This window comes from Thamnophis elegans, chromosome 9 (genome assembly GCF_009769535.1).
Source record: "Thamnophis elegans isolate rThaEle1 chromosome 9, rThaEle1.pri, whole genome shotgun sequence".
Classification (NCBI taxonomy): domain Eukaryota; kingdom Metazoa; phylum Chordata; class Lepidosauria; order Squamata; family Colubridae; genus Thamnophis; species Thamnophis elegans.
Window position 1 is genome coordinate 749,768 of NC_045549.1, and position 71,767 is coordinate 821,534.

Below are 71,767 nucleotides of genomic sequence, written 5' to 3' on the forward strand. Positions count from 1 at the left end.
GGACAGTCCTTCCATCCAGATCGCTGGACTATATTTGCTTCATGATAATGGCTTAATCATTGGATAATAATAGTAATAATTAATGAATAATAATGAGAAGAGCTATTCCAGCAGATGGGCTACGAAAGGGTAAGGATCACATTCGCTATTAATAACTCTAGACAAGCGAGAGAGATCTTCCAAACATTCTCAGATGTAAATACACCTTGACTTGATTCATCATTTGAAACATATTCGCTGGGGTTCAGCTCACTTGCGTCAGAAGAGAAGCCATCTTGGAGAAACCCATCATGTAAATGAGGCTCTAGAGAAGACTTTGCAGAGAAAGGAACTTGGAGAAACTTCAACCAAAGCCTGCCAGTTCCTGTCTGGAAGTGACTGGAGCAACTGAGCAAAACCATCTGGAGAAGGTCGAAGTTCAGACCAATGGGCAGGTCTCCTTCAAGAAACTTGGGAACTGGTACAATGTCATTCCAAAGGCTGGTTCTTAGCCATCTGCAGATGAGCTTCCTTTTCGTTTGTGGGTCTCCTCTGCTCTCTGGAGCAGAAGCGGGTCAACTGAGGTCTCCATGAGCACCACAGGATCTGGAAGGGGTGGGGTCTTTGCGCTGGCTGGGAAATGTTGAGAGTTGAAGTCCACAAGTCTTAAAGATGCCAAGTTTGGAGACCCCTGATGGACAGTACATCATCCATGTCATTTGTTACATCATGGCAGGTGTGATGTCATTTGTTCCCCTCCCGCTCCTGAAGGTGCCCATGTGCCAGAACCTTCTGAGTCTACAAGGCTGTTCTTTGCAAAGGGTCTGCTGAATATTTCTCTCTGAGCCTGGCATCCCCTCGTGTCATGTCTTACGTACGCACACTGGTCAAGGGTGCACACTTTGGGGTTTCATTGGTTAGAAGTTGAGTCCTTGAACTTTTTGACAGTTGCCTTTGCACCCCCAGGATCACAGGGCATGTTTCTCTTACACCACGAGGGGCCAACGTCAATGAGCAGACAATAATATAGTTTGATTCTGCACAAGAGTGGATTTTATCCTGGCGAGTTCCACAGAACTGAAGATGCTTCTTGGATGAGAAGCGAAGTGCTTTCAAGGAGAACAGTGGAGAAAGTCCAGTGGCCTTTTGGCACCTGGATGGCTGAGAATCCCCATAGATCTCCTCTCCTCGTTGCTTCTGATTACGTGGAGCTGATGCCATAACAAATGTCTAAATTTGTTAGACCCAAAGCTTTGTAACTCTTGCTTTGTGGTGCAGACTTCCTGCTTTTTCCAAATGAAATCTGGTTTTTATGAACCCATTTGGCGAGCAACCCAACCGGATTGGCTCAGGGTTACTTAATATCTTTGTAAATTATTTGGATGACTTGCAGAAGGCATCCGACTGGGCGGGGCGGCTCAGGCCCCACAAGGCAGAGGAGGATCGTGGGGGGGGGGGGGGGGGGAAGGAAGGCCAGGCCAAAAGGAAGACGGGAATCTGGGCAGAGACACAGCGATGGCAGGGCCAAACGAGGGTAGATACAAGATGGGTGAGACCTGACAACAATGCAAGCCACATTTAGCAAAAAGAAGGACTAGGGGGGACATGATAGCAGTCTTCCAATATCTCAGGGGCTGCCCCAAAGAAGAGGGAGTCAAGCTATTCTGCAAAAGACCTGAAGGCAGGACAAGAAGCGATGGGTGGAAACTAGTCAAGGAGAGAAGCAACCTAGATTTAAGGAGAAACCTCCCAAGAGTGAGGACAATTAACCAGTGGAACATCCAGATGTTGTTCTGGATGTTGTGGGCCCTCCATCACTGGAGGTTCTCAAGAAGAGATTGGAAGGCCACTTCTCTGGAATGGTAGAGGGTCTCCTGCTTGAGCAGGGGGCTGGACTAGAAGACCTCCAAGGTCCCTTCCAACTCTGTTATTCTGTGTATGATTTGGGGTTTTTGTGGGCCACAAAGGCACACAATTATCCTCAGAAAGATGCAGCAGAACCAAGCAAAACACCCAAAGCCCTTTTGAGTGGCATCAAGAGATGGTACCCAGGCTTTGGGTCAGATTTCGCCTGAGCTCTCCTGCCCGCCAGAGGTAACCCTCATTCAAAGTCATGGTGACCTCTCCCCCCTCCCAAAAACCCCTACTTATGACCTGGTTCTTGAGTTCTGCACACACCTCCAGGGCCACCTGGAAGCATTTGAGCTGTTTGGCAACTGATTGCAGCATTCTGTGGTCACATGACTGTGGCTTATGATTATTTTTGCTTGTTTCTGGCCCTTTCATCTAACTTCTGGCCAAAAAATGGAATACATTGATTCACTTAATGACCATGGCATTTACTTAACGGTTGCCACCAAAAAAAAGTCATACAATCCGATTCGATTTTGCGAGATCCTTGACTTTTGACTGTCATGGCTTACAATGGGAATTTCACGCTCCGTTATGGACATAAAGTGAGGACTACGTGTAGTGAGAAGGCGGTTTTAAGGAAGTTGATGAACAAGCCAAAAGGACCCCAGTTACATTCCAGGCAGATGGTTGTCTAATCTCTTCTTAAAAGCCTCCAGTGATGGAGCAGATCTGCCACCTGAGGAGGAGGAGGAGGAGGAGAAGGAGGAGGAGGAGGAGGAGGAGGAGAAGGAGGAGGAGAAAGAGGAGGAGGAGGAGGAGGAGGAGAAGGAGGAGGAGGAGGAGGGGGAGGGGGAGGAGGAGGAAGACTGAGCAGTTCTTGGTGCTCTCTGAGTTTGGTGGTTTTCTTGAAGACATTTCATGACCAAACTAGGTAACATCAACAGTGATAGGAGGGAGTGGGCTCTATATACCAGCAGCTTATCCTGTCAGTGTTGGTGGGCCAGGCTTCCAGGAATTCACCAGCATGTCTGGATTTGACTTGGTCTACGATGCTCACAGTTTCCCAGCTGAAAGTGTGGTTAAGTCGTGTTGGGCGATGAAGGAGACTTCATCATGTCTTCCGAATGCGAATTGGGCTTCGTGGATGGGCTTTGCTGGTGTTGGCGTCTTCTCAAGCACGAGTTAAAAGAGATGTTGTAGAAGGGGTCTTCACGCCGGGCATCCTCAAGGGCCCTTCCAACTCTGTGTGCTTCCAATTCTGGAAGGAAGGCTTCTGGTGCTTCTCCCAGCCCATGGCCAAGAGGATGTCCTCTTAGCTCAGAAGAGCTTCAGGACCAGGGAGATCTTCGTGAGGTTCTTCTCATCCGGACTTCTGCCACTTAAAGATGGGAGAAGAGGTCCTTTCATGGCATCTCCCCTTCTTCCAAAGGGCAGGGCTTCTTCCATCGCCAGCCTCTAGCATCACGGGTTCCACTTCTGTTTGGGTCAGAAGTTTTCAAAGCTACTTTGTTTCCTATTTGGTTTTCTCAAAAGGTCAGTTCTATTCTTGAAAGAGATCGCCCCAAGGCAAAACTCTAGAGTGAGTCAACAGGATGAAGGGCTCTGTTTTCAGGGCACCTTCAGGAGAGGGGATCCAGGCCCACGGCGGCTGAGCTGAAATGCTAAATCAACACGGAACACTAAATATCCCCTTTATTCCTAACCAGAGCAGGAGGGTGGGAAATCACCGGGGGAGGGAAAGCCCATTCAGGAGCAGGGCTGAAGACACCAGCCAAGCCAGAATCCCAAATCTGGTTGGTTTTTACTTTTGTATATGTATATATTTTAATCTTTTCAATATAGTAAGCTGCCAGAGTTACTTAAAAACGGTATGAAATAAATCAGTATACTTCGTTAGACTTTCATCTTTTAAAATCAAAGTTGGTGCCCACAAACTCATCACCTTCCCCTCTTGTTTGCATGTCCAAATTCAGTGTTATCTATTAGAGGATCCCCAAGGTCGCCTCCAACTCCTTAACTCTCTTATCCTGTTGAGATTCTGGAAGTTATGGGGCTCCATCACTGGAGGCTCTGAAGGGGAGACGGGACGGCCTTGCCTGGAGAGGTGAAGGGCAGTGATGGGTAATCTTTTGGGTGCTGAGTGCCCAGAACACATGTGCAAAACCCCAAAATGCAATGCGAGCGCCCCGTGCATGTGCCCCCACGCATGTGTCCTACTACCCTCGCCCATTTTTTGCTTCCATGTTGGTGCAGGAGGCCTTCCATGTCCAAAACGGGGTGTGGGAGGCACATGAATGCAATGCAAGCACCCCACACACATGCACGCATGCGCCCCCTGCATGTGCCCTGTGCATGCCCGGCAGAGACCCAAAGCCCAGCTGACCAGTGGGAGCCCCGTGGAGCTGGGCTGGGGCGACAGCTGGTGTGCCTGCAGAGAGGGCTGTGAATGCCACCTGTGGCAAGCGTGCCATAGATTCGCCATCACGGGTATAGGGTCTCCTGCTTGGGCAAGGGGGTGGGCTAGAAGACCTCCAAGGCCCCTCCCACCTCTGCTATTCTGAGCCTGGCCCCCTTCCTCCCAGCCATTCCTGCACCCTTTCCCCAGGGGTAACTCCCACTGGCTGGCTATGGCGGAGAAGGGGAGAAGAAATCCTTCTTCTGCAGCTCAGGCAGGGAATGGGGGGACTCAGCCCCCCTGAAACATCTCTCTGGCCACAAGGGGAAGTGGCAGATGAGATGAGCCCGTCCAGTTGCAGAGCCCAGAAACCCTGAGAGTGAAGAGGCTGGGAAGAGCCTGGCAGGCCTGGGAGAGTTGCCCTTCCCGTAAGAGACCCCTCAGCCTCCTTCTGGGAACACCTTTGGGGTGGGATTGGGGGAGGGACACGCTTCATTGGGGACAGGAAGGAACCCCTTCTGCCTGCCAAGGCTCATGACCCAGAACATGCCTTCTTCCAGGGGCCTCGCAACCTGAACTGGCTGGGCGGAGGGTTGGAAGGGAGGGAGTTTGCCTTGGCTCCGGGAGATTCCTAGCGGTGCCTGCAGCGGCTGGCCACCGTCTCCTCCACCGGCATCCAAGGGGGAGAAGAAGCTGCTCTCTGTTCCTTCAAAGGCTCACAGGGATATTGGGGGGAGCGGGGGAGAGCAGCACGAAGGCAGGAGACCAGCCCCAGATCCAAGAGGATTGCAGGAGAAATCTCCAGACAGGATAAGATAGGATGGGGTGGAATAGAATAGAATAGAATAGAGAAGAGAAGAGAAAATAGAAAATAGAAGAGAAGAGAATGGAATAGAATAGAGAATAGAATAGAATGTAGAGTAGAGTGGAAGAAAAGAGAAGAGAAAATATAAAATATAAAATAGAAGAGAATAGAATAGAATGGAATATAGAGTAGAGTAGAGTAGAGTAGAGTAGAGCAGAGCAGAGCAGAGCAGAAGAGAAGAGAAGAGAAGAGAAGGGGTCCTTGGTGTTCTCAGAGCTTGCCCGTTTCCTCCTTGCACCAAAGACCCCTCATGTCAACTCTGAGCTCCAAATGTTCTCCTTTATTAGAATAGAATAGGATCATAGGGATGGAAGGGACCTTGGAGGTCTTCTAGTCCAACTAGTCCTGCTCAGGCAGGAGACCCTCTACGATTCCAGACAAATGGTTGTCCAATCTCTTCTTTAAAACCTCCAGTGATGGAGGACCCACAACTTCTGGAGGGAAGCTGTTCCACTGATTATTTGTCCCCACCTTCAGGAAATTCCTCCTTAGTCCTAGTTTGGTTCTCTCTTTGATAGGCCTCCATCCGCTGTTCCTTCTCTTGCCTTCCGGTGCTTTGGAGAAGCCCCCCTTCCTTGTGGCCGCTCCTCAAGTACCAAGGACCCCACTCTTCAACCCTTCTCTTCCATTAATCGCATAACCCTCCTGCCCATTGTCTTTCGGCCGTCACTTATGGACTCGGCCGTGGCTTTCTATATACCCTGCCCACCTTGGAGACCCAAAGAGATCAGCCTGGAGAGAATTCAGCCTTTTTAAAAATAGAAAACAAGCCATTGTCCACCCCTTTTACAGGTGGGCTTGGTCCATTGGCGGCTGCAAACCTTGGAAGACCACTCTAGTTTCCTCGCCAGGAGGACAAAGAGGCTGTCCCAAGGGAACCTTTCTCCCCTGGACGAGCTCTCTGGACTAGATCTCCTCAGGATCATGGGATCCTTCATCTGCCCCCGCTGTTTCCCTGGCTTCTGGGGAGGTTTCCGCTCTGTGGCTTCCGAGGTCCTTTTGATCTGTTTTCCTGAAGGATCTGCTTTCTGGAGATCGTCTCCTTGCCTCTGTTCAGTAGCCTCCGGTCTCCCTTGTGCCGCCCTTGGCCCTTGCCTGCTCCCACTGCTTGTGAGGTCCTCGGAGGGAGGGCTGTTTACGTGGCTTGAGAAGTTCGCAGCTCTTGTTGTTCCTTCCAGAAACTCCAGAGGAGTCCGTCCTCCCCTGGTCCACCCCTTCCCAGAAGATCTGGTGTTATTTAATCTGCCTTCCCGAGTTTTCTGGAGGGCCAGAAGCAGCGACTGTGTTTGCCGTCTGAACCACAAGCACATTCAAATCGACTTGTTCTCAGATTGTTCTCTCCCTTTCATGCGATGTGGGGCTGATCCGGGGCCAGTTTGCGCGGAAGACAAATATTTTTATCCTGCATGTTGCTTGATTGCTCCGTCTCGAGTCTTCCTGCCAACCCTGAAAACTCCCAGAATTGGCATTGGTGGAAACCAAGGAGATCCCTTAGCTACAAGCTCCCCCGTTTTGAAAGAAGAACAGGACAGAATAACAGAGTTGGAAGGGACCTCGTAGGCCATCTAGTCCAACCCCCTGCCAAGAAGGAGACCCTGCACCATTCCTTTTTTTTTTCTAATTCAAGATTATTATTATTTTTTTAAATACAAATGATAGATATTATAGGAACAAATCATTGTCCGGGTCTTTTCTTTCACACCCTCTCATTTAGACAGCCCCTTTTACAACACAGTTGTGTTTTCACTTTCAGGCAAATTATTCCCTTCTATTATTTTCATCTGTATACTATGTGCAAATTGAATTAGAAGTTCTATGTTGTTTATGGTAAATATATCAATGGAGGAAATAAGAAATGAAAACTTGGTATAACTTTGAAGAGGCAATGAAGATATTGTTTATGTATTAAGACCCTGCCCCATTCCTGACCGGTGGCAGCCCAGTCTCTTCTTGCAAGCTTTCAGGGATGAAGCTCCCACAACTTCTGAAGGGAACTTCTCCTCCCTCGGTTGATGTTTCTCGCTGTCAGGAAATCCCTCCTTATTTCTAGATTGCTTCCCACCTTGGTTAATTTCTATCCTTTGTTTCTTGTCTGGCCTTCGGGTGCCTTGGAAATAGCTTGTCTCCTCCTTCTCTGGGGCAGCCCCTCAAGTATTGGAAGATGCTCTCATGCCTCCTCTGGTCCTTCTTTCCACTAGAACAGTGTTTCCCAAACTTGGCAACTTTAAGACTTGTGGACTTCAATTCCCCAGCCAGCATTCACTGGCTGGGGAATTCTGGGAGTTGAAGTCCAGTCATCTTCAAGTTGCCAAGGTTGAGAAACACTGTTCTAGAGTCTCAGCGACCAAAAGTGGATGCCGTATTCCAAGTGTGGCCTCACCAAGGCCTTAGAAAGTGGTATCAACACTACAGGTGAATCCTTCTATACCTCCTGCTGATGGAGCCTCTTTGCCTGCTGGTTTGCTGCTGTTGAGGGTTAAACAAACCTCTTCCCCAGCCGTGGAGAGGTTGATGTGGGTGAGGAACGGTCTTTGAGGAAGGAGACTACCAGATGTTTGGGGCTTTGGATTCTGCCTCGTCTACCTGGGATTGTCCCAGACCACAAAGTCTGCGTTCGAGCACAGCGTTGGCTGTCTCGCAAGGAAGAACGGAGGGTCTCCTTAGGAGCCGTCAACTTAGACAGCCCCGAGCTTTTCCTCCAACCGACCCTGAGTGATGCCTGCAAAAGAAGAAGGGGGGGGGGAATTTTGGAAATTGGTTGAAAGAGCTCCGAAGAAGCCAGGAAAGGTGGCCAGGGAATGCAGGAGAGGCGGGTGGCCAGCATGGTTCAACTCTGATTGAGTGCATTTTAGCAATAACAAGGAATTATGAATCGTGGATGCTTTTCGGTCTAAGTTGTCTGGATCTGATTTTCTTTTCTTCTTGAAACTCATCAGAGGGAGAACAAACATGATAAATGGACCATCAACAGAAATAATTCATCCAGATAGGAAGATTAGCTAGAGGGTGGCCGGCAAGAGCCGGGGAGGGGAAATAGGACCCAGCTTTTGTATCCAAAGAGGAATCTGGAAAAGTAATCTAAATAATAAGATAATGTATTGCAGGGGTGAGGAATCGTGGCTCTTTTATGCTTGTGGACTCCAACTCCCAGAATTCCTGAGCCAGGCATGTCATCAGGGGGAGGTACAATTCAACTGACATTGCAAGGGCCTATGAACAGGGACCTTCTCAACTAATAGTGGACACATTAGAGCAGTGTTTCTCAACCTTGGCGACTTTAAGTCCTGGGGACTTCAACTCCCAGAATCCCCTAGCCAGCTGTGCTGGCTGGGGGATTCTGGGAGTTGAAGTCCCCAGGACTTAAAGTCGCCAAGGTTGAGAAACTCTGCATTAGAGTTAGGCAAGGGTTCAACAAAATTCAAGGAAGTTTGCTTGTGGCTACGTAGCGATTCTAGGCCTATTCCCCTTTTCACTCCACCTCCCCCAGGTCCTGCCACTCCTCCTCCTACTGTAGAATGCATTACTCTAACGTTTAATTATGTCCAAGTCTGTTTTATTCTCATAGTGAATGCCTCAGAGTTTGAAAAAATGACTCATCGGTCCTTCTTTTCACTAAAGTAGACATACTCCAATTCTTCATGTTTCCTGTTCTTCATATATTTCCTCTTTTACTACTCCGGATTACCTTTAGGGAGAGCAATAGGAGCTATCCTGCCTGTTTAGAGGGAAGATTGCGAAGCTTTTATATATCTGAAGTTATTGAATCCCTCTTAATTTCATTTTCTCCAGATTAACCCTCCGGACAGCACCTGTTTGTGTAATTTTGCACCTGAATTTCAAGGTTACTCACACATATTTAACACTTCCCTCACCCAATCTCAGGTCACACATCCCAAAATAAAATCATTTGGGATCAGCAGAAATAATCTTCATTCCAAATGAGCCCGTGAGAGTCGCTTACAAGGGGTGGACGAAGAAGAACAGGGATTGATGACATGGGCATTATACAGAATAACAGAGTTGGAAGGGACCTTGGGGAGTCTTCTAGTCCAACCCACAAATTCTGGAGTAGAAGACGTCCAAAGTCCCTTCTAGCTCTGATGTTCCATTCTGTTCTGTTGTTCTGTCCTGTCCTGTCCTTCCCAGACATACAATTTTGTGATCATAGACTGGTGAGCATCAGAAGGGAAAGCCCTGGAATTTCGCCTAGTTAATTCTTGCTCTAAAACTACCTTTTTCAGGAAATTGAGTTGATGTTCTAAACCACAAGATTAGGATTACCAGATGTGGGTTGTGTTAATTGGACTAGTGCAAATGTGCAAATTAGCTGTGTTTCCCATCTTCACCCGTCCTTCCTCTTGCTCCGAAGATCTTCCCCACTTTGCCTTCCAGCTGCCAGAGAACGGCACCTCGCTCTGGAACGGTTCTGCCCAGGAGGTGTGGGAAGGGAAGGCTGGAGGCGCGAACACACACACCACGTGAGCATGTAGGAAAAGCCGTGCCTGCTCACACAAGCCCTGCCTTCTCCTCGGAGCCTCCCAACCTTTGGCCACCTTTCCTGAGAGCTGCAGGAGGGTCCTCCCAGCCCTGGCAGGTGGCTCTCCTGCCCTCCGCCTGTGGGAAAGGAAGGTTGGCGTGACAGGACAGTGCTGGTGAGAGACTGCGGGTGCCGGAGTTCAAGATGGGGTGTGTGGGTGCAGGAGGTTGTGCAATGTCTCCACATAAACACGCTGGTGCAATTTGGGAACCTGACTTCTCTCTGAACCGGGGGTGAAGCAACAGACCTCCTGGGCTGCGTTGCACAGCGGTGTCTCTTCGCACCTCCGTGGTATCCGTTGTACTCTGAAAGCGCCCGAAGGCTGGGCCAGAAGCAGGGGGGGGGGAAACGGATGAAGGAGGAAACCAGCCCAGAACTAAGGAGACTGTGGCAGGATCCACCTTGGGTGGGTCATCAGGACCAGAGGCTTCATCTTCTGAGCGGGACTGGAGCCCCCCGCAGGGAACCTCTCAGCCGGAGGAGCTCTCGGGAGAGAGAAGCTTCCTGTGGATGGGCTCCAGCACCAGTCCGAAACCTCAGAGACGAAGCCTCTGGCCCTGGTGACCGACCCAGATTGGATCCTGCCACGTTCCCCTGGGAGAGGCAGATTTGCCTTCATCCCTAAGGACAAATTTCCTGACAGTGAGGGCAAGTAACCAGCGGAACGACTTTCCTCCAGAAGTTGTGAGTGTTCCAACCTTGGAGGTTTAAAGAAAGGACTGGAGAACCTTTTCCCTGGGATGGGATGGGGTTTTCTGCTTGAGCAGGAGATTGGACTAGAAGACCTCCAAGGCCCTTTCCAACTCTCCCTATTCTCTTAGTTTCTGTACCTGCACGAATCTAGCCAGGATCTGCTCAAAATGGCAGCTGGTCTGGAGAGCCCTCCTTGGGGGGGGCACAGTGGCCCATCTGGGAGGCTTTGGGCCTTTTCTCACAACCTGCGAGGCTTCAGGTCTTCCTTCTGGGGTGGTGGGTGGGGTGTGTGTGGCTAGTAGTCCTGGGAAACCAGGTGGCCTCAATGGACACGAGAGTAAGAATGTCTGAAGCTCAGGGAGATGCCTTCAAGAACCCCATCCTACCTGAGGCAGGAGAGGAGATTTCACTGAACATTTTGCTGAAGCGGCATTTTGTGTTGTGGGAAAGAAATGTGCCTGCGAAGCCACCCAGCCCCTCAAGCAGAAGACGCTGATCGAGGAGAGATTGTGGGTTTCGACAAAGTCTCGTTCAAGGGATCCGCTTTTCCAACTGTTTTCCGACAAGATTCCTTGGAAGCCCTGAACTCTGCTCCTTCCCTCCTTCAGGTGGCCAGGTCCCCCACCCACCCTTGGGGAGGGAAAGAGGGAGCGATATTTCAGGGATTCGTCTTCCCTGACATTCATAACTCAGGATCTTGCTGTTGTTTTTAAGAATAGGTTGGCAGCTTTTGTGTATTTCCAAACGGAACAAAACCGAGAGAACAGAAGCAAGGACTCGGTCAAAACAATACATGGAACTGATGTGCAAGGCCGTGATGAGCCCCCTCTCGAGGGGCAGGGAAGCCGCCACTGCAGCTCAGCTCCACTGCGCATACGGGCGCACCTCCCACTGGCCAACTGGGTGTTGGGGCCTCTGCTGTGCATGCACAGGTGGCACATGCAGGGGGTTGCATGTGCATGCGTGGGTGGCTGGGGGAGTTCAGGGGGGGGCACGTGTGCATGTGTGGGGTTCCACGCAGGGTTCTGTGTGTCACACGTGCATTGCATTATGGGTACGTGTGCGCAGACGTGTGTGTGCATGGGGCTCGGCACACCAGTGATGAAGAGGCCGGCCATCCCTGCTCTAGGGAGAGAGGAAAGTTTAAAATAAATGCCATTTTTGATCAAAAGAGATAAGAGTTTGCCGGGGTGTCTGGGAGAAGGAGGGGAAGCGTGGCGTGGAGGCCGATGGGAGCTTCATTTCTGTGCCCCTTGCTGCTCTCTTCCTCCTGCAGACCCTTTCCAGTCTCGGTTCTGGATTTGAACCCTGGTCTGGATCCCTGCCTTGGATCCCCGCCTGCCCGGCTGAGTGATTCACCCTGCGATGGATCCGTGGCTGCCGTAACGCTGACTCCTCCTTGGCAACCTTCTGGAGCCTCACCCGGCTCCGCCTGCCTGGAGCTGGGCGAGCTTTGCCAAAGCCACCCAGGCGGGCCGAGGGTTGCAAAACAGCCCCCCCCGCAGGAGCTGAAGTGCTGGGCACCAGGTTGGGGCTCCCTCGTCCCTCCAGCCTCTGCGACGTTGGAGGGACGTTGGCAGAAGTAGGACCGGAAGGCCTTGGCCTTTCTCCCTTCCTGGTGAGGCATGGCTAGAAATGGAGAAGGGGGCTTGGGGGACTCTCCGGATGGCTTCCCCTGAGCTTCCCTCTCCACCAAATAACTTCCCTGTCCTGTTAGCATCTCTCAGTTAGAAGCTTTTAGAAGCAAAACGTTTCCAAGGTGGGTGGGTGGGGGGAACCACCCAAGAAATTCCATTTGCCTTTTGGAAAACCACCCCCTGGAAAATGGAGACTATCTCCACAGAGATCTGCTGCCCTGCAGATGGTTTGGCTTGCAATGTTTTTCTGCTGAGGAAGAACTATGGAAACGGGTGTGCGGGTGCTGGCTGGGAATGCCAGGCTGGATAATCTGGTCTGGGTGGGTTTCCTGGAGCTTCTGTGCTGCTGGGTCGCCCAGTTGTTACCTCCTTGGGCCAAAGCTCCAGCAACACACCCCCAGCCCAGCTTTCTCTGCTCCTCCTGAACCCCCAAGGCAGCTCTCCACCCCAGTCAGGGTGGGGCTCCGAAGGGCCTGGCACCCCCCACAGCCACTGGAGGGCAGAGATGCTCTCTGGGTGCTCTACGGATGGAAATGCCAAGCATGGAGCCCCAAGGGGGAGGGGGGTTGATGCTACTGGTTTCCTGCTGTTGTTGCTGCATTAATTTATGACTGGGAGTCAATAACCGAATCTGCATCTCTCCAAAGGCTTCCTGGGTGGCCTGTAGGGGCTCAGTCTCCAAGGCTGATCCAGCCCATCACTGCAGGGCCAGGGAAACAATAACAATAACAGTCTTTGGGGTTGGTGTTAAAGCCTCATTCTTTCTCTTTCTTTCTGTCTTTCTGTCTTTCTGTCTTTCTGTCTTTCTGTCTTTCTGTCTTTCTTTCTTTCTTTCTTTCTTTCTCTTTCTTCCTTCCTTCTTTCTCCCTCCTCCTCCTCCTCTTTGCATTGGCCAGGTTTTTTCACTTGAAAACATTTCAGTTCTCATCAAAGAATCTTCTTCAGTTCTGAATGAATTTGGGGGGGGGGAAATGGAAGTATTCATATTCTTTTATAAATACAGTATATATTCTTTGTAGTCATCCGGCCACCATTCAGTCAGAACTGAAGAAGGTTCTTGGATGTGACCTGGAATGTTTTCAAGGAAAAAACCAGTTGCCTTTTGGAAAAGCAGCTCTGGGACATCCATGACCTCCATCAATGTTTGACATTTGGGAGGCTGGAACCTGACCAAGCCAGGGGGAACCCGGATTTGGACAGCTGATTTCAGCAGAAACAGCCGAGGGTCACTTTGAACCACCGCTGTCCATGGTACCTTCCCCAGTGAATATCCCATCTGCGTCTCTTCTGGTCATTTCTATTCCATCTCAACTTCAGTTCTTCACTTTACGTTGAAGCCCTGGGAAAAAAACTTCATCAGACCTGGCTGTCGGCTCGGAAGGTGGAATCCTGACCTGTCCAGATCCGATAGATAAATAAAGTAAAGCCAATTATTTCCCAAATGCAGAATAGAAATGTGGGTACTACAGAATAGCACTTCTGGGCGACACAGAATGGAGATTTATTTCAAAAGGAAAAAAAAAATTCTCAGTGATTTATGAAGCTATTATTTCATTTCTAAAAAACTGTTGAGCAAAATATTTGGTCTGAACACCCTGCAAACGTTGCAATAATAATAAATCATAAAGAGCATTTGAATTTAATACCAGAACACAGAATAGCAGAGTTGGAAGGGACCTTGGAGGTCTTCTAGTCCAACCCACTCCTTAATCAGGAGACCCAATATCAGAGATGTCCAATCTTGGAACTTTAAGACTTGGGACTTCACTCCCAGAATTCCCCAGCCAGCAGGGAGGACCCAAACTGGAATGTGTCCATTCGTGTGCCAGAGCACTGGCTGCTTTGGTCTTAGGGTTTCTGGCCAAGCATGCCATTGGTCGTTGGTTTCCAGCATGTACACGCATGCCGGCCAGCTGGTCTTCATGTGCGCTGCTGTCCCGGTGAACATGCATGCACCAGTCAGCTGGTCTCCAGGTTTCCAGCGCTCCAATGCATGCAAAGACCAGCTGACCAGCCAAAGGCCAAGGGGCATGTGTGCGCCAGCCAGCGGGTCTCTTTCCGGTGCTCTGACACGCATGAAGACCAGCTGGCTTAGTGCACATGCATGTGCTGGAAACCACAGCACCTGGCGGCTGTGGCCGGTCGCCCGCATAGCCCACAGAGAGGGCTCTTGGTTCCACCTCTGGCAGATATGCGATAGATTCGCCTTCTGCCATTCCATAGAAATGATTGTGAAATAACCTCCAGTGATGGAGCCCCCACAACCTCTGGAAGGATGAATCCGTGTTAAACGTTTTAACATCTCTTAATTTAGAGCGTGCAACCCGGGTTGTGAGCAAGACACTTTCCATGGGAGAGGGCTGCATGCAATTCTTTTGGGGCTCTGCCAAACAGATGCTTTGACTCCCAATTGTTGGACGATGTCCCAAAGTGCCCCCCTTCCTGGGGTTCTGGGGCAAGGAAGGGGTGGGGTGGGGTGGGTGGCCTTCAGGCAGGGGAATGAAAGACTGCATTAAAAGTTGAGTTTTTTAAAAATCCTAACAGCTAATGGAAGAGGGCGATGCGAAAGTCATAAATATGTATGTAGCCTCCTGTCCCTGCCAAGCATCCTAGAAGAGTTAGCTGGGAAGCATCCTAGCTGGGGGCTCTCAAGGACAAGGCGATGGCTATGGGGCAGCCAGGCATAGTTTGGGGCAGGGGAAAATTGCCCTCAACCCTCGGGGTCCTCAGGTTACCAACCTCAGAAGGATGGAAGGCTGAGTCAACTTTGAGCTGGTCAGGATCGAACTCTGGCTGTGGGCAGAGTTTGCCTGCAATCCTGCCCTTTAACCATTGCACCACTCAGAAATGGGGTTGTGCAGATGATAAAAACTCTCAAATATATAAGGTTTTATACTGTATTCCTCCCTAGCCGACTGCCTGGAGTGAAGCAAAGGCTGTTGTGCTCTGTGGGCCTCCCAAATTGAGGGAAACCTGACCAGAGCAGGTTGTCTCTTCTTGGTTCAACTCCAGAGATGGCTGAAAACACCAGGCTTCAATTCCTTTGAACGGTTCCTTTCCACGAGAAGATCCGCATGTTTCGAATGGACATTGGCTGTCACAAACCAGGCCTCTCTCTGGATTCATGTCACCAGAAGAAGGGACTCATTTCCCCACCCTTAAAGGCTCAACTTCAAGGTCTGAGGTGGTCTCACTTGTGGCTCTTCTCTTCTCCCTCACTCTCTCTCTCTCAGAATTTCTGGCCCCAGGGCTATGTTGGAAGAGAGAGATGGGCTTCAAAATAGTCCAAAAGGTTGAGGTGAAGCATGGGGGTGGGAGAGAAGGGGGGGGATCTGAGATTCTAGGCAGGAAGCTCTCCAAGGAACAAGCAGAGCTCCAGCCTGCAGGAAGGACCTCCAACTCTTCATCCAGAAAACATTGGCTGCCTTCTCCTGGTGGCTTCTGTCTGAAGAACGGATCTCAAGGGGCTTCCCAGGCTGCCATTTTGTCTCATCCAACCTTGGGCAGCTTAATCATCCTGGGTCAGGGAACCAAGAAAAAAACTTTTGAAAGGAAGTGGAACATTGTTGTCTTCTCCTACTGGTGGTCATATCTGAAACTCACAGCGATGGTTCCCGAGGCTCCAAGTTGGTCCCTGTAACCCCATGAGTGGCCATCTCCATTGGGCTGGAGGTGCTGCTTTGGGAAGCCCTGCAGAGGGTTCAAAAAGACCTCCTTCACAGGATTCTCGGGATGTCAGGGAAGGGGCATCCACGCCAGAGGTGGGTTTCAAATCCTGGCACTACTGGTTCCACTCATGCTCGTGCGCAACACTTCTGCACAGGCGCAGAAGCGTCCAGGCGGGTAGGGGAGCCTCCCACAGCCACAACTACCAGTTTGGCTGATCTGGACCAAACCTGGAGCAACCCACTTCTGATCCATGCCCTCCAAAAGAGGAAGATGTTTCTCCACCTCCCTGATCAGAAAAGAGATGGGAATAAAGACCATCTTGCTTTCCATGCAAGATGGATCCACTCCAAGCAAACCACTCCTGGGTGACCTTCTTTGCCAGCAGATGGCCGACAGATGACCTCCCCTTGGCCATATTTTCTATGGGAAGAAGACCTGCGTCATTTGCTTGGAGGAGAAAATTAACCCACGGCATGCTGGGTCCTGGTGATCTCTGCTTGTTTTCTTGCAGATGTCTCATTAGCCAAAACAGGCAACATCAGCAGTGCTGAGAGAGGACCAAGGACCCCTCATTTCAACCCTGAGCTACCAGCATTCCCCTTGATTGACCTTAGATTGACCTTTTGGGATAGGAAGGAGGGAGGGAAGAAGGTAGGGAAGCAAGGAGGGAAAGAGGGAGGGAAGGAAGGAGAGAAGGAGAGTAGATAGGAAGGAGGGAAGAAAGGAGGGAACTTAAGAGAAGAGAAAGGAAGGAGGGAAGGAGGAGAAGAGGGAGGGAAGGTATGAGAGAAGGAGGGGGGATGAAGAGAGGAAAGGGAAGGGGAAGGAAAGGAGGAAAGGAAAAGAAAGGAGGGAAGGAAGGAGGGAAGGAGAGAAGGAGGGAGGGAAGAAGATACCTAACCTTTGATGTATATAATGATTTTGATATTATGGGAATGTCTTGAAACGCAGTCAAATGTAAAGCAAAACAGTGGATGTTGTATTGTCTTTTACCAGCTATTGGTTGTTGTATTTTTCTTTTACTAATAAAATATATATAATTAAAAAAAAAAAGATTGACCTTTTACTCTTCCAACACGGCCAGGTCTGTCGGATTCATCAGAAGCTGCCTTCTCAGAAACGTTGAGTGATGTGTCAACATCTGGGGCTGAATTGTCTTTGCTAACCCACCCAACATTTCTGAGAAGGCCAGATGTTTCTGATGAATACAACTGGTATTAGGAGTCATCTTTCCCGATAAGAGTAACGCTACAGGAGGAGACTCTGCACTTTCCCCAAAATCACACTGTTGAGGCAAGCTTTCCAGACTATTTCCTGGAACGGTTTGTGAGAAAGGCAGCCTCCAAAGGCAACTCCCTCACCTGACAACCTTCTGCCAAAGCCATATGGGGGTTCATAGCTGTAGGAGCTTCCAATTTCTCAGCAGAAATTTTGGAATCAGGTCCCCACAAGTGTTCTTTGGATCTCATTGTTCCAAGGAATCATATGCCACATTTATGTCCTTGGGGACGTAACAGTTGACAAAGACCATGTAAACACAACCATAACAACCAGGAAGAGGTGAGGAGGAGCCAATGTCGTGAGGAGATGGTTGTGTGGTCTCAATGCTCTGAGACCACAGCCACACTTTTGCCACTGGGTGGTCCAAATGGACCTAAACCGTCCCGAAGAGACGGTGAACAGGAAGACTACGTCTTGCTGATCTCGGGGATATCGCAAAATCCTCGAAAGAAGCAAGAGATGTTCTTCAAGCAATGACAAAAAATCAGCCAAGGCTGACAAAGTCGGGGCGGCTCCAAAACGGAAGGATACGGAAAGAGAAAGTGTTTCCAGCTGGTGAGGAATTTTTATTGTTTTAAAAAATGTTATGATACAGGATATAGTCAAATAAAGGAGGGATAATGATGACAACCTATATACATGTATATGAGTATAATATAAGGAAACTAGATGAAATTGCCAATAGCGATTTGGAAAGGAGGATTAGAAAAGTCTGTTATTAAATATTATGGATGTTTAGCTAGAACAGGACATAAGGATTCAGTGTTATTGGAGGATTTTAGAAATAGTAAATGAAATGCCAGTTATGTGGTTATGTATTAAATCTTGGTATATTTTATGATGGACGTTTAAATAATTATAGTCAAATGAAATGGAGTATGATGATGGTAACATGTATAAATATCTGAGTTAAAATACTTGAGTTAATATGAATTATGCTTGATGACTTGTGGAAGAGATGCACGAAAGCCTTTTGTAACCAACTGATACACTTTCTACCATATGTAAAGAGAGAAGATTTTATGTGTTGTGTTTGTTTGAAAATAAAAATAAATTATATTAAAAAACAACAAAAACCAGGAAGAGAAAGTATTGCAGTCAATATTACCTGAACTTGTTGCAACATATTTATAGACAACACAGAAACCGATGATCATAAAAACACCCATCTTTAATGAAAAGTAGATTATAGAGATCTCTAGGGGAATGTCAGATTTCCTCCTTCTCCTCCTTTTTCTTTTCTTCTTCCTCTTCCTCCTCTTCTTCCTCTTCTTCCTCTTCTTTTTTTCTTCACCTCTACTTCCTCCTCCTCCTCCTCCTCGGTAATCTCTTTAGTAAATGGGTGCTACTGGGCCTGCTGTGAGTTTCCTCCCTTTCACTATCTGATAAAAAATCTGAATGCCAAGTATCTGCCCCACAATCCTTTTCACAGGTTTCTTAAGCATTTACAACAATGAGTAGCAGCCACAGTGTTGTCTGCCTCAACCCTCTGGAGAAGGGCATCCATGGAAGGGGAATGAAAATGAAGCCTCATCCCCTTTTTAACATGGACCACATATGAAGCACATGCAGAAAAGGGCGTGCTTCTATTGTGTGGTGGTGGGGTCCTTTGGAGAGGCCCCCTGACCATGGAGCAACCTGCTTTCCATCATAGCCCAGGAAAGATGGGGACTCACGAAGATTCAAAGCAGATTTGGGGTGTCTTCTGGGAGTTGAAGCACCAGAAGAGATGGCCAGGGCACCACTGGGGAGGTGAAGTGGGAATCGTGACCTGGAACAAGAGCCCATATTAGGGTTACGCCATGTCGATCGGTGTGGTGGTGAAACTCTCTGACTAGAGTCACGCAGATTCATCTGCAGCTGGATTCCAACCGAGCAAGTCCTGACAAAGTGAATGAGGCAAGGTCTTGTGTGGTTAGCCGCGACGAGTTTGAACCTGTCGCTCAAGAGGACGTGGACAAGATCCTTGAGGATCCGTGACTCCAGCCCCCTTCCCTTCCTGATGGGAACTCGCCAGGAACTGAGAAAGTACCGTCCATGATGTCTTTGGAGCTGGTTGCCTTGGAGGAAGGGATGGGGCTCTCTCTCCTCAAAAAGTCTTTGTCAGGCTCCAAAGTCCTGGACAATGTTTGGCCGGTCTTCCTTTTAGGGGAAGTTGCTAAGAAGGTAATGGAGCGATGTATCCGGAGGCCTGAGAAGAAACAGATGTTCATAGCTCGTCTCTGTCAGGTTTCGGAGCGGGGAATAGTCTGGAGGCAACATCACTCATGCTTGCTGATGGCCTCTGCTAGATGGGACAGAGGTGGTGAACCCACCTTGGTTCTTCTTGACCTCTCAGTGGCCTTCAATACCTCTTATCATTGTTGCCTTGTCTAGGAAGTTTAGGAATGGGGAACACTGTGTTGTGATGGTCCTCCTTTCTCTGATGATGTTACCTAGTTGTATATCTCAACTCCAGGTCAACCAAATGGCTGTTCCAGAGGTGAAGCCACCCTACAACCTGTCCATCATATTCAGCCTGCAGCTCTGCCTCTTTGCAGGCACCCATATTTGTGGTGGACTCAAGGGAACAATGTGCCTCTGTTCCTTCCCCCACACTTAAACCCTACGTCTCCACCCCTTTAGCCCCCAAAATGGCCAGGAAGCCTTTGGAGATACTCCTTCTGATTGTCAGGCCTGCAGCCACCTTTCTTTTGGATCTTTGGCCTGCCACACTTTCAAATTATTCTACTATGCATTTTCTATGGTGGGAAAATGGAGGGGGGATTGTACGGAGTGAGATGCGATGTAGCCATAACACATTCTTTCTAGAAAGCCAAGGTCATCCTTTGTCTCTGCACCTCTGCACCTGACCGGAACTGGATGGGAGGAACTGCCAGCATGGCAGTGGATGATTGGACTGTGTGATGGACTTGTGGGTGTGGGGGCAAGATCTTGAACTTTCAACTGGGTGGGAAAACCAGAAGCTTTCAGATTTGGGTTTTCCCAGATGTGCCAACACGGCTCTCTTCATAAATTGGGACTTTGAGGAATGCTTTGCCTCGGACTCTGATGCACTTTTGATGCTATTTGGAACCTGGACACTGATGTTATCATAACTTATTATGCTTGGCCAGAAGGTCAAGAATCCTGTGATCTCAGCCCTTCCAACCTTATCCAAACTTATGTGGGGACAATCAAGTGTCTTCTTCTCACTCATTCCTGGGCTCTCTGCTGGTGGAGCACATGGGACTCTCCCTCAGCTGCATCTCGGACTGAGAAGTACAATATGTTGTCCACACTATACTTCTGAGCATGCGTACAAAAGGGAGAGAGAGAAAATATTCATCTTTATGCGCAGTAGCAAAGGTAGCATGCCATAGTTTCATGTCCTACTACAGGCAACTGTCAGAAACGCATTTGACACACATGCTTCACATTCTCTGGCTGCCAGAGGGGAGGGAGCTGGATGGGAATGGGGGAAGGGCAGCTAACAACTCATCGCACCTTCTAGAGACACAACTTCAAGGTCAGACAGCTTGGAAAGGGATGCACCTCCACACCGCCTGCTCTACAGTTGACGAGACCGTTTCCAAAGTATTTTATTTGAATGTGATTGGACAACGGGCGATCAGCAATGGAAAGGGACAAATTAACCAGGAAAATTTGGTGCACAAACCTCAGTTCCGGCTTTGCAATGTTGGAATCCACTTGACCTTTAGTCAAGTAAACCTTTCACACCGAGTGGAGTCGAGAGTCATTCTTGCTTAAGGCAGTGTTTGTCAACCTTGGCAACTTGAAGATGTCCGGACTTCAACTCCCAGAATTCCCCAGCCAGCGAATGCTGGCTGGGGAATTCTGGGAGTTGAAGTCCGGACATCTTCAAGTTGCCAAGGTTGACAAACACTGGCTTAAGGGACCAAGTTGGGCAGGACTGACAACAACTTTCTCCTGAAGACTCAAGAGATTTTACAGGCATTCCATGACATCATCTCTTCAGCAACGGATGACCTGTTACCAACTTTTGGTCCACGTGTAAATCTCCCAGCAACCAAAAACGACACCTGTCGGCTGGAATGCGTGTCGCAATAGTCAAAACAGACACTCCGGTCAAGAGTCGTCCCACTTGGTGGATTGCAAAACCCCATTTGGTATCACCGCCACTTCTGGCGAAGGACCACGCCTGGAAGGCTGCCTTGCTTTAGAGCTCTTCTCTGGGCCTGCCCTCTTTTCCAGGCCTGGGGTGGAGAGGGAAATATGCCATCAATGGTGGGGGTGTGTGTGTCTTCAGGAGGTTTGAGAGACAGACCTTTGGGGGGGGTTCACTGCAGAGGCTTGGCCCCTCAGCATAAGGGTTGCCCCGTTATCCCAGCTGGGTCAAGATTCTCCAGATAAAATGGTAGAAAAATCCTAAAGGAAATGTTTCTTTTCAACAGGACTTCTTGGGGAGTGGAACCAAATTCTTTCCCATCTTCTGGTTATGTTTATTTATGTTTATTTTATTTGTCACACATGTTTGGTCCAGGGCTAGAAATTAACTGGTTATTCTACCAAACTGGATGGATGATGAGCACCAATTCGAAGGAAGCCTGCAGATAAAGCTGATTAAGGGATGCTGGATGTTCCTCACCCTCCTTTCCTGGCACAGGAAGATGCTGGCAGGAAATCGGGTGAACCCGTTGCCCTCTTTTGCCTCCAGCCTGAGTCACTTTCAAGGAAGGTTGCCTGACTGGTGATTGACTAGCGAGAGGAAGAGGATGGTGGCTTGGCTGCCCCTCCCCCTTCAGGCCATCATGTCCAGCCAGAGGGGAGAGGAGCCGCCCTCCAGGCAGGACAGCAGGAATAATAGATGGCTGTCCAATGGGGCACTCTAGGCTGGTGGGTCTGCCGCCCCCTCCCCTTTGGGCTGCCCCAAAGCTTTAAAGACCATAAAATAGAGACTCAAGAAAGGGTGGGGAATGCCCCCCCTCCCTTCCACCCTCCCTTGTCCAGCAGATTCTGCCAGGGTGATGCAAACTCGCTGGGTCCTCAGAGCGGGAGAAGTGAAACTGGGCAGCTGTTGGGCAAGCGGTGGAGGAGGGAAATGATGGAAACTGACAAGAAGAGGAAATGAGTAAAAAAGGACCAAAAATCCAGTTCAGCATCCTGGGAAGGAGGAAAAGCAACAGAACTTTCCCTCTTGGATACAAGAGGCTTTTCAGCAGCCGCATCAGGTGGGAGGGTGAGAAATGCCCCTCCCCCCTCTTCCTAGAAAGACAGACAGACAGACAGACAGACAGACATAAATGATAGATATTTGGATGGATGGAATGATGAATGTATGGATGGATAGCTAGCTAGCTAGATAGATAGAAAAACAGATCAACAGATCATTCTCTCGATGCTACCTATTTCCATATATGGTGGACTTGCCAAAGGTTAAGGCATTCTGGATAAAAATACGGTGGATTATGCAAAATATCTTTAAAAGAAGGATAAGTTTACTCCTCAGTTATTCTTACTAGGTATATGTACTGACTTTACAATGGTAGAGACTAACTTGATTCTGCACCTGATAACGGCAGCAAGACTGTTGGTGGCGCAATACTGGAAGAAGGAAGACTTGCCTACAATCCAAGAATGGACATTGAAAGTTACAAATTTAGCCGAGATGGCTAAAATATCGGCATATCTTAAAGATCACTCAAATGAGAGATATAAACGAGACTGGAAAAATGGATTGACTATATACAAAATAAATACGGACCAAGAAATTCCAGTTAGCCTTTGCTTAAGATCAGAAATGATTTAAATGTTTAAAGTTAGCTCAGCAAGAAGAAGCTAAGATCAATGTAGAAATGTTATTAATTTCTTTATTTCTTTTTTCTCAATAGATTTTTAGGACTGTGTTTGTTAAAAATCTATACCGTGTACGGGTTCTGGGAAGTCGGGGGGGGGGGGGGGAAGGAGATGGGGGTCAGGGGGGAGGGTGGGGGGGAGGGAGGGATATATATTAGGCTAGGACATGATGTGTTAGATCTCAATGCAATGTGACTTACATGTATATTGTTTTTCTTAATTTTTCTTGTAAAATAGGATAAGCCAAATACATTAACATATAGTGGAAATACACAAGGGAGGAGGAGTTGGAAAGAAGAAAGATGGTAGAGAGGGATGGGGGAGAGAGGGTGGGGGGGAAGGCGAAAAAGGAAGGGGGGGGGGGAGCGGATCTGGAGAGAGGAGGTGGTAGAGGAGGATGATGGAGGGAAGATAGAAGTTGGAAGGTGGTGGAAGAAAGAGGTGTATGGAGAATGGAAGAGGTATATTGGGCTTTTATTTTCTGGGGCATTGTTGACAAGAGGAATTGATGCAATTATTGTTTAATACTGTATGGTGTATACATGTGAGTGTATGAAAATGAAATAAAATACAAATTCCTTAAAATTCGAAAAACAGATCAACAACAGATGGATGAATAAGTAGATTGATCAATTAATCAGGCATAAATGAAGATGATAGAATTGATTGATGGATAGATAGATAAATAATGAAACAAATAAATGGATGGATAGATAGTGAGCATCTAAATCAATCGATAGGCAAATAGATCGACTGATACACAAATAGACAAAAATGATAGACGTTTGGACAGATGATTGATGGATGGATAAATAGATAAATAGATGCATGAATAGTTAAAAAGGTCAACTGATAGATAAATAGATAAACAGATTGTTTGATAGACAAATTGACATAAATGATATGGTTAGGCAAAATGATGGATGGATAGATGGATAAGAAAAGATAAACAGATAAATGGATGGATGGATGTTTGATCAAACATTGGAGATGAGAGCAGCAACACGGAGGGTTTTCGAGACATGACCGGGCCGTATGAAACTGCTGGGGCCCATGAGCTTCCCAGAAATCCCCCTCCCCAATTATTAGACCCAAGTAGCGATTCCTCTTTCTTCTGAGAGATAAATAACTAAAATGGGCTTCTCTGAGTTGTAGGGAGAGAGGCTCAAATGGGCTGGGGTAGAAAACTAGGGGGAAGGAAGGCACGGTGGGTGGTGATACCTCCCCAATCAAAGTCCTGCTCCTTCTGATGTGAGACACGTAAAACAAGGGGTGCAGCTTCCATTCCTCGGTTGCACCCCCCTCAACCCCTTCTCTCTCCTGGTTTCCTCGCGGCTGCTGAACTGCATGAAGAGAGAGAAGAGGAGAGAATTCTGTCTGGGAGCACAAGCAGGAACCCGTCTCCCTCCAGCTCTTGCGGGCTTCTGCTTGAGAGCCTCTGTTTTGAGGAACTCCAATTAAGCCTCTGACTCAAAGGATGGCTATCATTCTTATATAATCACAGACAACAGGCACGATAGGCCACTTTAATGTCAATTGTCAAGCTGAACAAGATCCACAGCATCGTTCATGTAACCTCCCTCTCCCTGTGAGAGGCACATCATTCACACCTGTGTTGGCTTCAGCAGGTGATGGCTGGGTGGTGGCGTGAATGGATTAGAACAGTGTTTCTCAACCTTGGCAACTTGAAGATGTCTGGACTTCAACTCCCAGAATTCCCCAGCCAGCATTCGAATTCTGGGAGTTGAAGTCCAGACATCTTCAAGTTGCCAAGGTTGAGAAACACTGGGTTAGAATCAGAATCAGAATAGAGCTGGAAGGGACCTTGGAGGTCTTCTAGTCCAACCCCCTGCTCAGGCAGGAGACCCGCTACCATTTCAGACAAGCGGCTGTCCATTCTCTTCTTAAAAACCCCCAGTGAAGGAGCTCCCACAACTTTTGTCCCACTGATTAATTGTCCTCACTGTTAGGAAGTACAAGTCATTCTCGACTTACATCCATAATTGCGTGTTGTTCAACATTCAATCTGTCCCGTTTTCCAACCTTTCTTGCCACAGTTGTTAAGGGAATCCCTCCAGTTCTTAAGTCGTTAAGTGAATCTGGCTTCCCCATTGACTTTGCTCACAGGAAGGTCGCAAAAAGGAACCACGTGATTCCCAAGACTCTGCATAATGCAGAGCCGGTCGCCAAGAGTCTGAATTTTGATCACCTGACCATGGGGCGCCTGCAACAGTCACAAGTGTGAAAATGGTCACTTTTTTTCAGCGCCGTTGTAACTTCAGTTGGTCACTAAACAAAGTGTTGTAAGTTAAGGACGGTCTGTAAGTCCAGATCTTGCTTTCAGCTGGTGGAGAACCTCGGAGGGGAGAGACAGAAGAACATCCCTGGTCACTGGAAGACCCAAAAGGTCTTCCTCTCAGGAATTCTGGGGATGGGGTAGGGGGGAGGTTGCTTGCAGAGGGCCACCTTCCTAGACCCTCTGTGCGCTTGGGGGTCTCCTAAAACCAAGAGGGGGAAAAAGCCAACACAGTCCTAACCTGCATCAACAGAGGGATTGTTTCAAGACTGTGTGAAGTATTGCTACTTTAGTAAGACCACACCAGTGGTGGGTTTCAAAAATTGTTGGAACCTACTCTGTGGGTGTGGCCTCCTTTGTGGGAGTGGCTTGCCACCCATGTGACCGGATGGGAATGGCTTGCCGCCCAAGTGACCGGATATGAAATTATGAATTAGTACTTAGGTCGGTCCAAGTAGCTATTCAGAAACTCTGGCACTGAAGCATGCAAGTCTTAAAGCTGTCAAGATCCTTGCCAGTGGTGGGTTTCAAAAATTTTTGGAACCTCTTCTGTAGGTGTGGCCTGCTTTCCGGGTCCACTGGTGGAACCTCTTCTAACTGGTTCGGTAGATTTGACGAACCGGTTCTACCGAATAGGTGCGAACTGGTAGGAACCCACCTCTGGACCACACCTAGAATCCAGCATTCAGTTTTTTGGTGGCCACCATATAAAATACGTTGAGACTCTAGAAAGAGTCCAGAGAAGGGCAACCAGGATGATTAGGGGGCTGGGGGCTGGAAAATATGAAAAACAGTTGCAGGAACTGGGAATGTCTACTCCAGGGTCTCCAAACTTGGCCACTTGTGGACGTCAACTCCCAGAATTTCTCACTCAGCCATGATGGTTGAAGTCCACAGAGGTCTTGAAGTTGCCAAGTTTGGAGAAGCCTGGTCCAGTCTAATGAAGAGAAGGACTAGGGTTGACATGGTGGCAGTCTCCCAAAACCTGAGGAGAAGAAGAAGAAGGTCCACCTGTTCTCCAAAGCATCTGAAGGAAGCCATGGATGGAAGCTCCCGAGAGGGGGAGCCTCAGGACTCAGGACTTCCAGCCTCGGGACGCGGAGGACGCAAAGGCTGCCCTGCTCCTGCATCTCCCTTTCCCGAATAAACAACGATGAGGAAATACCTCTTGGTAGATACCTTGAGAGCCTCTTTGATGTTGGGTGACTTCACAGGTTGGCAATGGCAGGAGGAGCAAAGGACGCACACCCTACATTCCTGGCCCTCAAGTCATCAATGCAGAAACTTCGGAGGTGTATTTCTCTCTTCCTTTTTTCCTTCCCCCCCCCCTCCTTGCAACAAATTATACTTGTTTTCAGATTCTCTGCCTCAGGGGCTTAATTAAAACAGGCTGGTAAATTACATAGATACTCCTTGCTCGCTTCCCCCCCCCCCAACCTCACCCACTCATCCATCCGCCCTGATTTGGAAGCGCTCCATAAACTCTTAGAACATCAGGTGCGCCGGAGGGGAGGAAGAAGGGCGGCAAGGCAGGAAAGGAGGTGGAAGGTTAGAGGTTGGTTCCCTGGTTTCTGTTTTGTTATTTTGCCGTCTAGGATGTGCCTGTGTGTTGTTTTCCTAGGCCCCTCCCCTCCCCCAGGACCTCCAGCACCGCTCCGTTGGGCACCAAGCATCCCTCTTGGTCATCTACGTGCACATAGCCCAGGACAGAGGTCTTGATGAACCCCCCCCAGGAGTGGAAAGATGCTGACTTACATATCTCAGGAAGCCCCCTCTGAAGCCCCCCCCCTAGCATTATATTAGACCAGTGTTTCTCAACCTTGGCAACTTGAAGATGTCTGGACTTCATTTGACCCACCTCGGAAGGATGGAAGGCTGAGTCAACCCTGAGCCGGTGAGATTTGAACAGCCGAACTGCAGAACTGTAGTCAGCTGAAGTGGCCTGCAGTGCTGCATTTAACCACTGCGCCACCTTGGCTCTCTGTGACTTATGACCAGTGACTTACGACCCTCCCTACTGGTTCACAAATGTGAGCGCACGCAGCCTTCCCGCGCATGTGCTTGGGTGGAAAAAGGGCCTAAATGGGATGTCGTAGAGCCGGGGGGTGGGGGAGACCAGCGATTTCCGCTATTGGTTTAGGTAAACTGGTCCAAACCGGTAGGATACCACCTCTGGTTACGACTGGTCCTTGCACTTACGGCTGTGGCAGGATTCCCTTGGTCAAGTGATCCGAGGCAGAAGAAGAAGCAATGGATGGGAACCACTCAAGGAGACGTCCAGTCTGGAACTCAGGAGACATTTTCCGATGGTGAGGACAATTAACCAGTGGAACAGCTTGCCACCAGAAGTTGCGAATGCTCCAACACTGGAGCTTTTAAAGAAGAGACTGGACAACCATTTGTCTGAACTGGTAGAGGGTCTCCTGCTTGAGCAGGGGGCTGGACTAGAAGGCCTCCAAGGCCCCTTCCAACTCTGTTATTTACTCTGTTATGTCCCTGTGCCTTCAAGGAACGGCTTCAGCAGAAGTTCATGGGAAAATGTGGGGTCCCTGGGAACGTTGCTCCTTCCGTGGTGGGAACCTGCCCTTTTCTCACTCCTCAACACCTCCTGCTGCAGACACAAAGCCAGCCACCCTGCCTGGAAGCACTTGTGAGACCCACTTGGGGATGGGCTTTGGGAAACCATGTGCCGCGGAGGTGGGGAACAAGGCATTGCGGGAGAGCCTCAGGATTGAGGTGAGGTCAAATGCTCGGGGCCTGGTGTGGAAATGCTTGTGGGGTGCTAATCTCTGGCAATCTCCCCCTCCCCAGCAGGTGAGTCTCGTCAGGGTTGCTGAGTCTCATCACCTGAATGCTGGCGGAGAAGCAAGTTTATTTGGAAACAGAACTTGAATTTTCTCATTCTCTGCCTTTTCTGCCTCCTCTCACTCCGCTGACTTTCCCAAGGCTGGGGATCCGAATCACACAGTGTTAACCTCTTAGAGTCCGATTCCCCCTCACTGCCCGGTCCTGCTTGGCTGGAGAAGACCGGCCGGGCTCTCCCTTGAGGACGAGAGTTTGGAGACCTCGTCCGGAGGTATTCTCTGAGTCCAGAATTTTTTTGGGTGTGTGGTGTGTGACGATAAGCCGTCCTCTGCCAGCAAACATTGAAGGAAGATTTTGGGGGCAGCAGAAATCGACTGAAGTGTGAAATCCAATGAATGTGGGGCAGCTTTCAGATTAGTGCATATATATATTGAATAGTACCTGTAGGTATGTGTGCATATGTGTGTCCGTGCATCTATGTATGTACTGTATTTTTCTCAGTATAAGATGCACCTTTCCCCCCTAAAAGTGGGTGAAAATTTAGGTGCGTCTTATAGACTGAATGAGGATGCTTTGGCCTCCGAACCCTCCGCACCAGAGGTGGGATTGAGCAGGTTCTGACCCCTTCTGGAGAACCGGTAGTGGAAATTTTGAGTAGTTTGGAGAACCAGCAAATACCACCTCTGGCTGGCCCCGCCCCCATCTATTCTCTGCCTCCCGAGTCCCAGCTGATCAGGAGAAAATGGGGATTTTGCAGTAACCTTCCCCCACCATGACCTCCAAGCCACACCCATCAAGCCACACCATGCCAAAAAAAAACCGCTAGTTAAAAACAAGGTATTCTGCAGGCCAAAAAATGGGCATGTTTTTGGTGAAAACAGGACATAGAGAGCACTGCAGAGGGCTTCTGGGGGCCTGGGAGGGCAAAAACTTTTTTGGGGGGGGGTTCCTGTAAATTTAGGTGCGTCTCGTAGTCCAAAAAATATGGTATATGTATCATCTATAATATAAACCATGAATCACAAGTCACAAATCAAGTAGCACCTATATGCATATGTGTTTGTGTGCATGTTTATGTACACACACACACACACACACACACACACTCCTTGATTTATGACCACAATCGAGCCCAAAGTTTCCATTGCAAAACAAGTCAGTTGTTGATGATCTTTCTTGCAAGAGTTGCTAAGTGAATTGTTGCATTTGTTAAGTTAGTAACATGGTCATTAAGTGAATCTGGCGTTCCCCCTTGACTTTGGTTGTTGGAAGGTTGCAAAAGGGGATCACATAACCCTGGGATGCTGCAACCGTCATAAATACGAGTCAGTGGCCAAGCATCTTTCTTAATGGGCCCAAAATATCTGCTGGGGGCTATTAAGACAGACCGAGTCTGCTTTCTGCCTTTAAGAGCCTCTCCCTCCATTTCTCCTTTGGGGAAATATAATATTCTGCCTCTTAATGTTTCCCCAAAATATTTCATTCTTCTGGGGAGGGGGGAAGCTTCCCCACGCTCCTGTCTGGTCCTCCTTTCCCCCTTTTCAGCCTCCTCCTTCTCCAAGAAGAGCCTTGGAGGGTCTCAGCGATGGAATTGCTCAGCAGAGTGGAAAATCCAGAAAACCGTTTTCCTCTGCGGTGGCTCACACTTCAAAAGGCTTTTTCTGACTGAACAGAAAATACCCGGAGCCTTTCGCGAACGACAGGAGGGATAATTCCTCAGCCACTTTCTTCTGGTTCTAAGAGGGCCCCGGAGGCAAACTTCCAGATCAAAAACACAAAAATGCAATCACCTAATTAGATTTTTTTTAAAGGAAAAAGTGTCATGCCAATTAAGGAATTAAAAGGGCAAGGATGAAAGATGGGGACAGAGAGAGATCCAAGGGGTGAAAACAGTTGAAAACATCACGCCTAGAGATTAAAACTTTCAGAGTTTGGCCCATTTGAAGGAAGTCGTTGCCATCCAGTCCAAGCGGGAGGACAAGCCAGGATTTGGGGAGTTCCCTCAAGCTACTGAGGAGCCCTTCCCCCTCTGAGCCCAGAGAATCTCTGCAGGAAGGGATCAAAGGGTCGGGATGAGACCCACAACTATTCCATCAAATAGAGGGGAATATTTGTAGCTCAGGGTTGAACTGGGGGGGTTCTCTGAGTGTTGGCTGTTTTCTTGCAGATGTTTCATTACCCAACTAGGTAATACCATCAGTGCTGATGAGGATATTTCGGGTCACCTGCCTGGGCAGGGGGGGGTGTTGGACTAGATGACCTTCAAAGTCCCTTCTGTTATTCTGCTTTGGAGTTCTACTGTCAGGGAGTTATTTAAGATCTCTCTCTCTCTCTCTCTTTCTCTCTCTCTCTTTCTCTTTCTCTCCCTCCCTCCCTCTCTCTCTCTCTCCCTCTCTCTCCCTCTCCCCCTCTCTCTCCCTCCCTCTCCCTCCCTCCCTCCATAAGATCCCATAGACTAGGCCTCCTCCGAATTCCATCAGCCGGCCAATGTCGACTGGCAACTACCCGGAGGAGAGCCTTCTCAGTGGCTGCTCCGACCCTCTGGAACAAACTCCCCGTGGAGATTCGAACCCTCACCACCCTCCAGACCTTCCGCATAGCCCTTAAAAGCTGGCTGTTCCAACAGGCCTGGTGCTAAAGACTTGTAACCCCACTCAAATGGTATGACTGTTGTGTTTTTAATGGTGTATGGTTTCTATGTTTGTAACTTGTCTGTCTTTCCCCTCCCTTCAATTGTGAGCCGCCCTGAGTCCCCCCCGGGAAATAGGGCGGCATACAAATAAAGTATAAACTAAACTAAACTCCATCTCCCTCTCCCTCCCTCCGTCCCACCCCGTGTGTTCTTCCCTGCTGTAATTTACTGATTGTTTGACTTCTGCCTATAGTAAGTGTATGCACAACAGTACATGCTCTTTTGTAGATAAAACCACTATTTATTACAAACCCCTGTTTGCGGTTATTGCTCCTGGCTTGTCTCGCCGAGTAAAGCTGTGCGCTCTCCGACATCTACATCTGAAGATGACGGAATGTGGGGCCCTGGACAGTCGTGGGGTTTTCTTATTCAAAGGTTTTCAGACTTATGAACTGTTATCCGTGCATCTGTTTTCACAGGAAGGTTGTGGCTGGGGGAGTCCGAGGCTTCTTAAGAGGGATTCCAACCAATTCTATTTCCGGGCGTCCTTTGGAGCAGAAGAAGGCTGGAAGGACCACCTCACGGAGGGAGGTTCTTGGCTCCGTCGTCCTCGTTTTAACGGAGCTCCCGCAGGTGGGGTTCCTCGCTAGGCTATCCCAGGTGTGGATACCTAGGTCAGCAATCCTGTAGTTTGGGGGCAGAAGTCCTAATACAGGTAGTCCTCAACTTACAACATTTAGTGACATGATCCTGTGACCGTTTTTCACAGTTACGACCTTTGCAGCATCCCCAGGGTCACATGATCAACCTTTAGAGCAGTGTTTCTCAACCTTGGCGACTTTAAGTCCCGTGGACTTCAACTCCCAGAATCCCCCCAGCCAGCAGAGCTTAAAGTCGCCAAGGTTGAGAAACACTGTTTTAGAGGCTCAGAAGCGGACTCATATTTGTGACGTTCACATTATCCCAAGGTCGCGTGATTCCTCTTTGCGACCTCCAGGCAAGCGAAGTCGAAGGGGAAGACAGATTCGCTTAACAACCGGGTGAGTAACTGAACCACCGCAATGCTTCACTTAGCAACTCTGGCAAGAAAGAACGTAAATAGCACAAAACCCGCTTAACAACCGTCTTGCTGAGCCAGTGGGAAATTTGGGGCTCAATCGTGGTCCTAAGTCGAGTGTGGGCGGGTGACTAGGATTGGGGGCTGAATGGAAGGAGGCTGAACTTGGTTCTGGCTTCTGCAAGTTCCATCTCAGCCAGGGAGGGGGCTCAGCCCAGGCAGACTCTCCGAGCAACGTGGGGTTTCTTCTGTGCCCCCTCCTCCCCGCTTGAGATCTGGCCCACTCCTCTCCTTGATCTTTATGCTACTGGCGTCAAAGAGCTACTTCGAGAACTGTTGGAAGGGAATGGGATCACACACACACACAGACACACACAGACACGGGATGGGTCCCTCGGGATCTATTACGGATTCCCTCCAACCATTTTACGGGGAGTCGAAAGTTCAAATCGTGTTTTTTAGGGAAGGGGGGGGTGGAGGGAGGGGGGCCCCGGTGGAAAAATAAAAGTCCAGTGGAAAACTTCTGGTGGGGCATCCTTGGAAGGGTGGAAGGGAAGGTGTGACGTGAAGGAGGAGGAGGAGGAGGAGGAGGAGAGCTCTTCCAACGAGGAACAGATGCAGACTTCTGGGAGGTTTTGAATTAGACTAAAACTGGAGCACACAGAATACAGAAGGGGGGGGGGGGCTGGAGGGCCCCCGGCTGCTTTTTCAGATCTTGTCTTCCCCTCGGCTCGGTGGGGCGGCCCTGAAAGAGCCTCAGGCTCAGGCAGGCAGTCTGTGTCCCTCACCTGCAAGGGGCTTTACAGAATATTCCTTCATTCCTTCATTCCTTCGTTCCTTCGTTCCTTCATTCCTTCATTCCTTCATTCCTTCGTTCCTTCGTTCCTTCGTTCATTCATTCATTCATTCATTCATTCATTCAGTCAGTCAGTCATTCCTGTATGGCATCCCAACTTGCATAAAATCTCGGTGCCATGAAAACAAATTAAAAACCATCTTAAGAAGAAAAGAATGCATTCTTACCAATAGAAGAGAATATTTGCAGTTCAGGGTGACAATGAGGGGTCCCTGGTGCTCTCCGAGCTGCGTGGTTTCCTTGCAGATGTTTCATGACCCAACTAGATAACATCATCAGTGCTAGAAGGGAGAGAAGGAGGAGGAGGAAGAGAGGAGGAGGAGGAGGAGGAGGAGGAGGAGGAGGAGGAGGAGGAGGAGGACAACCATGGGGTTCTTTGTGCTCTCTGAGCTGGGTGGTTTTCTTGCAGACGTTTTATTACCTACCTAGGTAACATCATCAGTGCTCTCTGTTTACACACTAGTGGCCGGCCTTGTCAGAGTTTGTGGCTCCTGATTAGGTTGTCATTTACTCTTTCATTCTTTGTCTGAGTTGGTAGTTCCTTGATTGGCGAATTGTTTACTATTTGATTGTTAGTCTACTATTCATCTTGGTTTTAATCTCTGCTTATCTAGGTTGAACCTAGATAAGGAAGGCCACACCCACCAACACTGACAGGGCAAGCCATAGAGAGAGCAAACCCACTCCCTTCTAGCACTGATGATGTTACCTAGCTGGGAAATGAAATGTCTGCAAGAAAACAACCGACTTTAGAAAGCATCAAGAGTTTCACAGCTCAAGAGTTTCAAGAGTTTCCTCCTCCTCCTCCTCCTCCTCCTCCTCCTCCTCCTCCTCCTCCTCCTCCTCCTCCTCCTCCTCCACTACTACCGCCACAAACCCTATTCCCTTCTAGCACTGATAATGTTACTAGTTGGATAATGAAACATCTGGAAGAAAACCACCAAGCTCAGAGAGCACCAAGGAGTCCCTAGTAGCATTTGTGATGTTAATGAGTCATTGGACCTCCAACTCTGAGGAAGGTGCCACTCACTGGCCTCTCCTGAATGCCAGTTGCAGACTGGATTCCTGTTGGAAGAAACATGGGAGTGGGCACCGTATACAGTGGGAAGAAACAAACACATCAACACCGTTATTTTCCAACTAAAACATTCCAGGCATTGGAGGGGGTTCTTGAGATACACTCAATTCTTCCCTCTCTAAGTTGAAAGGGCCGAGAAGATTTTTTTTTTTTTAATGTGCTTGCAAAATATAGCACAAATGTGTTGTATTAGAGGAAAAATGTATCTGGGGAGAAAAGCAGGTGAAAAACATCTATTTTATTGAGTGGCTTTTAAAGTATGCAAATGGAGGAAGAGCTATGAATGAAGATGGGGATGAGCGAGAAGCATCCAAACTGAATTTGACAGATTCATTCGTCCCCGGTTGAGGCTGAAGGAGATGTGTAGCTTTTGATCTTTGGGGCTTCTGTACGGGAGACAAATTCTGTGTGTGTCTAATCACACCGGGGCCGGATAAAGTGCTCAACTCAATTCAATTCGGTGTGGAAAGGAGGAGTTGCCTGCTGGTTTGTCAACACTCCCTCGAAAGAAATTTTGCACGTTTTTTTTTTAAAAAACTCTTATTACCGGCAGATCTGGTAATAATTCAAATATGTTAGGATATTTTAGGAAGCTCCAGGCAGGTTGTTCAGGGTTACTCAATTTGGTTCTTTGGAGCATTTATTTTTTGGGTGTCTCTGCTCCGTTCTGACTCCTTGTGACTCAGGAGCCTTCCTGGAATGAGTTGAAAGGCCCTATTCCCAGGGCAAGGGGAAAATCCAAACTTCCCCTTCCAAGCAAGCTGCGCAGCCCCCCCCACCCTCCCTCTTGTGACTGGCAAGTCAGTTACTGGCCCATTTCTAACGTTCTCGGATCTGCCTCTTAAGTCTTGTGACAACTCAATCCCTCCGGGCGCCCTGAACAAGAGGCTCGGCATGTTTTGGAAGGAGAAATATCAGGTCTATTTGATCCCTGTTATTCCATGTGGGCTGTTGATCTCAAAGGTTGGGAAATGCCTTTGGTGGTTAGCCAGGGATCCTGGCCAGGACCTGTTGGAAAACCGACTATCCTCTTCAGATGGAATCTACAGGCGGAATCAAACAGAACTTCAGGCCTGGCAAATCCAGAAAGTCACAGCAACTTTCCACAATACAATGACAAACCCCCAGTCCCAATTTAACCGGGTCTCTAGCGCCTTGTGAGAAGTCAGCAAAAGGCAGGAATGGAGATGCAGGAGGGGCCCTTGGTGCTCTCTGAGCTGGGTGGATTTCTTGAAGACGTTTCATTACCCAAATTAGGGAACATCACCAGTGCTAGAAGGGAGGAGGCTTTGTAGAGAGGAGGAGGAGGAGGAGGAGGAGGAGGAGGAGGAGGGCAAGGAAGAGGAGGAAGGAGGAGGAGAAGAGGAGGAGAAGGAAGAGGAGGAAGAGGAGAAGGAAGAGGAAAGAGGATTGGGGGGTCCTTGGTGCTCTCTGAGCTGTGCTGGCTGGGGGATTCTGGGAGTTGAAGTCCACAGGACTTAAAGTCACCAAGGTTGGGAAACACTGCAGTAAATGTTTGCGGGTTTTCCAAGATGAAATCTGGGTGTGACCTGCCTACCCGTTTCCTGAGAAAAACGGATCTGGGAAGTGGAAGAAGGAAGCGTGGGGAAAAGGAGGATGGGAGAAGATGGGAAGCCACAGAAATAACACCCACCTGTCTTTCCAACCCTGCCACCTGCGAATGACGGAGGACATTCCTTGGGGAGGCTTTGGGCCCTCCCCCATTTCCAAGAGCCCTGGGAATAATTGTTTTCAACTCCACCCTTGGGAATTAAAGCACTTGCCTCTCTCTTATTTGGCCCTCAGGCAGTTTGTGGCCTGGGAAGGGCCCGGAATCTGTTTTCAGCAGGTGAGGATAAGTGGCCCACATTTCCCAGAACATCTTCGGGCCTGAGCGCCAGCCAGGATGAGGCCACTTGGACAGAAAACATGTTTCGTCAGGGGCGGGAAATTGATTTCTCAATTGCTCTGTGGTTTCTCAGAAACAGGTTGGATGGATCGGTTCAAGGAACCTTCAGGGTTACGACTCAGACAACGGATGGGAAACACACAGACAATAATCTACTGGAAGGCAAAACCCCTTGCAACTACATCCCACTTACTCTGGCCACATCAGGCAGGGGGGTCTCGCTGGAGAAAGCAATTTTGCTTGAAAGAGTTTAGGGCAGTGTTTCTCAACCTTGGGGACTTTAAATCCTGTGGACTTCAACTCCCAGAATTCCCCAGCCAGCTGTGTTAAGTCCTGTCCACAGGACTTAAAGTCCCCAAGGTTGAGAAACACTGGTTTAGGGTGTCAAAGGACGTGGGGACGGATGGAGGCCCTCCGACATCAGCCAGAGCAGAGAACAAATCAAAATCATAGTACAAGGACAGAAGATGTGGAGAGGCCCAAGGGTGGGTTCCGGCAGGCACCACTGCCGGTTCATTCATGTGCACCCTTTGCGCACGCACACTTTATGCACAGCTGCGTGCACATGCACAGTGCAATTAAAATTGTTCTGCGCATGCACAGAACTGAAAAACGAGATGGCACCGCTGCCAGGAAGGAGGGAAGGAAGGAGAAAAGGAGAGAAGAAAGGAGGGAAGGAAGGAGGGAATGTAGGAGAGAAGGAAGGGGGGAAGGAAGGAGGAAAGGAAGGGGGAAAGGAAGGAGAGAAGGAGAAAAGAAAGGAGGGAAGGAGGGAGGGAAGAAAGGAGGGAAGGAAGGGGAGTAGGAGAGAAGAAACGAGGGAAGGAAAGAGGGAGGGAGGGAAGAAGAAGTAGGACCGTTGTAAGATAAGATGGATCTATGGGATGGTAAGAAAGCAATCTTCAAGTATATTGTCAACAGTAGGGAAAAATTGTTATAAATACATATTATTAATAACAGTTATGAGATCATATAATTGTGACTGTATATATGAAATTGATAAAATAAAATAAAAATAAAAATAAATAAAAAAAGAAAAGCGAGATTGGCACCGTCGCCACCTGGAGAACCGGTTTGGGGGGCGTGGCAGGCCTGGGTCACTGCCGGTTCCAGCAACCCAGGTTGCCGAAACGACTCGTGGCTCGACCGAACCGGTCCAAACCGATAGGAACCCACCACTGGCCTGGTCCACAGAAGAGCCAAGAATCGGACACGACTGGATGGCGGATATCCTCCCTGGAAGATCTTCGCATCTGGGAGAGCCTTTGACAACCTGGAACTAAGGAGGGTTTTCTTGACAGTGAGAACCATCAACCGAAAAAACAGCACGGGCTGCGAGATTTTCTTTCGTAGAAAATAGATGATTTATTGACTTTGCTGTTCTTCCCGTCATCTTCCTTTAACAAAAGGTATTAAAGCCCTTCAGTAATCTAGGTATGAAAAAGATGCCAAATTATGTAGTTTTTACACGGAATTGACAGAATTAGATAAGATATTAACAGGAATTAATTGTAATTTAATGGGTTTATATGCCGCCCAATCCTGGAGGACTCCGGGCGGCTTACAAATACAAGATAAAAATAAAATGACAAATAGGGGAAAGAACAAAGAACAATTTAAAAACACAACATACATTAGGGTTAAACTGGGGGTTGGACCTGATTTAAAAATCAGCAACCCCAGGCCTGTCGGAACAGCCAGGTTTTGGTGGCTTTTTGGAAGGCCACGAGAGTTTCTGTTAAAACAGAAGAGATGGTGATAAAAAAACCTGTATAGCGACCTATTGAGTATTAAATTAGATGAAGAACAAGGGAAAGAAACGTGTCACCGTGTCCTTTGACATCCTGACACAACAATACCTTGGGCTAAAAACTTTGGTTATACGAAAGAACTAAATGGAAGCAACTATGGGACAAAAACTCTAAATTAACAATGTCAACTGCATATAAAGAGAATTTGTATAAGATGGCATTGGCTACCGACAAGATTGGCAAAGATGTTTAAAGATAAATCAGCTAAATGTTGGAAATGCCACCAGACACCGGGCTTGTATTATCATTGGCGATGGACCTGCGTAGAAGCAAAAAAATAAAATAAAAAAGGACTAAAATACATATGTGGCTGGAAAAAAATGATAGAACAACATATTGACTTAAAACCTGAAATATTTTTGCTTGGAATTACACCCGAAAATTATAGTAAAGAAAAAGTATATTTGATTATTCATGTTATAACAGCATCTGGGATTATATTTGCACACAATTGGAAAACTGAAGAGATCCCTTACAGAAGAGAAGGTGATTAGGAAAATACTAGAACAGTGTTTCTCAACCTTGGCGACTTTAAGTCCCGTGGACTTCAACTCCCAGAATCCCCCAGCCAGCACAGCTGGCTGGGGGATTCTGGGAGTTGAAGTCCACGGGACTTAAAGTCGCCAAGGTTGAGAAACACTGTACTAGAATGTGCAGAAATGAACAGATTCACACTGGCTATTAAAGAGAAAGAACGAACCAATTATTATACAGTTTGGGAATATTTTACCGGTGGTTAGAGAATAGACATAAAAATTAATAGTAAAAGAAGTTAGCTAAAGTATAGAAAATGTATTGTTAGTCAATATAACTAATAGATTTAAATAAATTACAATGGGATTGTTATAATATTAGATACTTAAAGTATTGGAAATGAAGCCAAGGTAAGATTAAATTACGAATAAGATTGTATATTTGAATGTTGGCACAAAATATGTATATTTTGTATATTTCAATTTGAGAAGAAGATGAATAAATGCGGTTAAAAATAACCTTCAAGATCAGGGATCAGTTCATATCCACATTATCTAAAATTTAAGGAGACCCAACACAACTAAACTTCTAATCTCTCCATTACAAAAATGAAATAAAAATAAAAATAGCTATTTCTGAATATTTTCGCAGGCAACGTTCCTTGTTCTGGTATTTGCGAAGCATATGTCCCCACCTGAAGGAGCCCCTTTTACCTCTGATTGCTCCAAGATGTAGTACAATAAATGTTTGATAAATCGACATTTGAAAGACACGTTTATAGTCCGTAAATGCTTTGGATAAGTGTCCGTGTTGGATAGCAAAGAAATAATTGGGGGTGGAGAAGGATTGTGTAAGAATGCCTTTGCCAGAGAAAAGGGATTCTTCTGGAATGAATTTACAGTTTTCTTCTTTCTATCGCTGCCAATTTTTTTTTTGAGTCCTCCCATATAATCCATCCAAGATCTTTCTCTGTGTTTTTAAATTTACTTCCAGTGTCTACGCTTGGCCCTTCTGAAGTGATGGGAAATGTACTTTGAGGTCATCCACAGAGTCTTAAAACTGTCCCTCAAACCTCTCCTCTGATTACCTTAAGTAGTGGCCCTCCGGGAAAAGGTTCTCTTAAGCAACGGAACGAGAGGTTCAAACGTACCTGTCTCAAAAGACTTGCCAGGGGTGCCAACTCCTGGCCAGGGCCGCCCTTTCTGATGTCAAAAACACCTGAGGGTAAGAAAACCCTCAACCTTCATGTCGGGTCCTGAAGAGCCTGAAGACTTGAAATGGAGAGACGGCTGGCTTGGTGAGTTGAGTTCAGCCAACTTCGCAGAAGTCCATGCGCTGCGGGTGAAGCAATCTGGGGTCTCGCCTTTGCTTCTTCTTTCTTTCATTCCTTTCTTTTTCACGCTTTCCAACCACCCGTCTTCCCTCTGTGAGGGATGCTGGATGGAGTGCAATCAAGTGTTAAAATGTGGGAACAGCTGTATATTAAAAAAAAAAGAATTTAGAAGGCGGCAAGGAAGATTAGGAACACGATACTGGTAGCAGCATTCCAATATTTGATCGGCTGCCGCAAAGGAGACGGGGCCACCTATTCTCCAAAGCAATAGCAATAGCAATAGCAGTTAGACTTATATACCGCTTCATAGGGCTTTCAGCCCTCTCTAAGCGGTTTACAGAGTCAGCATATCGCCCCCAACAACAATCCGGGTCCTCATTTCACCCACCTCGGAAGGATGGAAGGCTGAGTCAACCCTGAGCCGGTGAGATTTGAACCGCCGAACTGCAGATAACAGCCAGCTGAAGTGGCCTGCAGTACTGCACCCTACCCACTGCGCCACCTCGGCTCTTGAAGGCAAGAGTACCTGAAGGCAATGCAGATTCTCAGTGGTGCAGGTCATGGTTGTCCCAAAGGTGCTTTTTCAAGAGGCAACTGGACTTTGTCTCTTGAAAAAGCACCTTTTGGCCACTAGAGAGCTGAAGAAGCTTCTTGGACAAGAAGCGAAACTTCCTCAAAGGAAAAAAAAAACCCCAGAAAGTTCAGATGCATCTTGAAAAAAATCACTTTTGGGACCCCTGAGGGCAGGACAAGAAACAATGGATGAAAACTCATCAAGAGAAGTGAAGCAGCCTGGAATTAAGGGGAAACTTCCTGGCAATGGGGACAATTAACCAGAGGAACAACTTGCCACATGAAGTTGTGGGAACTCCATTACTGGAGGCTTTTAAGGAGAGACTGGGCAGCCTCTTGTCTGGATTAGTAGAGGGTCTCCTGCTTGAGGAGGAGGGTCCAAGGCCCCTTCTGGCTCCGTTCTGATGAAACGCTCTCCCTTTTTGTCCAGAATTGCAAGTTCTTGCCTGGTCTGGATCCTTCGTGGTTTGCTCTCCTGACCTGGGGCAGGAATGTCGCAAGATTGCGGGTTTCCAACAGCCTTCCCCATCGCAGGAGAAGCGTCTCAACCTCAGGTTGCGATGATGCACTCCTAGTTCCCCGACTCGGCCTTCCATCTCAACGCGCCTCCGCATCTGGTTCACTTCTCATCTTTCTTTTGATCCGATTTGCACACCTGCCTGACTTCTTCCCAGGCAGGCTTTTCCCAAACGGTTCCGAACTTGCAGGCTTTCCCTTTTATTGTGATCCCCGTCCCTGTGGTTGCAACCGTTAAGCCACTCAGTGGCTCCTTCCCTTTGATGACACAAATCCCACCTCCAGGCCTGCTTCTTTCTTTGCCAGAGAGGATTCATAAAAGCCTCCTCTTTACTTCTTGCAGCCCAGATGGGGAACCACCAAGGAGACGCCCACCAATGCTGCCAGCCCCTTGCACATAGAAAGAGAATAAAGCCCCCACCCCTTCTAGCCCTGATGGTGTCCCCTAGTTGGGTTGTCAAACCTCTGCAAGAAGGCAGCCAAGCTGAGGTGCTCAAAAGACCAGGTCCACACCCCCAATTAATTAATGCCCAGGAGTCTTCTCAACTCATGGTTAGGACCTGCTAGGATGCGGATCAGGGCAACGGGATTCAAGGGAGGGGAGGGGGGGGCTGTACTTAATTTCTTTGTGGCTCCATAGGGATTCTAGGCTGATTAGCCCTTTTGACTTCTCCCCAGGTTCTGGCATCTCTTCTCCTACCCATCTCCTTCCTCTCGTTCCCCATCTCCCTCCCTCCCATCTCCTTCCTTCCTTCCTTCCTTCCTTCCTTCCTTCCTTCCTTCCTTCCTTCCTTCATGCTTCCATCTTATCAGGCATGAAGCTCCAGTGAAACTAACTTATTGCTACTCATGCCTCTGCAGGAGGAATCTTCTCAGCTCACCTGCTTGGAGTTAAATAAGGATCAGTGGAATTCAAGGGACGTTGGATTTAGTTCATTTGTAATTACGCAGAGATTCTAGGCTGATTCCTCTTTTCATTCTACCTCCAGCTTCTGCCCTCCCTTCTGCTACATCTCTCTTTTCTCTCATTCCCCATCTCTCTTCTCCCCTCCCTCCCTCCCTCAGGCGTGAAGGAAGGATGCACAGGACTCTTCTCAACTCAAGGTCAGCACCTCCTTGGCCTTAGATCAGGGTCAACAGAATTCAAGGGAAGTTGGACTTCATTTATGGCTCCGTAGGGATTCTAGGAGGACCCCTCTTTTGACCTCCCACCCCCAGGTTCTGCCGCACTCCTTCTCCTACACCAGCTCAAGGGAGCCACCAAGGACCCCCAGGGAAGCCATCCCACTTAAGTGAGACACTCCAAGGGACCCATTCCCCCAGGAAGCAAAGCTCGGGTGGCCTTCAACTTGGCCAGCGTTTCTCTGTGGCTCTGTGGGATCCAGGTAGAAACTGAGTGTCTCTCTGAGCACCTGCTAATCGAAAGAGGCAGCAGGACGGTTCGGCTACCCCTCCTCAACCGGTCCTGGCTTTGTGGCTTCCCACCCCACCCAAAAGTGGAGCCGGAATTTCTTGCCAGTGTCCTCAGGCAGCGCTTATCTTCATCTCCGGCGCTTCAGAGGGGAGAAGTTCTGCTCCGCTCACCTCTCAACACGGGCAGAGCCAGGAAGGGAAACAGCCACACTTTCCCTGGCTCAGCCTGAGTCACCTGGCTTCCCCCTTTCCGATGTTGAAACCAAGCGGGGAGAGAAGAGTCAAACACCTGCAGGGCCTTCCTATCCAAGGGGCCGGGGGGGGGGGGGAGCTGATTCCTTACTGGGAAGCCAGCCAAGAGGCAGGGCAGGGAGAAGGGCAGCCGTGAGACTCCGGAAACGGACAGGTTTCCACGTCTTGGTTTCTCCTCCATGAGGGGGCAGAAGGAGGAGAGCGACAAATTGGGATGGGGGGGTTGCAACTGCCTCCCACCTGGGTGCACTTTGGCTAATATGGCTGGGTTGCTTGTCCTTCATGTCTCTTCCTCTTCCTCTTCCTCTTCTCTTCTCTATCCTATTCTATTCTATTCTCTATTCTATTCTCTATTCTCTATTCTCTATTCTCTATTCTCTATTCTCTATTCTATTCTATTCTATTTTCTATTCTATTCTATTCTATTCTATTCTATTCTCTATCCTATCCTATCCTATCTTATCCTATCCTATTCCTGGTTCTATATTCTATTCTCTATTCTATTCTCTATTCTATTCTATTCTCTATTCTATTCTATTTTCTATTCTATTCTATTCTATTCTATTCTCTATCCTATCCTATCCTATCTTATCCTATCCTATCCTATCCTATCCTATCCTATTCCTGGTTCTATATTCTATTCTATTCTATTCTATTCTATTCTATTCTATTCTATTCTATTCTATTCCCTATTCTATTCCCTATTCTATTCTCTATTCTATTCTCTATTCTATTCTATTCTATATTCTATTCTCTATTCTCTATTCTATTCTCTATTCTATTCTATTCTATTCTATATTCTATATTCTATTCTCTATTCTCTATTCTATTCTATTCTATTCTATTCTATTCTATTCTATTCTCTATCCTATCCTATCCTATTCCTGGTTCTATATTCTATTCTATTCTATTCTCTATTCTCTTCTCTATTCTATTAATGTTCTATTCTTTTCAGTATTCTCTTCTCTTCTATATTCTCTTATCTTCTCTTCTCCTCTCTCCTTTCCTCTCCCTCCTCCCTTCCCTTCTCACCTTCCCCTCCTTCCACCCCCCAACCCTGCTGCCACCCCTCCCCTCCCTTTGACACCACCGGATTCATGCCCAGGCCATGCAGATGCCAGGACTTGGCTTCCATGGGCAAAATGTCCCAGGATGCCAGCACTCCCCCCCCAAGGGTTCCAAAACCAAAGGTGCATTTAGAGAAGAGGGAGGGACGGGGGGAAGGAGAAGAGCCTAAACTTCAGCAAAGGCACCTGGCTTTTGTCCAAGCCCATAAATCCATTCCTCATCTTTGTCACTGGACTTTCTTTTCTTTTTAAAAAAAATCTGCTCTTGAGGATTTATCAGAACAAACACCTCGTAAATTTGTTCAGGTTCCCCCCCCCCCCTGCTCTTTTCCCGGCCTTTGAATCACAGGCGCATCAGGCTTAGCTGTTCAGGGTTACACGCATGGAAATTAATTTATGATGCCAACCAGGGTCTTGGCCATTTCTGTTCAGAGTTTCGGGCAATTCTGCTGGCACCCAGAAGATAAATCCAGCTCACGGCTGGGTGAAGTTGCTCGATGAAGAAAAAGCAGCCTCATCCGTCCAGCTTCATCAGAACATGTGCTGTCACCGTAATTCGCTTTCTATCTTCCCCGCGTAAATAAATAAATATTCATTTCTTTGCTCTATCGCAGAGGCCCCCCAACTTGGGAACTTTAAGACCAGGGGTGAAATCCAGCAGATTCTGACAGATTCTGGAGAGCCGGTAGCGGAAATTTTGAGTAGCAGTTCAGAGAACTGGCAAATGCCACCTCTGGCCGGCCCCAGGAGTGGGGAGGGAATGGAGATTTCGCAGTATCCTTCCCCTGCCACGCCCACCAAGCCACACCATGCCCACCAAGCCACGCCCACAAACCTGGTCGTAAAAAATATTGAATTTCACCACTCTTTAAGACTTGTGGACTTCAGTTCCCAGAATTCCCCAGACACCACCTGGGGGCAACTCTGGAACCACTCAACCCATCTTGGGTCCTGTTGAGGTTCTCCACAGGAAGCCCCATCCGAATGATTGGGAGCTGAAGAATGCAGAAATCCAGAGCCTTTGGTATCTGTGGAAATGATCACGCTCTGGGCACCCCTAATTTCCTGATTGTGGAGACAAAGGAACACCCTCTCCCCTCAGGGGGCTTCCCACGGCCGCACAAGCCGTGCCAACACCTCCCGATTAGGGTGAAGAAGGTCAAATCCTCTTGAGGGGAAGAGCCTGGATGAAGCTGAAACTGGCCAGTTAGTTTATTAACCGTGAACTAACTTCCTGGCTTCCGGGGGCCTGGAAGAGCCGAGGTGGCGCAGTAGTTAGAGTGCAGTACTGCAGGCCACTTTAGCTGACTGCAGTTCTGCAGTTCAGCGGTTCAAATCTCACCGGCTCAGGGTTGACTCAGCCTTCCATCCTTCCGAGGTGGGTGAAATGAGGACCCGGATTGTTGTTGGGGGCGATATGCTGACTCTGTAAACCGCTTAGAGAGGGCTGAAAGCCCTATGAAGCGGTATATAAGTCTAACTGCTATTGCTATTGCTAAGCTCCAGTTGGTTATGAACAAGGCCCTGCAGGCAATTCCGGCATTGCAGCTTTTGAAACGGTTGGATCTTCAAACCTGCACTGGGTTTTACTGCCTTCCTTCTTGGAGAAGTTTTGGGAAGACAATGGTGGCCAAAACCTGCTTTTTCTTCCTTCCATAAATGGGAAATATGACATTTCCCCCCAAGATGGAGGCAGATTGGGTTGGGAAGTTTTGCTTTTAAGTCACAACCTTCCTTGCAAGGATGGCAGTTCAGGTGGTTTTGGGTTACCTCTGAGTTGCTTAAGCTTCTTGAAGTCCATTATCTCAATCAATCAGAACGGAAGGGACCTTGAAGGTCTTCTAGTCCAACTCCCTGGACAGCCGGAGATACCATTTCAGACAGGTGGCTGTCCAATCTCTTCTTAAAAATCTCCAGTGATGAAAGCACCCACAGCTTCTGGATGCAAGAACTTCTACCAGTTAATTGTCCTCACTGTTAGGGAATTTCTCCCTAATTCCACGTTGCTTCTCTCCTTTCCATCCACTGTTTCTTGTCCTGCCTTCTGGTGCTTTGAAAAATACTGCTATCATGTCCCCCCCCTCAGTCCTTCTTTTCTGTAGACTGGCCAAACCCAAATCCTGCAACCGTTCTTCACATATTTTAGCCTCCAGGCCTTTGATCCTCCTAGTTGCTCTTCTCTGCACTTTTCCCAAGGACTCAAGATCTTTTTTGTAACATGGTGACCAAAACCCAATGTAGAACTCCAGGTCTTATAAGCAAAGAGATTTTGTTCTATTCTTCCAAGACTTTTTAAAAGCCAGATAAATGAGAAGCCAAGAAACCTGACAACAAGAACAACTAACAGGCCCCCAGAAGCCAGGAAGTTAGTTCACGGATAATAAACTAACTGGCCAGTTTTAGTGTCCTGGTGACACGTTCAGAGCCAGAAGGGCAGAAGAAGAACAGCTAGACTAGCCAGAGAAAAATGAACCATTGGATGAACTTTTTAGCATAATAGGATGGAATTTGTTCCTCCCTTGTATGTGTTCATTTTCTATTTGTGTGTGTGTGTGTGTTGTACTGTTGGATAAAGAAGATGCCAAGTCAACAAATAATACAATTATATTGTCCTAACAGCCACTTTTTAAAAAGGGAATCTTTCCCATCTGTGTGTGCACAGGTCTAGTCAAGCTTTTGGTCAGTAAACAGAGGGCTCCCTTGCAGAATCATCCCAGGGTGGCCTCTTCAGGGACTGTTTCTATAGCAAGGAGATCTGGAGATCCATTTCCCCCCCAGAGGTGGATGGATTAGCCAGGAGCCCCTTTGGAGCAGCCTCAGGAAGGTCAGATATCTGCAGAAAGTGTTTTGCAATTCCAGTTTTCTGCTGAAGAGGCTTTTTTGACCCTTCTTGTCATAAATGTTGGAGAGCCACCGAAGCCTCAAAGGGTCTCCCAGTGAAGGAGAAGTGATGTGCAGGGAAAGGGAACCTCAGCGTTTGTGTTGGTCCTCAACAGCACAGGAAAAGGTTTGCTTCAATTTGGCTCCAGGATCTTGAAAGCTTTAGACGAGGACGCCACCCGTGAAAGTTGGGTGAAATGGTCAAAAGGGCAACACCAGGACTGCAGGGCCGGAGAAAGAGATAGGCATCCTCTGGCATCTTCTCCACCTGCCTATCTCAGAGGCTTCTCCTGAGGATGAAAGGAGGGTGAGGAACCACAGATGTTGCCTCTGGCTGTTTGGAGAAGGAAAGAAGTATCACCACAACTAATAAGCCATTGCAAAATTCTGTACTGTCTCCCTTTCCTTTCCTCTTTCCTTTCCCTCCCCATCACTCCCTCCTTTCCTCCCTCCCACCCTTCCTTTCTCCCCTCTAGCCTTCCTTCCTTCCTTCTTTCCTCCCCTCTATCCTTCCTTCCTTCCTTCCTTTCTCCCATACTGTAATAAAAAAGTCAAGATGGCAGGTTCAGATGGATCCAGACCACGCATCGACCTTCTTCAGTGATACTTGCGTGAACTGGCAGCAGCTCACCTGAGCAATAGCAATAGCAATAGCAGTTAGACTTATATACCGCTTCATAGGGCTTTCAGCATACAGAGTCTATACAGAGTCAGCGTATCGCCCCCACAGTCTGGGTCCTCATTTCACCCACCTCGGAAGGATGGAAGGCTGAGTCAACCTTGAGCCGGTGAGATTAGAACCGCCGAACTGCAGATAACAGTCAGCTGAAGTGGCCTGCAGTACTGCACCCTAACCACTGTGCCACCTCGGCTCAGGGTTAAGCAAAGTCTCTTTCTTCCAATGGGACAGACCGAAGGGCCCAATCGAGGAGTCGGTCAGAAGCCTCGTTCTGACTTTTGGGTCTAATGTAGGCCGATGGCTTTTTAACACAGCCAAAGCCTCCGGAGGGTGGAAGAGGAGGTTGCCTTGAAGGCATCTCCCAGAAGAAGAGCTCCACCTGCTGAAGATCCATGGAGATTTTGCATCATCTGCCTGATGGTCGTTCCAAAGGAGCTTTTTTGCAAAAGGAAGCTGGACTTTTGAAGCAAGCCTCCCCCCCACCCCCACTCGAGCCCAGTTGAAAAGCATCTTTGGGACCACCTCCTGAAGCGAAGGAAGACTTCACACGCCATTGAGGGAGCAGAGTTGGGTTCAGTCCAAGCACTTCATTCAACCATTCATTCATCAGCCAATCAATCAATGCCCAAACCATCAGGGGAAATCTATTGTTCCTCTCTTCCAACTTTGTCATTCTATTACTCTTCCTCCTCCTCCTAGCAATAGCAATAGCAGTTAGACTTATATACCGCTTCCTAGGGCTTTCAGCCCTCTCTAAGCGGTTTACAGAGTCAGCATATCGCCCCCAACAACAATCTGGGTCCTCATTTTACCCACCTCGGAAGGATGGAAGGCTGAGTCAACCTTCAGCCGGTGAGATTAGAACCGCTGAACTGCAGATAGCAGTCAGCTGAAGTGGCCTGCAGTACTGCACCCTAACCACTGCGCCACCTCGGCTCTTCCTCCTCCCCTTCCTCCTTCCCCCAACAATAACAACAACAATAACTTGATAGGCCTTCTGGAGCAGAGAGAGCCACAATGCAGGAATCTTACCTGAGTCAAGTGTGTGTGTGTGTGTGTGTGTGTGTGTTTGTGTGTGATTATCCAGAGTTGCATTATAAGCCAATTCAAGCAGCCAAGACAGAAAGGTTGAGCAGTGACAGGTTGAAAGCTGCAAAGTTCACAACATCACAGGATAAAGTCTTGCTCAACTCCGTTTGAAAAGGGGACCTGATTTCATCTGGGTGATGGATTTGCCTAAATTTGGTTTACGTTTACATTCCAAATCCGGATGAAGAGATTCCCTTTCACAACATTTCCATGCAATTTTTAAGACACGCCTCTAATACGTTCGCGTTCTTTGGTGAGCAACTTCTCCAATCTAAACTTATTTCAACACAACTCTGACTCTGTTTTCTTCACAGAAGGCAATTATCTCTCACACACATTCAGAAGCTTTGAGTAGTTGCAAGGCTGGTCTTTCCAAAAGATACTTGAGGTTTTTCTTTACAAGGATTTTGGATGAGAAGAGACGGAGCCCCGTTGGGGGTCTTTGGGCGGCTTTTCCCTGGGACCTGGTCGATCTCGGCCTCAAAGCAGGTCAGCCCCAGGATCAGGGAAAGGTCAAAGGGGATTCAGGGGGTCTCGGCTGGGGGAGGGAGGGAGGGGGCTAAAAGAAGAAAGCATCCATCGATTTTATTTTTTTATACTTTAATTTTGAACTAGAACTCACCATCTCTTGGTGATTGACCAAACTTCACCCAGCCGCCTTCATATCTAAGGCGGTACTAGAACTCTCAGTCTCCTGGTGATTGGCCCAAAGTCACCTAGCGGGCTTTCATGCCTAAGGTGGGACTAGAACTCTCAGTCTCCTGGTGATTGGCCCAAAGTCACCTAGCTGGCTTTCATGCCTAAGGCGGGACTAGAACTCTCAGTCTCCTGGTGATTGGTCCAAAACCATCCAACTGGCTTTTATGCCTAAGGCAGGACTAGAACTCTCAGTCTCCTGGTGATTGGTCCAAAGTCACCCAGTCGGCTTTCATTTCTAAGACTGCACTAGAACTCACTGTCTCCTGGTTTTTAGCAGTAGACCAGTGTTTCTCAACCTTGGCAACTTGAAGATGTCCGGACTTCAACTCCCAGAATTCTGGGAGTTGAAATCAGGACATCTTCAAGTTGCCAAGGTTGAGAAACACTGCAGTAGACTGGCTCTCATTCCCCTGCTGTCCCAAGAGCTGGGGACAGTTGGAATAGGGTAGTCCCCTGTTTCTTTTTCTCCAGCTGGGCCACAGGTGGCTTTGCCCCATAACCCTTGGCCTCTGACAAGTCCCCCCCAGGAGGATTCTTGTGCACCAGCTCCTGCCTGCAGACGGCCGTTGACCAAGAGCGGCGCAAGGCGGGACTGTTTCCAATCAAAGCCTCTCTTGGAGGGAGCATCCAGGAAGATGTTTACGCTAGCAGCAGCCCTGGGCGAGCGGTAGATGCGAAGCGCCTGGTTTCCAGGGCATCTGAGGCGACAGGCAGCAGAGCAATCCGAGAGCAATCAAGATGTTTGGATTCACCCAGGCGGCTGCCATAAACAGAGGTTTGCTCCGACCTCTCCAAATGGTGGGTGGGGAGAAGGGAAACGTAGAACCACACCAAGGGAGGCATCCTGGTAGCGTTCAGAAAGTGAGGACCAAGATGGGAGACCCAGCAGATGCTTCTTGGAGTCCCCCATCTGCTGTCCTCGGTTCTCCCAAGGCCATCCCGGCCAAGCCTAGAACACGTGGAGACTCTGGAAAGAGTGCAGAGAAGAGCAAGCAAGAGGATGAAGGGACTGGGGGCTGAAACACACGATGGACGGTTGCAGGAACTGGGCCTGGCTAGTCTAGGGAAGAGAAGGACCAGGGGAGACAGGAGAGCATCTTCCAGTATTTGAGGGGCTGCCCCAGATAGTAGGGGATCAACCTGTTCTCCAAAGCCCCGAAGGCCAGATAAGGAAGAATGGATGGGAACTGACCAAGGAGAGATTCAACCTGGAAATAAGGAGGAATTTCCTGACAGTGAGAACCATCAACCGAGGGAACAGAAGTTGCCTTCAGAAGTTGTGGGAGCTTCATCACTGGAAGCTTCCAAGAAGAGTCTGGACTGCCCTCAGTCAGAAATGGTGTAGTGTCACCTGCTTGGGTGTGGGGTTGGACTAGAAGACCTCCAAGGTCCCTTCCAACTCTGTTAATCTTTTAACCTAACACCATTTGCCATCAGCAAAGCATTCATGCTGGGAAAGATTGTTCTCAAAGGGCTGTTTTTGTATTTGGTGTTGATTTCCCCCCCCCCAAATGTAACAGAATAATAGAGTCGAGAGGGACCTGGGAGGTCTTCTAGTCCAACCCCCTGCTCAAGCAGGAAAACCTGTATCATTTCAGACAAGTCATTGCCCAATCTCTTCTTAAAAATCTCCAGTGGTGGAGCACCCACAACTTCTAGAGCAGTGTTTCTCAACCTTGGCAACTTGAAGATGTCCGGACTTCAACTTCCCAGAATTCCCCAGCCAGCATTCGCTGGCTGGGGAATTCTGGGAGTTGAAGTCCGGACATCTTCAAGTTGCCAAGGTTGAGAAACACTGTTCTAGAGGTAAGCCGTTCCACTGGTTAATTGTTCTCACTGACATGATAGCAGTCTTCCAATAGTTGAGAGACCACTTGAGAGACCGCCTACTGCCAATTACCTCCACTCGACCAATTAGATCCCATAGATTAGGCCTCCTCCGAGTCCCATCTGCCGGTCAATGTCGACTGGCAACCACGCGGAGGAGAGCCTTCTCGGTGGCAGCTCCGACCCTATGGAACGATCTCCCCGTGGAGATTCGTACCCTCACCACCCTCCAGACCTTCCGCACAGCCCTTAAAATCTGACTGTCCCATCAGGCCTGGGATTAAAGACCGTAACCCACCTGAATTGTATGAATGTTGTGCTTTTAATGATGTACTGTCTTATGTGTTAATTTGTTTGTTTCCCCCTCCTTTCGAATTGTAAGCCGCCCTGAGTCCCCCCAGGGAAAAGGGCGGCATATAAATAAACTACTCCAAACTCAAACTCAAGTTGAGCGTCAGCCACTAAGAAGAGCGGGGGGGGGGGGTTTCAACCTATTTCCCAAAACCCCTGAAGGCAGGACAAGGAGCAACAGATGGAAACTAATCAAGCGGAGAACTAACTTAGAATTAAGGAGAAATTTCCTGACGGTGAGAACAATTAACCAGTGGAACAGAAGTTGTGGATGCTCCATCAGTGGAGGCTTTTAAGAAAAAACTGGACTGAAATGTCTGAAATGATATAGGGTTTCCTGCCTAAGCAGGGGGTTGGACTAGAAGACCTTCAAAGTCCTTTCCAGCTCAGCTATTCTGTTAACTTTTTTGGACAACTACATTTGAATCCTACAGCGCTGAAGGACCCGCTCCAAGGTTCCCATTCCACCCTTCCATGCCTGAAGACCACTTGACCGAAACTGCCAGCTGAGTTGTGAATCCAACCCTCTTCAGGGCCTGGAATATTGACAGCCCTCTAATTTCTGAAGGAAACTCAAGAGAAGCTCAACCGTTTCGCTAGCAGCTGCCTCCAGGGTTTTATTGCGCGAGGAAATAATTTACGACTTTTGAATTGCAGTTCGGAATTGCACCAGACCAAGGAAGCAGCGTCTTCTTTGCAAAGCAAGGATTTGGAAATAATACTTAATCTTCCTATTGGAAAAAAAAAGGGGGGGGAAACTGTAAATGTGTCCATTTTCATAATTAATTGCCTTCTCCCGTAGTAATTGCTATTGGCTCCATCTGCAACGTGCCAGATTCAAATAGCATTAAGTTCAGTCCAGTTTAAAATACTACACTTCATCATTCTGTGTTTGTGTTTTGCAATCGGATAGTGTTTGATTTTGCAAAACCTCCCCTTTCCTTCTCTTAAAGAAGCCATTTATACTAACTAAATTTTAATCTTTTTATAATTAAAAAAAATCTGAGTTTATACCAATATCTCGCATATTTTATTTTTTTGCAACTCATCATATTTGATTTGGAAAATCGTACATTGAATTTTGGGATTAACATTCACCAGCTAATTCCAAGCGGAATCCTTTTGTAATAAGGTCAGATCTTATCTCTTCAAGAGCACCCGGGAAGGATGGACTTTGTCAGTCTCCTCGGTTGGCCTGAAGAAGGGCATCCTTTATTTATCTATCTATCAACCTTATTACCTTTATTTTCTTGACTCAAAGATAGGGATCCCACTTCTGGGGAAACAGCTCTTGCAGTGGTCTTGGATAACCTGACATTTTATTGCTAGGTTTCCTCAGGTATTTTGAAGCTGGCCACGTGTAGATTTTAGCTAAGCACCTTCTCTGATCAGAACTGAAGGAAGGGTGGAAGGAAGGAAGGAAGGAAGGGAGGGAGGGAGGAAGGGAGGAAGAGAGGGAGGGAGGGTAGAAGAAAGAAAAAGTGGAAAGAAATAAGGGTAGAAGGAAGGAAGAGAGGAAAAAAAGAAGACAGAAAGAACAGTAGAGAAGGAAGAAAGAGTGGAAGAAAGGAAGAATGGAAGAAAGGTAGAACAGTAGGGAAGGAAGGAAGAGTGAAAGAAAGGGAGGAAGAAAGGGTGGAAGGAAGAAAGACTGGAAAGAAGGAAGGGAGGAAGAAAGGGTTAAAGAAAGGAAGAACAGTAGGGAAGGAAGGAAGGGTGGAAGAAAGGAAGAGAGGAAGGAAGTAGGAAGGGAGAAGGAAGGAAGGAAGAGTGGAGGCATGGAAGGAAGGACATACACAGGGTGGGGGGCAGTTTGTCCTGTGAGGCCGGCCTCTTCTGCAGTTGGCTGCTTTTTTCTTGCTTGCCCCTTCAGAAATTGTGATGACGGAAGACGGATCGATCCCAGGTCTGTGTGCGTGGGGGGAGACTGGGGAGAGCTTCCAGGGCCAGCCTTTTAACCAACATTTTTGTACAAGGAAACCAGCAGGTTAAACCTAACAAGCCACTCAAATGCCACAGGGAGGAATAAGTTTCCTTCTCGCCTCTTCCTTTTGCAGCCTCCACAAAGCAGCCCTGAAGTCAGCGGGGGGGGGGGGGGGGTGGGGGGACCCTGGGGCTCATCCATCACTTTGACACGCACAAGACTGCTTGCCCCTAACTTGAACCTCGGGCCTTAGACTGAAATGGGGAAGTTGACTTCCAGGTTCGCACAGCTGGCTGGCTGGGGCCAACGGAGGCCCCACCCCAAGGCTAAATGTGGCAACAGAGGCAAAGGTGGGGACCCCTGGGGATCTTGGGATGCCACGTGAGGTTGAGTTATGGGGTGATGTGGAGGAGATCTGCTTCCTACCATCATTTGACCAACCGCATCGTATTTCGTTATTTTCCACTTAGGATTATAAGCAATGGCTCCATTCCTAGTAAAGCAGGAGTAGATGCCTTGGTTAACAACGTGACAGCAAAATTGCCACCCACACAATGGGATTCCTTCCAGTCTTGGATCACAAACAAGGACATGACTCTGTTTTTGAGCAGGTGAGTGAGGAGGAGCGAACGGGGTGGGAACAGGAAGAGCAAATCAGGAAAGGAGATCAGGAAAGTCAGGATTAAAATGAACCAAATAACTAAAACTGCAAGAACCCTCCAAATCCAGGGAAGCACAAATGCCAACCGGCATTCAGAAGACCCCAGATGGAAACCCCTGAAATGCACATGGGCCACAGTCTCAACTCTTTAGCCGACACTAAATCCATAGAAATAAACTATAGTTATGTACCATTTAAAAGAGGCAACCAAAAGTTAAAAAGAAAGCAAAAAAGAACTGAATATGTTTTCTGCAGCAACCGACACGCAGATACGCAGGGATGATATTCATTCACCTCCAGTGACATCCCTGCTAGGGGGCCAAACAACCTGGTTTAAAACCACATTTACACACCATTCAAAAGAGACAATGAAAAAACTATAAAGGAGAGAGAGAGAGAAAAGACCAAAACTTCCTTGCTAGCAACAAATACACAGTTAAGCAGAGATTAACAGCAAGATTAACCCCAGGCGATCAATCGAGCAGTAAGCCATTCCCCAATCAAGGAACTATTAACTCAGATGAACAGTCAAACAGTGAAGAACAGCCTAATGAAGGAACCATCAAGAATACTCCCACCAGCCCTGACAAGGCAAACCACCCTCCCTTCTAGCCCTGATGATGTTACCTAGTCAGGTAATGAAAAGTCTGCAAGAAAGCAAATTCAGAGAGCATGATGGATCCCACTGTCCTCTTCCTTCTCTTCCTCTTCCTCCTCCTCCTCCTCCTCCTCCTCCTCCTCCTCCTCCTCCTCCTCCTCCTCCTCCTCCTCCTCCCAAAGTCTACTCCCTTCTAGCGCTGATGATGTAACCTCATTTGGGTCACACCTGCAAGGGCTCTGATGTGGTGGGAACCCGACAATTGTCTTCCATTATTTGGCAGGCCAGGCTGTCAGACGAAACCAGAATAGGATTTAATTATTTTGGCAGAGGTTTGGTTGGAGGAGAAAGGAGTTGGGTTTGGTTAACTTAGGTTTTAGGTGGAGCCTTTGGAAGGCTGTTATGCCTCCTCGAACTTCCCGCCAAGAGAGAAAGTGTAAGATTGGTTCCCAAGGGAGCTTCAGCCCTGGGCACAGCTGCCTTGGAGTAAGCCTCGATGAACGTTGGACATCAAGGTTGGAGTTGGATGTCTGGATGTAGTTAAACATTCAGAGGAATCTTTCTAAAGCGGATGAGTTGTAGGATCCAATCTGGGTCAGTCAACGGTTCCAGAAATGTTGTCTTCCAAGCTTTTGGACTCGTGCTGGAATTCACCTTCACAGAACTTCCCTCTGGCAGAGTGTGCGCCTTGGGCTGTTCTGTGTGTGGTTTTGATGTGGTGCCAATTGCGTGTGGCTTTTCAGTTATGGATCGGGGTGTTTATGGCCAGTTATTAAGTCATTGGCAGTTGTTCGCTGTTGACTGACAAGGGTGCTGTTTCCCAGGTTTTTGTCACTTCCCTGGCTGTTTTTGTACCTGCTCGGCCAACAATCTTAATAGCTGCACTATTGAATGTATAAATTGGAGTCATCTTTGAACTTTCAGATGTGCATGATGTGGTTTTTTAAAATCTGTTCTTCCTCCGTTTTTAACTCTTCACTTTTTAAAATTTATTTTCTGTAAGCCGCCCGGAGTCCTTCGGGATTGGGTGGCCTATAAATTCATTAAAATAAAATAATAAATAAATAATAATAATAAATGTTCAGATCAAGCAGGTCTCCTTCATGTCCTCCTGAGCTGAGAACATTTCTTTCTTTTTTTTTTTTTTTGAATATATTTTATTGGTACATTTTTCCTTTAAAAAATAACAAATTCCATGTCTATCTGACTAGCGTGTTGTCTGGGCATAATTAATTTTGAGTAAAGGTACAACAATAACCATAATCATACTTGTAATCTTAATAGACATATTAGTATTAATCACAAAATAATAATGCAATTAGTTTGTCCACCTTATTATTATTTTTATTATTTTTATTTTCAATACAAATTTTTTATTACCTCTTTAAATTCTTTTTAAATTCTAACCTCTCTTTCTGTTAGCTAACCATTGGTAAAATATATCCCACCTTAAAAAGTATTCTGTTTCTTCCTTTTTGTTTATCTTAAGTGTCAATCTATCCATCTCAGGACATTCTAATATTTCTTTTAATTACACTTTCATCTGTCGGGACCTCATCATTTTCCCATCGTTGTGCAAACACTGTTCTTGCTGCCGCTGCTACATGCAGAATTAAATATGTAATCCCCTTATTGTACTATTCTGGTCGTATCCCCAGCAGTAATATTTCTGGTTTCAAATCTACGTGTTGTTTTCTCAGTTTTTCTAACCAAATATGTATTTTAGTCCAGTATTTTTTGGGTCTTTGGGCATGCCCACCACATAGGATAATATGAACCCGGTGTCTGATTACACTTCCAACGTTTGGACTGAGAACATTTCTTGAAGGAGCCACCTGAGACCAGAAGTGCAGCCCTTATTCGAGGAAGATTCATTGAACCACACCTCTTGCATTTCTCTGTGGGTTCTTCTCTCAACTTCTCAGATCTCATCCCCCCCTTCCCTTCCCATTTCCTCCTCCACTTGCACAGTCACGGGGTGACTTGGCCAAGATAAGCACTCTTAGAAGCAGCCATCTTTGGAAGCAGAGCAAGCAACATAGGAATTTTCGGAGTCATGCTCGGCTCCTGGGAATTTCCAGCGTGCCATTATTATTGTTTTTGCTTCTTAATAGACATACTTTCTGCTACATTGTTGGCTTAATTTCTCTTCATGGTTATGTTTGATTTTCTGAAGAATCCAGAAGGTGGCCAAGTCGCTTGGAAGAAAGAGACTTCTCCCAAGTTCAGAGACTTCTCGGTGGCTTCCTGAGAATGCTGTTGTCGGTCCACAACCCTTCCTTCCTCCATTGTCCCAGAAGGACCCTCAAGACATTCCATCTTCTTCTCGGGTCACTGAAGACGAGTCTACAAAGGGAGCCTGTCGTCACCCTCATTCAAGTTAAGAATAGAACTGGGTCCTGGCATGAGACGCCCTGCAGGATGTTGGGCCTCTGGTGGCTTCTGAGGAGCCTGCCTGTCTTCTTCTGTACCCTTGTGGGGAGAAAAGCTTTTGTTGGCTCCCAGGATCTCAGAGCAGCCTTTCCATTCTGGGTAATGGTTGAATCTCTTCTCTACTCATGCAAGCTGACGTGTCGCAAGATCATGTGCTCTCTGTTCTTCCAATGACTAATATAGGGGTGCCATAATTGCAGGGGCCCTTGGCTACCAGCCCAAGGCTACTAGTCACTTCCACCTTCCCATTATCCAAGATCTCTCGAAGGAAAATGGCAGGTTGGTCTGTCTCTACTCCTTTGCCTTCTAGGACAGGGGTCTCCAACCTTGGCAACTTTAAGACTTGTGGACTTCAACTCCCAGAATTCCTCAGCCAGCAAAGCTCTGGGAGTTGAAGTCCACAAGTCTTCAAGTTGCCAAGGCTGGAGACCCCTGTTCGAGGAAACTACTCCGAGCTAATGGTGGATTCACCACAGCGGGACAGACTTACCTTACAGAGGGACAACTCACCATGGCCAACTCGTCACAGGACAGGACAATTCTACAACACAATTTCATTGTTTAAAATAATGGAAACATTATTTTGACTTTTGCCATTCACATTTTATTTTGTCCTTCCTTTGGATTGTTTCTTTAAAGATGATTTCTCTGATATTCTTTAACACTTGTCCTGCAGCGAGCTGGCCATGCTACGTTGCCTCGGGGCAAGTTGGCCACAGTGAGTGAGGTCCCATTCCATGATAGCAGCATTCTCCAATATCTAAGCAACTGTCACCAAGAGGAAAAGGTCGACCCATTCTCCAAAGCACCTCAAGGCAGGACAGGAAACAACATTTGGAAACTAATCAGAGAGAGAAGCAACCAACCAACCTAGAACGAAGGAGGAATTTCCTGACTGTGAGACCAATGAATCGATGGAAGGGCTGCCTCCAGAGGTTGTGAATAGCAATAGCAAATAGTTAGAATAGTTAGACTTATATACCGCTTCATAGGGCTTTCAGCCCTCTCTAAGCGGTTTACAGAGTCAGCATATCGCCCCCACAGTCTGGGTCCTCATTTCACCCACCTCGGAAGGATGGAAGGCTGAGTCAACCCTGAGCCGGGGAGATTTGAACCGCCGAACTGCAGTCAGCTGAAGTAGCCTGCAGTGCTACTCATTTCACCCACCTCATTTCACCCACCTCGGAAGGATGGAAGGCTGAGTCAACCTTGAGCCGGTGAGATTAGAACCGCTGAACTGCAGATAACAATCAGCTGAAGTGGCCTGCAGTACTGCACCCTAACCACTGTGCCACCTCGGCTCTTATTTATCTATCTATATCTATCTATCTATCTATCTATCTATCTATCTATCTATCTATCTATCTATCTATCTATCTATCATCTATCATCTATCTATCAATAGCAATAGCAGTTAGACTTATATACTGCTTCATAGGGCTTTCAGCCCTCTCTAAGCGGTTTACAGAGTCAGCATATCGCCCCCAACAACAATCCGGGTCCTCATTTCACCCACCTCGGAAGGATGGAAGGCTGAGTCAACCTTGAGCCGGTGAGATTTGAACCGCCGAACTGCAGATAGCAGTCAGCTGAAGTAGCCTGCAGTACTGTACTCTAACCACTGCACCACCTCGGCTCCATCACTGGTGCGTTTGAAGAGGTTAGAGAGCTATTTAGTCTGAAACGTTATAGCATCTCCTGCTTAAGCCGTGGGCTGGACTAGAAGACCTTCAGGAAGGTCTTTGTCTAGTTCAGGGGACATTGAAGGTCCCTCCTAACTCTAATTCTATAAATTGCTAAGTGAATCTGGGTAGTTGTTAAGTTAGTCATATGGCTGTAAAGTGAATCGGGTTTCCCAGCTGAATTTCTTGTCTGAAGGTTTCAAAACGGGACCACGGGACCCCAGGACACTGCAGTCATCCTGCATGGATGGACTAGAAGACCTCCAAGGTCTCCTCCAACTCAGCTGTTACGTTATTCTCTTATTCTATTAATGGTAAACCCTTGACCCCAAAGTTGGAGTTGGTCCATCATCACAAAATCTCTGGAGCGCAACCCATTGTTAGGCAGTTGCCGTTCCATTTTTCCACATTCTTGGCCTTCTTGATGAACAGTCTTTGGCAAAATATCGTGTTCGGAGGAGCCAGGAGTGAGAGGGGAGCTGATCGGCTGCCTCCATATCCCGTGACACCCTATTTGGTTCAGTTGACGGCTCTCAAACCCCAGCGAGAAGCAGCTTCGGCCAGACTCAAGTGCTTGGAGCCAACGTGAGATTCTCCAGGAGAAGCAAAGGGCTTCCAAGATGGCTCAGGATCCAGAAAAGATTCCTGCTTTCTACATGCCGTGGAGGTTTTGCACTCTGCAGAACTCACAAAGATGGCCCGTTCTTTGTGAAAACGGGCCCATTTTTTTTTAAAAAGGGCATGCATAGCCTTTAGGAGGCTTATAGAGTGCTCCTGGGGGTTGGGGCGGGGGGAATTGAGCAAGAAATGCTCTGTTTTTTGCTCATTTCTGCCCTCCCCACCCCCCAGGAACACTCCTAAAGCAGTGTTTCTCAACCTTGGTGACTTTAAGTCCTGTGGACTTCAACTCCCAGAATCCCCCAGCCAGCGCAGCTGCGCTGGCTGGGGGATTCTGGGAGTTGAAGTCCACAGGACTTAAAGTCACCAAGGTTGAGAAACACTGTCCTAAAGGCTTTGCACAGCCACTTTGGTGAAGGGGGCGGGGTTTCAAGAGGCAAAAAATATATATGCTGTATTCAGTGTATAAGACTCACCCAGATTTTCAGCCTCTTTTTTGAGGGAAAAAAGAGTATGTCTTATACTCCGAATAATACAGTAGATGTATTTGTGTAAAGTTAGAGAGGTTCCTCAAATAAATGAGAACATGGAGAGCAGATTAAAGATATATCAGTTTTCCCCACTTCAATTGGGGGTGCACTTGTGTGTCTCTGGGTTCATATTGCGCACTGCGTGCCGATATGCCCCGTCCAAATACTTCTTTGTGTCCCTTCAGTTCCAGAAGAAATGCTTTTTATGGGGAGTCTCGTCAACTGGGAATCTGATCTGTCCTGGGGTTGGATACCAAGCAAAGATGGGCTCCTTGGTACCTGGACCACCACAGATGTTCAGGGTTATAGGATAGATTGGGGAGTAAGAAGGCAAGGCAGGTCCTCTTCTGACAGAACTCTGACCAAGGAAAGGGCAGGGAGGGGTCCACCATCTGAGATGATTCACTGACCTTTCACAAGGACGTTGAGAGCCAATGTGGAGAAGGAGGGGAGGGGAAACCCATTGGATTAGGACCAGAAGACCCGGCTGGAAGTCCATCCACGGGTGCCTCCAGGTTGAGCTTTGGACCGGACCTTCCCTCTCAGCCCAATTCCCTCACAATCCCCTTGTTGTGGAGCTAGGATGTTGGCAGATCACCATGGAAACCTCCTTGGAAAGAGCGATGGGGAATAAGTATGAGTAATAAGCTGAATGAGGTCCCTGGGCCAAGAGCCCAATCAGATTGGCTCTATATAGCATCGCTAAGAATAAACCAATTAGGCCTTGAGGCTTCCGGGATGAAATGCACGAAGTACCGCAGAAGCAGAATACCTTGTAGGTAAGTTCAGAGAGTCCCTTGTGGCTCTGTTTTTGCTCCTCACCCAACTACTTGGTTTCAGCTACAAGTGGTTTAGCAATAGCAATAGCAATAGCAGTTAGACTTATATACCGCTTCATGGGGCTTTCAGCCCTCTTTAAGCAGTTCACAGAGTCAGCATATCGCCCCCAACAACAATCCGGGTCCTCATTTCACCCACCTCGGAAGGATGGAAAGATGAGTCAACCTTGAGCCGGTGAGATTAGAACCACTGAACTGCAGATAACCTTCAGAAAGGAAGAAGAGCAGCAAGGTTGGCCTGAGGGAGTCACTTCTGCACAAACCCTTTGGCATCAAGTGCTTTGATATCACCGGCTATTAAAATACTCATTACATAGCCAAAGTAGTTGGGTTTTAGAAACACTATGATTGTGTCTATGGATGAGACACACACACACACACACACACACACACACACACACACACACTCCCTCCTCCTCCTCCTCCTCCACCATTCCTCGTCCTCCCCTCTATCATCTCCATTTATATCTACATCTCCATTTCTTCTTCTTCCTCCTCCTCCTCCTCCTCCTCCTCCTCCTCCTCCTCCTCCTCCCCCTCCACCACCACCACCACCACCACCACCACCATTCCTCCTCCTCCCCTCCACCCATCTCCATCTCCATCTCTTCCTCCTCCATCACTACCATCTTCTCCACCATTCCTCCTCCTCCCCTCTATCCATCTCCATCTCTTCCTCCTCCTCCTCCTCCTCCTCCTCCACCACCACCACCACCACCTTCTCTACCATTCCTCGTCGTCCCCTCTGTCCATCTCCATCTATATCTACATCTCCATTTCTTCTTCTTCCTCCTCCTCCCCTCCACCCATCTCCATCTCTTCCTCCTCCTCCTCCTCCTCCTCCTCCTCCTCCTCCACCACCACCACCACCACCACCTACTCCACCATTCATTCCTCCTCCTCCCCTCCATCTATCTCCTCCTCCTCGCCCCTTACTCTGTTGACAACAGAAACCCTGGAACTGGGGGTCGGGAAGTGGGGTAGCATGCCCCCCCCTCTGAATTGCTCCCATTGCCCTCAGCAAAGCCATTAATTCTGCTTGGGCTTCGCTCCCTTTACAGTGTGTGCCACGCGTTGCAATGGCTGCCTTCGCAGGCTGATGTGCGTGTGTGTGTGTGTGTGTGTGTGTGTGTGTGTGTGTGTGTGTGTGCGGCTGTTTTAAGAGAATGCGCCCCCTTGGAGCAGGCTGAAATTCCCAGCATTCTTCCTGCAAGCTCCGAGCTCTTCCAAGCCTTCTGCCCTCGGCCACCCCCAGCGATCTCGTCCCCGGTGAGGTCCATGTGCACTCCTGGCTGGAGACTGTTTGGAGAAGTCCCTTGCCAAGCAATTCCGACCAACGGGGCTCTGCCAGGCTCTGCCAAGGCCACGAACTCCTCCGCTGGATGTTTGATTCCTGGCCGGCCCTGACTAAGCATTCAAGACCCGCGTGCTGTTTTTGTTTTGGTTCTGGGGACCTGGCTGTCTCTCCGCCGCCGAGGAGGCTGTTTCGAAAACAAAGGAGCCGAGGGAGAAACGAGAGCCAGCCATCGGATCCTGGCTCCTCACAAGCCTCTCGGATTCTTTGACTCCGACCGATGACCAAGGGGAGATTAAACGCCGCCTGTGTCTTTGGAGGGGAGAGGGGAGTGAGTGGGGGGGCAGGAGAGGCAGATGCCCGGCCTTCCTTGCAAGGGACCAGAATTAAGGGAAAGGTCCTCAAAATGGCTCACAGCTATCCCCCCCCCCCCCCGCTCAATCCCAGATCACTCTCAGCCTCTTTTAAAATCGGTGACAGCCAAAAGTGGACGGGACCTTTCCAAGCGTGGCCTCTGCAAGGCCTCCCAGAGCAGTAGGAACACCTGACAGGGTCTCCACTCTCTCCCTCCCTGCCCAAGGGAAACCCCTCCAGGGTGGACTGCAAAGAAACACTGAAGCGACCCTGGATTGTGGGGTTTGGGGTCCTGCATTTGATGGGTCCCAATTCAGCAAGATGGAACCACGCGGGGGGGACGGGACTCTTACTGAATTCAGGGAGATGCACTGGCAGCCGCTCCTTTTGCTATTCACAGTTCTACTTTTTATTGGTTTATAATACACAAAAAAAATACAAAAATAAATACTGAGAAAGGAAGAGAGGGAAAGGGGAAGGGAAAAGAGTAGGGCAAAAGAAAGAAAGAATGAAAAGAAGGAAAGAAGGAATAAATAAATAAATAAATGAAGGAAGGAAGGGGGAGAGAGAGAGAGAGTCAGGGAGGGGGGAGGAGAAGGAATGCGAAAGAAAGAAAGGAGCAAAGAGAGGAAGAATGAAAGAAAGGAAACAATAAAGAAAGAAAAAAGGAAGGAAGGAAGAAAGAAAGAAATTTAAAAAAGAGAGAAAGAAAGAGAGACGGGGAGGAAGGAACGAGAAGGAATGAGAAATAAAGAACGAAAGGAAGGAAGAAATTAAGAAAGAGAGAAAGAAAGAGAGACAGGGGAAGGAAGGAGAAGGAATGAAAAAGAAAGAGAGAAAGAAAGAATGCATGAATGAAAGGAATGAAAGGATGGAAGGCAGGAAGAAAGAAACAAATTAAGAAAGAGAGAAAGAAAGAGAGGGAGGAAGGAAGGAAGGAGAAGGAATGAAAAAGAAAGAAAGAATGAAAGGAATGAAAGGATGGAAGGCAGGAAGAAAGAAACAAATTAAGAAAGAGAGAAAGAAAGAGAGGGAGGAAGGAAGGAAGGAGAAGGAATGAAAAAGAAAGAAAGAATGAAAGGAATGAAAGGGTGGAAGGCAGGAAGCCAGGAAGAAAGAAAGAAATTAAGAAAGAGAAAAAGAAAGAGAAAGAAAGAGAGGAAGGAAGGAAGGAGAAGGAATGAAAAAGAAAGAATAAAAGGAATGATAGGACAGAAGGCAGGAAGAAAGAAAGAAAAGAAAGAGAAAAAGAAAGAGAAAGAAAGAGGGGAAGGAAGGAAGGAAGGAGAAGGAATGAAAAAGAAAGAAAGAATAAAAGGAATGAAAGGACAGAAGGCAGGAAGAAAGAAAAAGAAAGAAAGAAAGAAAGAAAGAAAGAAAAGATATTGATTTCCAACTTCCTTTGGGGCAGTAGAATAAGATAATAACATCAAACCTCAACTTTCTCCTTTTACAGGGCAAGGGGAACCAGCCGTTTCTAGAACAGCAAACCCATCTCAGTGGTAAAACCCGAAACCAAAGTTTCATTCCCAACTCCCCCCCCCCCTCATTGGCTGGTCCTTCCTCCCAGGCCAACTGGCCATTTCTGAAGCCTCGGTGGCCAAAGGAGGCTCCCTGCATGAGACGCTCTTGTCTGAACTCCCGGCTTCCTTCTCTCCCGCCCCCCTCCCTTGTCCAATGGCAGAGTGGACGGATACGGTGGCTTCGGATGCAGCGGCCGAGACACTTTTCTGGCTCAGCGTGGCTGGAGAAAGAGCCGTGCGGCCGTTCCGCCACTCCCTCCCCCTCCAGCCCCTCCAGATACAGTAGATGGAAATCTAGAGCCAGCCAGGGCTCCACACTTGATTGCTTCCTTTCCACGTCCACTTTATGAGAAATTCTGTTTGCTGCTTTTGGCTCCCATGGCTTGTTGGGAAGCACAATGGAGCCTCTCTTCTCTCCCCCCCCCCCCAACGTGGGATGCACCCCCAGACTTCCAGAGGGCCCAGTTTCCTTCCTAATCTTCACATCTTCCTTGTAGCTAGCACAGTGTTTCTCAACCTTGGCAACTTGACGATGTCCGGACTTCAACTCCCAGAATTCCCCAGCCAGCGAATGGGGAAACTGACTCCATCCAAGCACAAATCAAAACAGGGCAGGGAATGAAGTTGCTCACCCAAGTAGTAAACACCCTAAGATGCTCTGAGAAGTTGACTCAGCCTTCCATCCTTCCGAGGTGGGTGAAATGAGGACCCGGATTGTTGTTGGGGGCTATATGCTGACTCTGTAAACCGCTTAGAGAGGGCTGAAAGCCCTATGAAGCGGTATATAAGTCTAACTGCTATTGCTATTGCTATTAAGAAGTAAATCCTTCATAATTCCCATCCGCTGGCCTTTTTTGGGGTTGTTCCCTTCAAAACCAGTCACTGGCTGACTCTTCCTGGGGGACTTCTCAGGAAGCGTGCTCATCCCAGTTCCGCTTCCCCGTCCACCCCTTCCTGGGAGCAGGCGTTGGCGCCTGTGTGGTGTCGGTCTCCATAGTTTCGACTCCTTGTTTTGGCTTCTTCGTGACACAGAAGATCATCCTCCCTTCCGAAATGAGGCCATGCAAAACGGAGCTTCCAAAGTCATCATGAAGTCAGCCCTGAAGGCCAATAGATCAGCCTCTCTCCAAAGACAATGAGTAGACCAGTGTTTCTCAACCTTGGCAACTTGAAGATGTCTGGACTTCAACTCCCAGATTTCCCCAGCCAGCATTCGCTGGCTGGGGAATTCTGGGAGTTGAAATCCAGACATCTTCAAGTTGCCACGGTTGAGAAACACTGGAGTAGACCAAAAGGGTCATCAAGGGCAAGCAGGTCAAGGGAGTTTGGGCCAGACGGAAGTGACCAAACAGCTCCTGCATCTGACCAGCTTTCTTCTGAAGGGAAATCACCCCTCCTGTGGCCGACAGTTTACAAGCCACCGACAAAGGAGAATATTTTGGGGTCAGGGTTGAAATGAGGAAGCCTTGGTACTCTTGCAGGCGTTTCATGACCCAACTAAGTAACATCATTAGTGCCAGAACGAAGGAGAAACGTCCTAATAGGGAGGGCAATTAACCCGTGGAACAGCTCCCCACCAGAAGGCTCCAACGCTGGGAGTTTTCAACAAGAGACTGGAGACCCCCTTTTCTGAAATGGTATGAGATCACCTTCCAACTGGTAAAGGAAAGGGAGAGCCACCTCAACTCACAACTTCTTTCCAGAGGGGGAGTAGGGTGTAGGGAGTGGAAGTCCATCGGCTTCTGGGAGAATGCCACAGCCTGGAATCACCCCCCGCTGATCAGGAGCAGGTGGGGGGGGGATGCTAAGAGCCATTTCCATCTTGACCTCCATTGTGCAGAAGGTCCTTTTAGTGCTTCTTGGGGCTCAAGCTCAGGATTTCTCATCTTGGCTGAGTTACTGGTTGCAGGGACGTGGCCTTGGAAAATGTGAGCCACTCCTCTGCTTCCTTGGGATGAGACAGCCACAGGAGTAAGGTCATCTCCCTTCTTAGGCCTTTTCCCACTGCTTGGATGGAGACCTGAAATAGTTTGATGCCTCAGATGGGCCCCTGTTGTTGTTTCTAACACAATAAGAGAGTTTTAAGGGACCTTGGAGGTCTTCTAGTCCAACCCTCTGCTCCAGCAAGAGACCGTTTCAAACAAACCGTTGTTCAATCTCTTCTTGAAAACCTTGGAGCCGAGGTGGTGCAGTAGTTAGGGTGAAGTACGGAAGGCCACTACAGCTGACTGTTATCTGCAGTTCAGCGGTTCTAATCTCACCGGCTCAAGGTTGACTCAGCCTTCCATCCTTCCGAGGTGGGTGAAATGAGGACCCAGACTGTGGGGGCAATATGCTGACTGTAAACCGCTTAGAGAGGGCTGAAAGCCCTATGAAGCGGTATATAAGTCTAACTGCTATTGCTATTGCTATTGCTATTACCTTCAGTCACGGAGCACAACTTCTGGAGGCAACTTCCGTTCCACTGATTAATCGTGACTGTCGGGAAATTCCTCCTTAGCTCCAGGTTCTCAGGTTCCACCTGTTGCTCCTTGTCCTGCCTTCAGGTGCCTTGGAGGATAGTGGACCCCTCTTCTCTGGGACAGCCCCTTGGATATTGGCCCCTCAATCTCTGAGCAATGGCGTCAACCTGAATCTGAAAGCTTCCAGTTCCCCCCCCCCCAGTTGAAAGTTCAAGATCCTGCCCCAACACCCACAAGTCCATCACGTGATCCAATCTTCTACTGATATCACGACAGACTCCTCCCATCCAGTTCCGGCCAAGTGCAGAGACAAAGATGACCTTGAGTTTCTAAGAGGAATGTTATTATGGCTACATATCACCCAACTCCGTGTAATCCCCTCTCCCGTTTTCCCACAATAGAAAGTAGACAGTAGAAAGTGTGGCAGGCCTGAAGCCCCCCCAAAAATGTAGGGATAGGGACTCCTCTCCAAACGCCACGATGGTGGATGGTTTCTTCTCCCATCACCTCTTGGCCAGGCGATCCATCTATTGCTCAAGGATCTTCAGGAAACGGGGTCCCTTGAAAAAGGATAGACGTCCCAGTAAAAATAGAGATTCCTTTCTCTCTTCCTCCTCCTCCTTTCCCCAAAGTCCAAGTCTCCAGTCGCTGTCTTCTTTGGCTCCCTGTCGGAGGGGTCAAATACTTTGGATGGACTTCTCAAAAGGCTATTGACAATGGACATATTTAATCATCAAGCTCATTTAAAATAATATTTGTTTGTCAAGCTACTGTTGTTCTAGCAAAATCTTTTCCACTTTAATAATCCGCAGTCAGAAAATACAAATACCAGGAGAGGGGGAGGGAAAAAGGGGAAGAAGCTTCTTCCTGACCCCCCAAATATGGTAAATAAATCTATTGGAGCTGTTCTAGAGCTCAACGGCTTGGCACTGAACCCTGATTTCTCCTCACTTTTCATGCCCGGGCTGTTTATAACGTGGCCGCACCATTTTAGCACCCGGGAATCAGAACTCCCTGGAAGGTGTAAAATTAACTTTTTTTAAAATTCAAAGAAAACAAGAAAAACAAGATAATGACATAGAATGGTGCCATCACCAAAGTTTGCACGTTGAGACCCAAAAGAGGAGAATTTCGAGGCAGACGGAAGTTAATTATCACTGTTTCCCACACCAGGGTCTTCTCAGGATGGGTCACGCTGGGAGCCTGATCACTTCAGGGCTTTGGGGCAGACGGATTGGGTCCCTGTGTCCCTTTAAGGCAGTGTTTCTCAACCTTGGTGACTTGAAGTCCGGTGGACTTCAAGTCTTCAAGGTTGAGAAACACTGCTTTAAGGGTACTAGCATTATCGGGACCCCAAATTGGGTCTATTGTGGTTTGTCGCACAGTCAGCCAGATGTTCAGAATGGATTCCGCATTGTTATCCGTCTCTCCACTCCTTCCCAAGGACCTGCGAGAGGCAGGTGTGACCGTTTGATGGTATCAAAGTTATTGCCAATGGGTGTCAGTTCTTCAGAGGCGGGCAACTATGGTTTATGACCTTTTATGATTTGGGGTCCTTTGGTGGCTTCTGCCCTTTGCGACCCCCTTAAACAGGAGCCAGCCACGTGTGGCCACAGCCCAGAAAGCCAATTGCCATCCTTGGCTGTATAAACAGAGGAATCAAAATCATGTGACGTATCAGTACTGCTTTATAAAACCTTTAGTAAGGCCACCCCTGGAATATCGCTTCCAATTTTGGTGACCACATTGCCAAAAGGATGTTGAGACTTTGGAAAAAGTGCTGAGAAGAGCAACTAAGAAATTAAAGGGCTGGAGATAAAAACATAAGAAGAACGGTTGCAGGATTTGTGCTTGGCCAATCTAGTGAAAAGAAGGACCAGGGGGGGGACATGATAGCAGCATTCTGTTATTTGAGGGGCTGCCCCAAAGAAGAGGGGTCAAGCTATTCTCTAAAGCACCAGAAGGGAGGACAAGAAGCAATGGATGGAAACTCATCAAGGAGAGAAGCACCCTGGAATTAAGGAGAAACTTCCTAACCGTGAGAATGATTAACCAGTGGGACAACTTGCCACCAGAAGTTGTGGGTTCTCCATCACTGGAGTCTTTCAAGAAGATACTGGACCACTGAAACGTTATAGGCTCTCCTGCTTGAGCAGGGGTGGGGGGTGGACTAGTAGACCTCCAAAGTCCCTTCCAACTCTATTCTGATTAATTGATTGATTGATTGTGGGGTCACGAGACAACAACACACAGGTACACCTGTCCTTTGTGTCCTGACACACTTGAGGACTTCATAGCAGTGGGACAGAACACAACTCACATTGCTAGTTTTTGTACCTATTTCAATCTTGTATTTTATCCTTTATGTCGGAGAGTGTGTCTTATTTTGTGATGCTTCCGACATGAGTAAAGAGACAATTTCTCACCTAATCTGGAGGGGGTCCCTGGGCAGGTAGGCAGAAAGTTATGAGCCATTGCTTCTAAATCCCCAAAGGGGCTTTTTTCAAGAGGCAACTGGACTTTCTTGGTTTTTTCCTTTTGAAGACGTCTCGCTTCTCCTCCAAGAAGCTTCTTCAGCTCTGACTGGATGGTGGGGAAGGGAAGGATTTACACTCCTTGCAGACAGCTGGTCATTTGCATCCTTTGAGAGGGTCCTTGAGGCTGCTTGGGAGTTTCTCTGTGTCTTCAGGGTCACCTGAGTGGTGCAAATGGTTCCTGTAATTTTTTTCCCTCTGGAAATCCATTCCAATCCCCCAACCATCCCAAGGGTCTTCATCCCAAATTGTATAGTTAAGAGTCCTTAGAGATTCTCCGTCATCCAGGTCCTGGTTGTCCCAAAGGGGCTTTTTCAGGAGGCAACTGGAATGCCTTGGTTTTTCTTTTGAAGACGCTTCGCTTCTCATCCAAGGAGCTTCTTCCGCTCTGAATGGATGGTGGGAAACAGAAGGATTTATGCTCCTTGCAGACAGCTGGTCATTTGCATCCTTTGAGAGGGTCCTAAATCTTTTCTCCTAGGTGGGTCTATTCAGTTTAGGTCAGAAATGAAACCAGCCCAGAGGACAGATTTCCAAGGAATGGAAAGGGGGGTGGGGGGTGTTGATCTTTTGCGCTCCCTAATCTCTTCCCCAGCACACCCTCCTCTGTCTCCAACCAATGAACCACCCTGCCTGTGAACCCTTAAACCAACGGACAAGGTGTGTTTACACGAGACGGCTTCTTTTGAGATTCCCTGCTTATTAAAAGCAGGTTTATCAGCGATCGCCCATCTGCGCATCCGGACTCTTCCTAATCGCCGTCTGGTGTAACACATGGCCGGATTTTCACCCTTCCTTTCTTTCTTATAAATCTAATTCTCAGTTTAAGGTGACAGTAATAATATGTTAAATACCAGCAGATTATTAGAAACACATTCATTGAAAATTGCCCATGTAATAGATGGTTATCGGTGACATCACAAGCCTAAATACATACAGATGTTGGCCAGATGAGGGCTGAGAGACGGCACTGAAACGCAGCCCTGTTTTGCTTGGGAGGCTTCGACCCTCCGTGAAGTCAATTGTTTGCACGCTCCTAATTCCTGAAATAGTGTGAATAGCTCACATGCCTCCACGCCGCCGTGTGTTCTTGGGCATCGGACGTGCGCTGTAATAATGCTAATAAACGTTGTTTGTCTGGCACCCACTGGCCCGAGCAGTCGTGGATGCTTGGCCAACAGCTGCGTGGAGCCCCACTGAGCCCCACTGAGCTTCCACAACGTGCAACGGAGGAGGCCGAGCGGCGGAACCGAGAAGGAACAACAACAAGAACAAAAAACCCTGCTTCTCAATGGAAAGAAATGCTCAACGCTCCTTGGGGACATTTTAAAAGAGGTCGAGTCTTTTTGTGACCCATTGAAGAATCTGGAGGGTAGAAAACCACGGTTACCCGGCTTCGTAGGGAGAATCCTGGGGTCCTGTTGGAGTGCAGCCCCCCAAAAATGAACCTGGTTATATAGGCTGACGGTCTCTGGAGGTTCTCCATAGACATGGAAGGCCTGGAGATTAAAACATGCAAAGAACGGTGGCAGGAATTGGGTCTCTCTAGTTTAGAGAGAAGGAGGGACATGAGAGTAGCATTCTGGTATTTGTGGGGTTGCCACAAAGAGGAGGGGGTCAACTTCCTCTCCAAAGCCCCTGAAGGCCAAGAAACAATGGATGGAAACTCACCAAGGAGAGAAGCCACCGGGAATTAGGGATTAAGTTAAGAATTAATTTTCTAACAGGGGGAGAAGAATTGACCAGTGGGACGGCTTGCCTCTAGAAATCGTGGGCTCTCCATCAGTGGAGCCTTTCAAGAAGATACTGGACAGGTATTTGTCTGAGATGGTAGAGGGTCTCCTGCTTGAGCAGGGGGTGGACTAGGACAGTGTTTCTCAACCTTGGCAACTTGAAGATGTCTGGACTTCAACTCCCAGAATTCCCCAGCCAGCGAATGCTGGCTGGGGGATTCTGGGAGTTGAAGTCCAGGCATCTTCAAGTTGCCAAGGTTGAGAAACACTGGACTAGGAGACCTCCAAGGTCCCTTCCAACTCTATTCTGAATTGAAATTCTCCGTCCTCCAGGTCCTGCTTGCCCCAAAAGTGCTTTCTTCAAGAGGCAACTGGACTTTCTTGGTTTCTCCTTGAAGATGTTTCGGTTCTCACCCAGGAAGCTTCTTCAGTTCTACCTGTCCGGCATCTGAGAGGTTAGGAGCGGTTTGCATTCCAGTCCTTCATGAGGTCCATCTTGGCCATTCGGTGCCTTGTGGACCTCAGGGATGTTCCTGGTTTCCTCGGATCAGGCTTCTCGGCTGCTGTCCTTGCAAATGGGAAGCGGACGAGGCCTTTGGCAGCAGCTGGGCTGCGGCTCTGCGACCAATTAGGACAGGAAACACCGAAAAGATGTCCCGTGAACCCATCCAGAAAGAAAGAGGCAGAGCGAGAGGGTCTGCTTTCGTCTGTCAAGGGTGTGTGTGTGTGTCTGTGTGTGTCTCTCCCTCTCACAGAGGGAGCTTTTATGCGCAGCCTAATTCGAACCAAATGGCCACATCCTCCAGGAGTGCAACCCAAGCGTGCCTTCAAAGTTGATTTAGGATCCTGCCTTGATTGCAAGAGTGTTTAATCACTGCCTTTGCAAAGCAGTGCTCCCTTCTCTCTCTCTCTCTCTCCTGGGCCTGGGGGCTGAGCGATGCCTGAGCCCCCACCTGCCTTTGAAGGCTGTAGGAAGTTTGCACAATTCAGAAGTGCCCACCCCAGAGGCTTTGGGGAAGATTGGGCTGGTCCAGAAATTGTCTTCTTCTTGGCGTCTTTCTCCCCCCACCCGCAATTGAATTCAGAATAGAACTGGAAGGGACCTTGGAGGTCTTCTAGTCCAACCCCTTGCTCAAGCAGGAGACCCTGTGTGATTTTAGACAAATGGCTGTCCAGTCTCTTCTTAAAAACCTCCAGTGATGGAGCATCCATAACTTCTGGTGGCAAGTTGTTCCACTGGTTAATCATTCTCACGGTTTGATTGATTGATTGATTTTATTTTATTATACTTATATGCCGCCCTTTTCCCCCAAAGGTGACTCAGGGCGGCTCACAATTCAAATCAGGGAAGGGGGATACAGACAAAAAATAAAAGACGAAACATAACAATGCATAATTTAAAAACACACAACAGTCATACCATTCGAGACGGGAGCAACAGCTCTTTAGCCCCAGGCCTGTCGGAACAGCCAGGTTTTAAGGGCTTTGCGGAAGGCCTGGAGGGTGGTGAGGGTTCGAATCTCCACGGGGAGCTCGTTCCAGAGGGTCGGAGCAGCCACAGAGAAGGCTCTCCTCCGGGTAGTCGCCAGTCGACACTGGCCGGCGGATGGAATTCGGAGGAGGCCTAATCTGTGGGATCTGATCGGTCTATTGGAGGTGATTGGCAGCAGACAGTTAAGAAGTTTCTCCTTAATTCCAAGTTGCTTCTCTCCTTGATGAGTTTCCATCCATTGTCTCTTCTCCTGCCTTCTGGTGCCTTGGAAAATAAGTTGACCCCCTCTTCTTTGGGGCAGCCGCTCAAATACTGGTCTACTGCTAATCATGTCCCCCCCCCCCCCCAACTCATGTCTTTCTCTTCTTCAGATTGAATAAAAGATTCCAAGCCCAAATCCTGCACCTGTTCTTCATATGTTTTAGCCTCCAGGCCATTAATCCTCTTAGTTGGGTTCAAGCAAAATGCCAGCGTTGACCTCCAAGTTGAGTAGAAATTTGCTTCTCTGTGGGTTTGACTAGCCCCCCCAACCAGGCAAAAACCTGGTGGGGAATTCAAGGGCGGAAAGGAGAAGAAGGACATGTACAGCCAAGAATTACAGCAATGCCACCATTTCAATGGAATTTAATGCCAAGAGAATGTGCTGGGAGCGTGAAGGTTACATCATGAGTAGACCCTTTACGCGGGCCAAGAGTATTTGGGTTTTTGTGCATTTTAACTTGGTTTTTAAACATTTCCCCAGCTTTCTTTCCTTTGTCCCAAATGG